This window comes from Taudactylus pleione, unplaced genomic scaffold (assembly GCF_031769625.1).
Source record: "Taudactylus pleione unplaced genomic scaffold, aTauple2 ptg000070l, whole genome shotgun sequence".
NCBI lineage: Eukaryota > Metazoa > Chordata > Amphibia > Anura > Myobatrachidae > Taudactylus > Taudactylus pleione.
Genome location: NW_028284472.1, coordinates 9474636 through 9546724, shown reverse-complemented (window position 1 = coordinate 9546724; position 72089 = coordinate 9474636). Strand labels below are relative to the sequence as shown.

The window sequence follows — 72089 nt, the reverse complement described above, 5'->3', positions numbered from 1 at the left end:
GACAATATAATATTTTATGGCCTTACATTTAATTTTCTTAATCAATCAATTATAATGAATTAATCAATGAATGAATCAATCAATTAATGTACCACTTTCATCCATTTTGGGTGCTTGTTCTTTAATAATAATGACAAATTAGAACCAAAACCAAAACAATGGGGATGGTGCACATCTCTGGTTATAATACAAATGCATATAAAAAGAACAGTCTATTAGTACAAAAACACTGAATATTAAAGACAAAATAGAACCAAAACCAAAACAATGGGGATGGTGCACATCTCCAGTTGTAATACAAATGCATATAAAAAGAACAGTCTATAAGTACAAAAAGCACTGAATAGGGGATGTAGCCTGGCAGGCATCCAGAGCAGACATGAGCTATCTCCTGGCTGACATCTGTATTTTGCCCTATTATCGACCTATTTGAATACTTTGGAGGCCCCATTTGTATCTGCCCTTTTCCTGGGGCCTGATTTTAATAAGAAATTAAGGCCCTCATTCAGAGCCGCTCGTTAGCGGCAGTACGCTCGTTCCGAGCGATGTTTGCACATCTGCGCATGCGTACGGTTTTTAGTACGCATGCGCGAACCAGTCAGTGCGGCCAAAAATCGTTTGTACGCTATATAGCGAGTGCCTGCTATTTTGAGTGACAGAATGAGGCGTATGTGGGTGGTAACAGGGGAAGGTGCTTGAAAATGGGGAGTGGAGATCCGAACGCAGGCGTGCTTAAAGGTCAAAACGGGCGTATTATGGGTGTGCATAATTAATACAGCAGCGTCATTGACCACGTCACTGGGTTATTTTATAGCCAGAACTGCTCGCAAATTTGTGGTAGCAAACACCAACCACAAGAATAGCGAGCAGTTCATACGCTGGTCGATGTACTCGATTAATCTAATAAATAGCGGACATGACGTATGGTGCGAGCGGCCAGGGGCGTTTTTAACAAATAAACGAGCGTATGTTTTGCTCGCTCGTTCAGCTTAGAGGTGTGAACAGACTGCAATTTGCGAACGGATCATTTGAATAGCCACCCCTTGTTTTTGAACGAACGACCGCAAATAGCGAACGGCTCTGAATGAGGGCCTAAGTCCGAAGATCCGGGGGACATCTCCTGTGACCGTATGGGTTCTGGCCTATCCACTCCTTTAATTTAATCTGAACCCAGGAGGAGTTACTGCCCCTAGTTGAAACACCCTGCCCACCCACAACTGTGACTCCCGCAACTGGACTTAGCCCTCCGGACCCCATTACTACCCATGCCTACCTCTGCTACCAGTGGTATAGCTTCATTGTGCTGGGCCCAGCTGAGACTCCACATGTGATCTCGGAACCCTGCCATCTCCCCTCATTGCCACTGATCCATGGACAGCTCCTGGGATGCGACTTCTTACCAAAATGCCCTACTGTGTGGATTATGCAAATGGCTGTACCAGAATCACCGGACTGAGGTAAGCCTGCAGCTTGACCCTGGTGCTCCAGCCCACAGACTGCTGCATCATCCGCTATCTTGCAGGTCAGAGGCAAGAATAAATCAGACACTAGGGGATATGCTGAGATGATCCATCCCCTCTGGGTTGTGTTTTTCTTGGGAACTCTCCCCACCACTTTAGTTAGTACTGAGACTGTGTAGAGGATCTCCCAGAGTGCACATAAGGTTCCTGTTCCTCATTTATATCTTTTTCTGCTTTCTCTATAAATTGCTTTAAATACATCATTATCATCTGGAACTGCTGTGCCTTTCCTGGTGTTGAGGCTCTCTTTTGTGGTCTACTTATTTATGTTTCACTGTTTCCTAGAAATTGCTATATCTACATACAGAAAAAGCCCTGCAGATCTCGGTTCAATACAAGGCTCCTGATTTATTTTCTATCTGGGTGGACTGTGAGATGGGACAACTATAAGACTTGTGTCTTGTTTCTTTTTATTTTCCATTAACTCGGACCGAGCACAGAGATCTGGTGATCTGTTTAGACAGAGTAATTCCAAGAAGTCTGCAATAACCTTAGCCAAACCATCCTCAGTGGCGGCTTTCCACTCTTTATTCAGAGCATCTACTCCCAAGTCCATGTCATCTGGTCCTGCCTCTCCACCCATGGCTTCTGGCAGTACAGGGGGGGGCTCTACTCCCAATAATGCTCCCCTTCACTACCATCTCAGTCTAGGGCTAGAAGTTTGGACGCTGCTGAAATCTTAACTCACCTGCGATCTCTTCCGACTTGGGCAATATAGTCAACAGGACTTACAACTTATAGAGTAGAAGATTCAGGATTCCATCCAAGCTCGTATTTCCTCTCCACAGACTGACCTCACTCAGGTGGCATTCAGATTGGTGACACACAAGGAACACAAAGAGGAGATAGACTCCCAGGTTGGATTGGATTGACAACAGAGGCTGTAGGTACAATTTGTGGATCAAATGAATCCCTGAAGATGTGTCCCCACAGGGTATTGTTTATGCACTAACCAAAATCATTAATGAGCTCCTGGGCACTTATCAGGATTCTCAAATAGTATTTAACATAGAGCCCTGCGTTCTAAAGGTACTCCCTCAGAATGGCCCTGTGATATTATCTGTTGCCTTCATTATTTTACAGTGAAAGAGGAGATCATGCAAAAAGCCAGGCAAGCTACATAGATCGACTTTAATGTCCATCAAATACAAATATATCAAGATCTCTCATGGATCACTCTTCAGCAGAGGTGCCTGCATTGCCTGATCACCAATGAACTTAAGAAACGTGAGATAAGGTTTCAATAGGGATTTCCCCTTAGCATTTAAGTGGTTTATGAGGGGATTCTTTTCACGCAACAAGATTGAAGATGTCCCAAAATTTTGCTCTTCTCTGGTTCTACCGCCTCTCACACTCCTGAATTGGCTGGACTCACTTGAACCTTCAATTTCGCTACAACCTTATAAGGAAACATGGCACAAGGCCCGCAATCCCTGATGACAACCCCGTAGTGGTTCAGTGGCTGAGGCATTTGCTATCACCTGAACCAGAACTCAGTTGCTTCATTTAGTTTCCTTTATTCTGAGTAGACTGATTATTTAATTGTCTGCTCTGTTGTCTGTTATATTTAGGACTGCTCCCTCTGGGAGATCATCTCAATCAGTTTTCATGTTTTTGATTGTCATATATTGTTTGGTTTTTGGATTAGGCCTACTTTACATTGGTGTCATGATCATCAGTACCCTCAGAGCCATCCTACTCTGCTGTATACAGATGTAGCCATGCTCATCTATCCCACAATGCGAGCACATTGCGGCATGGATGGCATGACTAGTGTGTCCGCGTCTATGGTGGGCATCATAGACTTCAATGGGGTAAATGCTGCACTATGCCGCGATGCATGTTCATGTGCGGACAAATCGTGGCAGAGATGAAAGTGGCTACATCTGTATATTTTGACCATGGACCCATTTGGGGTTTCCATGGCTTTTTGTGCAGAGTATCTTTGTTTGTATCTGTTGTTTTAATTTTTTTCTGTCTAAATGCAGGGAGAAGAGATATTGTATTATTGATTCTAGTACTTTGACAATATTGCTCCCCTGTGTATGTTTAATTGTTTTTCCCTTCTCATCCTTGTGTTTTTTCCCTCTCTACCTTACCTACCAATTCTTCCTATAGGTGATGACTGTTATATGTGACTGTGTTTTGACAACAGATGGCCAGCAGCTAGCTTATTTGCAGACAACCCAATTATTGCTTCCCTATGGCTAAACTAACACTGCTCTCTAATGATGTGAAAGGCATCAATATCCCAGAAAAGAGATCTTGCTTGCTACACTCATTATATATTGGCAGGTTTAATGTAGTATATTTACAAAAGACACATTTTAGGAAGGGTCCTTCTATGGGTCTTCGCTCTAGCCATTTTCCTCAGGCATATTTAAATGACTTATCCAGCGCTAAGGTGTGGGGAGTTGCCATCTTATTCTCTAAACATTATTATTCTCTGCTGATTAAAGTTAATATATCACATAAAAAATGTACATTTGTAAATCTATACCTACCTAACCAATGCCAATCTCACTTCCTTCGTGAAGCTCTGGAAATAAATGGAGCATATGTAGAAGAGGTTATAGTGGTTGGTGGGTTTTTAATTGGGCACTGGGACCCTCACTGGACACCTCCACTGGGGCTTCCAGGACATCACTCAAAGAAGCCAGCTTTAGATAGATTTCACATGATTTCCAATTAATAGATACCTGGCGATTGTTTCACTCTGTGGAGAGGGATTTTATATTCTATTCACCCCCACACAATTCATACTCTTGTATAGACTATTTTTGTGTGAACCACTCCTATCTAGATCTACTCTAAGATGCAACTATTGGCCAGATTGTGTGTTCTGATCATGCTCCTATCATTCTCTTCTTGAATCTTTGTCATCACTCACCTTGTTATTGGCATTGGCGGTTCAACAAACAATTCTTGTGGAACACATCCTGTAGGATCTACTTGTGGAGGCTATAGATAAGTATATTTCCTTGAATGCCTCTATAGACATATCACTGGTCATGATTTGGGAGGCACACAAGTGAGTTGTCAGGGGCAAGTGGTTATTTTCTTGAAAAACAAAAAGTTAAAAGCAGAAATGCCTTGATCTCAAAAGTAAAGTAAAGTCCTTGTAATTACCCATAAAAATACTCTTGCTCTTGAAAGTTATGTAGAGCTTCAAAATGCTAGTGTTACAGTTTTGGCATGGTTGTGTAAGACCTCTAGGGAAAGTAGAGGATCTTCCACCAAAAACAGCCACCCATTGGATCATTTGTGATTTATACTCACACCAGTACTTAGGTGGCTGCATGGATTTATGTCTCCAGCAGTAGAGGCTTACACAACTGACAAGAGACCGCAGGACTGCTGACTAGAAACAAGACTTAACTGAGGAGTGGCAGTCCTTCCACAACTAGGACTAGATGGGGTCAGGTTGCAGGAAAAAAGTACTAGGAGAGGTACACTAGCAGGGACAGATGAATATGGTTTCAGGTACATCTCGGGACTATAGTGCAGCTAGGTCACCAGACAAGGAGTGGCTAGACAATGAATACAAACTGCAAAACAGAAGTGACAAGGACTGTGAAACTGCAGGATAACAGACAAGGACTAAACAGGCAAGATACAGACAAGAACTTGACAGGCAAGTTACAGACAAAGATTGGACAGGCAAGATACATGCAAGGAATAGACTGATGAGATACAGGCAAGAACTTGACAGACAAAGCACAATATTGTGGCTGGACCGTGGCTGCAGAAGTTACTGCTCCAGGAAGTGCAAACAGAAAAGAACAACAGCAGATGACACACAGGTAAATACAAATCAGGCAGATAGGCACTGGACATTGGAACTTCAGAACTAGGTAAGACCGGCTAGAACTCAGGCTTCCAAGCACAGGATAAACATACTCTGGATGTCAGACAATATCACCAGCATGAAGTGTAGGGCTGGCTCCCTAATGACTGGATAGTATGCAGCTGGGCTCTGCACACACACAGATAGACTGGCAGGAATGCAGCCATGTGCTGCACAAAGACCAGACAGGATTCCAGCTGCCTGCAACAGCCATAACTTGGATCAGGACATGATGCAGTGCTCCAGTCGCAACTACAGCTGGGACCTGTCTCCAAAATGATCCGCTACCACGTATCCTAACAGTACCCCCCCCACCTTGAGGGTGGACTTCGGACAACCCAATGGAACTAAGGGGAGCAAAAAGGGCTGTAGGAAGCTCCTGACATTGAAGCATTAGATCACGAAATTATTAAAATTTTCCATCAAAGATAAGGCAGTTTGAGTCCTGGTCAGGCACAACAGATTGAGGACCTCCAGCTGGGGTAGGTACATCAGTCTTTTCTCCTGGGAATGGAACATCTGACTCCAGTCCTGGGGTCGGTATATCAGAAACCTCACTGGAGGTCGGTACATCGGACACTTCTCCAGTGGCCAGTATATTGGACTCCCCTCCTGGGGCCCGTACATCAGACACCTCTTCTGAAGTTAGCACATCGAACTCCCCTCCTGTGGTCGGTACTTTGGAGACCTCTTCTGAGGGCAGTACATTAGGCACCTTTTTAGAGGTTGATACATCAAATTGTGCCAGAATTATATTTTGGTATCTATACACCTCTTTGCATATATATATATGTACGTTTAGTAATAATTCCTAATATATATTTCCTGTAATTGGAAGTATATAATGTTGACCAATATGCACTATGTTTTATTAGTGACAAGGAATAAATAATAATATAGATAGATCTACGATCTGCATGTGCTTCAACATTTACAGATGATGTTTAATTATACATTGATTGCATTTTACTTTGACAGATTTGATATGAGTTTCTGTTGACATTTACTTAATCTGTGAATGCAGAGTAGATATATGTGGATTACAAACGTGAAAAATGAAAAAAGAAGTATCTAAATCAATTGGGTTCTGGAATGCCGATTACACAGGGACAAAATAGATTGCAGGTGCTGTCTGGACTAATGAATGAAATTGATTGGCAGGTTCCCTCTTTAAATACGACACCTTCCTGCTCCTAAGACATCCTTCTGAAGAAATTCTCAATAGAGAAAGAAACGCGTTAAGGGTGTCCCTGCTACTAACCTGCATTCCTGCCTTGCTGAAGCACCTGTGTAATTGTAGCAGAGCCGTCTTTCTGATCCAGCCGTTAGAGCTCCATCCCTCCTGCTGGAGTCGCAGACAACGCTATGCTCCGGAGTTGATATACTCCTGTGAGTGCCTCCGTAGAGCCTTAGCCTTCCATCACGGCCTAGGATCCTCCAGTGAACAGTCGCAGCTATATATCAGCTAGCGCCTATTGAACCAGCGCTGACATGGGACATATTACCTCCACACCGTACATTGACGGCATCACTGCTTTACTTTCCATGGCACAGATCCAGTGCACAGCAGCAAGTGTCTAAGAACACTAGGTGAGAGACATATCCACATCATATCCCCCAGCCTTAATCCTAGGTGGGCTAGAGGAGGATTTATATGCATTAATACTCACCCTTCTTTTTACCTCAGCGAGGAACACATTTTTGGTAACATTGGCTCTATTATCTGTTACATTTTTGCATTCACAGCCAATGATTGGATACAAAATTTGTGTCAATATGGATTCACAATAACGGAACTATCATTTTATGCCAGTAATAGGCCATTTATTCATCTATTCCTGAAGAGGATTTTATTCTATATTATAGAGGTGTATTTATTAACAGCACTTTAGTACAACACATGTGATTGGAGTACACAGCTGGTGCTCTAATCTCCAATAATACATGTGAGGTTTTTTTCCTTTTTTATGTACAAATTTCTGCAGTAATTTATTGTGGTCATTGACCTTTCAATCTATCTCCAATATCTACCATTTATTATCTACACTTGTATGTTATAATAAACAATTTATCTTTTATTATCAGTGTGTCTTCTGGGTCCGGTTAGACCTACATGCGCCGTTTCTATTTTTTCTACTGATACATCAAACTCCCCTCCAGGGGGCTGGACAATTAAGACATTGGGAAATGCTTCAGTAGTTGGTACATTGGACACCTCACTTGAGGTATATACATCGGACTCCCCTCCTGTGGTCTGAATGACTAGGATATCGGGAACCCCTTCAGGAGTTGGTACATTGGTCATATTTTCTGTACCCACAGTCGAGGTCAAGACATCAACTTTTATATCGGAAGTTCTTCCTGTAAAAGAAAAAACTGAACCCTTGATGGTACACTGATAATTTTTATTTAAGTAGTTTCCATTTATACATAACTGGCTCCTTTTGGGGAACTTCAGCACCTTTATCAGGAATTACGGCATCTGTGGTATTAACAGGCTTACAAGACAAGTTACTACCTTGAAGCCAAGGACTTTGAGGACTGTCATCTTTCCTGGGCTTACATAAAGAACAGTCTCCAATAAAATGATCAGCTCTCCCACAGTACAAACAGAGGCAATTTTCCTTATGCTGTTGCAGCTCGGTTTCAGAGAGCCTGGGTCGTAGGTAACTCCGATGTCCACCTTCCTTCTGCATAGATGGCATTGCAGAAGTAGGGGGAATGGAGTCTGTCACCTCTTTAGTTTCTGCTGGGAAGTATGGAATATTTTCAAAGTCTGGAAAATTCCCCCCAAAATTTTGTACTAACAGATTAGTACTGTACAATACATTTTTCAACTGTTTGGTCTTCGAATTAAATTCCTGTAACAACTAAGGATTCATCAATTCAAAAGCCTGATGTGTTCTTGAACAGTTTCCAATTGGGGTGCCGTCCAATTTTTTCTCCCTAGATGGATTTTTGCAATGACTAGTTTTGTCCAATGAATTCTAGGAGACTTGAATTATCTGCTGCTGCAGCACATCCGTATGGTATGACAATCCAAGGAAGGCCTGTAGCAGCAGTGTTTGCATACTCTCTAGGTTCAGGATTTTATTAGTTAGTCCCAAATCAGGCTGGTGATGTTACGGTTCTTGAATGGTTGTGTAAGACCTCTAGAGCCAAGGAGAGGCTCTTCCACCAATAACAGCCACCTATTGTTCCCTTAGTGATTTATACTCACACCGGTACTTAGGTTGCCACCTGGATTTATGACTCCAGCAGTAGAGGCTTACACTACCAATGAGAGACCACAGGACCGCTGACTAGAAACAAGGCTGAATTGAGGAGTGGTAGTCCTTCCACAACTAGGACTAGTTGCAGTGAGGCTGCAGGAGAATGGTACTAGGACAGGTATATTAGCAGCGACAGATGAATATGGTCTCAGGTACATCTCGGGACTATGATGCAGCTAGATTGCCAGACAAGGAGGGCTAGACAATGAGTACAGGCTGCAAAACAGGAGTGACAAGGACTGTGAAACTGCAGGATAACAGACAAGGACTTGACAGGCAAGATACAGACAAGGACTTGACAGACAAAGCACAATATTGTGGCAGGACCACTGGCAAAACTGACAGACTAAGTACAAGTTGTGGTCTTGAGGGCTGAGGTGAAACTGGAACAACACGGAGTGGCCCTGAGGGCCAAGGTGCGACTGGAATAACATGATGCGGCCTTGAGGGCCGAGGTACAACAGAAACAAGAAAATGCAGATTTGAGGGTCGAGGTGTGACAGGAACAAGATAAAGTTACCTAGAGGGCCAAGGTGTGACAAGATCAAGATGGAGTGGCCTTGAGGTCAGAGATGCAACTGGAACAACACTATGCAGCCTTAAGGGCTGAGGTGCGACAGGAACAAGCCAGCAGACAGGTGAACTCAGGCACAGCAAGAACGCAGGCTGGAGGCAGTGAGGTTGAAAGCACTGCAGACTTGAATAGACTGGAAACAGACTGATACAGCTTGAATGGTCTGTGATATGGAAATGCTGTGGGCAGCGAAGAGGTAAGCTATGGCTGCAGCAGTTACTGCTCCGGGAAGTCCTAACAGCAAGGATGTGAACAGATGGCAGATGACAAAGGCAACAGACAGGCACTAGATACAGGAACTACAAAACTAGGTAAGACCGGCTAGAACTCAGGCTTCCGAGCACAGGACAAACATACTCTGAAAGTCAGACAATATTACCAGCACGAAGTGTAGGGCTGGCTGTAACTTGTCAGGAGCAGGGATCAATCAGAGCAATCCCTGCAGAGAGCCTCCCTAATAACAAGATAGTATGCAGCTGGGCTCTGCCCACAGACAGACAGGCCGGAATAGAGCAATAAGGTGCACGCAGATAAGACATTATTCCAGCTGCCTGCAACAGCCGAAACATGGATTAGGACATGATGCAGTGTCCCAGTCGCAACTATGGCTGGTACCTGCCACTAAGATGATCTGCTGCCGTGGATCCTAACAGCTAGGAATTGGTGGTTGGGGGCTTTATGAGAGTGGTCCTGAGGTATTGGGCCTGGGTGAGGGTTTTTTGCAAAAGATTATTTCTCTATACCGGGCTCCATTGGCACAGGTCAGAGTAACTGGGAAATTATTGAAAGTTCTACTGGCACACACCAAGGCTGCTATATCTAGCCATTGGTTTTTCCATTATATATGGAGGCATTGGTGAGAGCAATTAGAGGTAACCCTAACATTACTGTATTGAGAATGGGTCCTAGAGGCCACAACTTAGCCCTTTTTCCTAATGACCTGTTGGCAATTATTACCAATTTGGTGACTTCTCTGTCCAGTCTCATGGAGGAATTTGACCAATTTGGTCGAATGATGAATTTTAAAATCAATTATATGAAATCCACATCATTAAATGTTACTGCCTCAGTGGAGACTGTGTCTGCCCTGACTGCTTGGCATCCCTCTCACATCAAGTATTTAGGCATAATCCCAAAATATCTTCACACAACTGCAGCCCTAAATTATATTCCGCTCCTAAGTAAAACACAACAGGAGTTATCACAATGGCTCATTCAAAGTTTGCTTGGTTGGGACACATGAACATAGAAAAAATTAACATACTCCCTGGGTTTTTATACCTCTTCCAAGCAGATCCTCTGAAGCTCCCCCTCATCCCCCTCCCTCCCCCGCTTTTTGTCAGAGGCACAAAAGTTTATCCGTAACTTTGTCTGGGGTGGACGGAAACCTAGATTTAAGTATCTTGCCTACTATATGATTTCATCTTATTATTAAGCTATAGTACTACACAGAATCTTAGATTGGTCCAGGGGTGTGGACCAATCTATGAACCACTGCCTGCATAACATACTGTGCCATGGTGCTCTAGAATTATTGGCTCAGATAACCCAATGGTTGGCCCCACTTTATTATTATGGAAAACAATGACTTAGGACAGGAATCTCCACAGTCATATGTCCACTTACACCTATTTTAGATAACCCTTTCTTTCTTCCTGGGATATCAGGCCGAATGGCGTCCTTGTGGAAGAAGGCAGGACTGAGACATCTGGTGTCCAGCCCTGGCGTTTTAAGGGCTTCTGTAGTTAGAACACGGACCAAGGGGGCAAAGGGCAGTGGGTGCTAAGAAATGGGAAGGTGATATATAAGTCCTCTTTATATGTCTCTCCCAGGTGTTGGATAGACCAACCCCAAGGCACGGAGTCTAATCCACCTGATGGTCTTCATCATTGACCCATCCAATCGGGCCAGGTGAACAGGTCACGGCCCCAGGGGTAGGTAGCTGGAAAAAAACACAGATATAGACATGGGTGGACTATATAAACACTGAAAAGGTTGGAGTTATAGTAGATTCAGAAACCGATGAGCAGAGAAAGGTACTTTGGAATTTGATATGCTAGTAGCTAGAATAACCCGCACTTAATATGAGACAATGAGTAGCCATGGTAGGCTGTACTTGATATGAGACACTGAATAGCGAATTGTAAGCAGGACTTGATATGAACACCGAATAGTGGTGATAGCTAGTACTTGATATGAGATGCTGAATAGAGATGGCAAGCTGCACTTGATATGAAACACTGAGTAGAGATGATAAGCTGCACTTGATATGAAACACTGAATAGCAATGATAGCCAGTACTTGATATAAGATGCTGAATAGCGATGGTAAGCTACATTTGACATGAACACTGAGTAGTGATTATAACCAGTACTTGATGTGAGGAGCTGAGTAGCAATGATAATAAGCACTTGATGTAAGATGCTGAGTAGCGGTGATAACCAGCCTTTGATATGACACACTGAGTAGCGGTGAAAACCAGCACTTCATGTGAGATGCTGAATAGTGGTGAAAACAGCATACTAGAGAGAGTACACAGGAGAGGTACACTGCAGAGCCTGGGATGCACACACAGTAGAAAACCACCACAGGAGCAAAGTTGCACAGGCAACTTCCTGCTGCGGGAAGTGCATTAATATAGCCCTTGGTAGCTGACCGACCGCAGAACTACCATAGGAGAATACTGGTCAGATGACGTGAACCAACATGACAGCACCCAGGACCGCAATGCGGCAACCAGGACTCATATCAGAAGGCTCTAGCAGAACCCGGGCAGAATACTCAGCCATCACTTGTCTCTACAGCTGACATCCGGATGCTTAGGAGCCCGAAGATGCCATCGGAGACATGAGTAACGGCCGATCCCACACTGCATCCTGACATCTGGTCTCTAACGGGGAGATTAGGTCCTTCTCGGATCTATGTGTGATCGATGGCATCCCTGAAAGAGATTACTGTATTTATTTTCAAGTGCACCATTTTGCCTCCTGTCAGGAGGGGATCTTCCAATTTTGTAGGGATCTTATGCTGTTTCAGACAATGTGCTCTCACCCCTCAGACCCCATCAATGTTATTTGTGGTATTTACCAAATCCTTCTGCGTAGCCACTTCCCAGCTAATCCGCCTTTCTGTGACTCATGGGATATCTACTATCTACACCTTGGTATACTTATAAATTGGGAGAAAGCTTATCAAATGACCTCTGCCTGCTCTTCTTCATAGAAATACTTGAAACTCAATACAGAATTTTGACGAGGTAGTACAGGTGTCCGGTTATGCTGCATAAATTTTCCCTTCAGTGTCCCCTATGTGCTGGAGATGTAGAAAAAGTAGAGGAAACTTTAAAACACAAATGGTGGGACTGCCCCCTAATTACCCCCGTTTGGTCCAAAATGATAGCACTTTCATCAGTAATATTGGGTTTCCAGGTTCCAACAAGGCTGGATTTTTGGTTACTTTCATACACAGACCTACCTATATTGCGGTATAAGAAATCACTTCTTAAACATATTAGTAATGCTGCAAGAGCGGTTGTCCTAGTTCACTGGCATTTTGTGGTGGCTCCATCCATATGGCATTGGTATCAACAATTGGACTTCTACATGAACATGAAGGATATTTTTCACAGAAGCACTCAGGGCCTGATTTAGACCCAGATGCTAAGCCACGATCACACGCAGCCGTAGCGAGCGAATATATGCAAAACAAACGATTGCATGCAAAGCACAATGAAGAGACACACACTCCCAGCCAAAGCTAAAAACCACCCACAGTAGTCTACATATGAACAGCACCTCTCTGCATGCGATGCATTCACTCCAGAGATCAGGGGACTCATCATTCCCCTAGCCAAATATCAAAACCATAAGCATGACATCTGCTGCATTACGATGTACTTGCCTGAGCAATCAATGTGCGTTTGCTAATAGCTTGTTATGTGTATGCAATTGTTGTTTAATTGCATTTTTGATCTTCTTTTGGTTTTGGTTTATTGTTTTTTTTTAACATTCTTTGCCTTTTTTTTAACTTTAAGAAAAACACACACATACACACACATCTATATATCTCTATAACACTATATATATATATATATATATATATACACACACACATATATATATATATATATACACACACACATATATATATATATATATATATATATTCTGTTTAATAACCAGTATATGTATATCTGTAACATATATACATATATAAATATATATATGTATTCAATTTTTTGTTGAATTATAGTTATATATATATAGCTCTACTCTACCTCTGTGTGTGTATGTATATATATATATATATATATATATATATAATGTTTTTAAATTATTATTATTATTATTATTATTATTATTATTATTACTATACTATTACTATTATTAGCTCTTAACTGTCTCTATAGGCTGGGTTATAAAAATGACAGTTCTGACCAAATTGTTTGGCGGGTTACTTCCATCCATTTTTTTTTTAATTTTGAAAAAACAGTGTATGTAACAATGTGTATATATTAGAGATGAGCGGGTTCGTTTCCCAGAGATCCGAACCCACCCAAATTTAGCATAACCGAGTCGGATCCAAGCAGGCTCAGAACTCGAACCCGAGGCAAAATGATAGAGTCTGAAATATCGCGGTTAGCGAGCCTTCGTCACTATGATCAATGTAGTACATAAGGGACCATGCGACGGACGCCATTTCACTCCAGCTGTGGAGACTGAACAGGGAGGGTGGGTAATGTAGCGCTGGAAGAGGTGCTGGTGCTGTCTGCTGTGTCCTGGGCTGGTGGTGATCCATTCTGGTCTCTGATCACGGTGCTGTCACTGTGCTGTCTGCTGATCCATCTGGGCTGTCTGCTGTGTCCTGGGCTGGTGCTGCTGATCCATTCTGGGCTGGTGTTTTTCATGTCTGCTGTGCAGATTTGCAGATACATCTGGGCTTGTGCTGTGTCCATCTGGGCCCAAGTTCTGGACTCAAAAAATATATATATATATATATATATACAGTATAGTCCAAAAAAAAATCAATCAAAGTGTCTTTTATATTTTTCTGTGTGTGCTCGTGCGTGTTAGGCTTAACCGCAGTACCGCACAAGATCCAGCCCAACTCCAGTCATGCCAACAAAACAAATCAGCCAATCAAAGTGTCTTTTATATTTTTCTGTGTGTGCTTATGCATGTTAGGCTTAACCGCAGTAGGGCACAAGATCCAGCCAGCAACGTAAGTTGCAACCTTGTGCTGCCTGACTCCAGTCATATTCCAAAAAAACCCAATAAAAGTGTCTTATATTTTTTTCTTCTGTGTGCGCGCGGGTGTTAGGCTTAACCTCAGTAGTGCACAAGATCCAGCCAGCAATGCAAGTTGCAACCTTGTGCTGCCCAACTCCAGTCGTTCTAAAAAAAAAACAAAGTGTCATATTTTTTTCTTCTGTGTGTGCATGGGTGTTAGGCTTAACCGCAGTAGTGCACAAGAGCCAGCAACGCAAGTTGTAACCTAGTGCTGTCCAACTCCAGTCGTGATCAATTGGTGCTCTGGGCCCAAGTTCTTGAAAACCCCCCAAAAAATAGTATCTTTTGTCTATTTATTTTCTGTGTGTGTGCGTGTTAGGCTTAGTCACACAAGATACAGCAATGCAACCTAGTGCTGCCCGAACTCCAGTCGTAACCAATCTGTGCTCTGGGCCCAAGTTCTGGACCTGAAAAAAAAAATCAGTGTCCTTTGTATATTTTTTTTCTGTGTGCGCACGACTGCACGTGTGTGAATTTTGTAACCACACCTTGGCTACACTATTGGTTCTTGTGACACTGCTTCAAGACCTCAGAAAATATGGAGGGCTGTCACATGACAGGAGAGCAAGGCCCAGAACCACCTGTTGTAGCTGCCACCAGCAGTCATCGTGATAATGCAAGGCAGTCAACTTCCTTGTCCTATATGAAGGTCCATGCCTTTAATCCTCAAGGGTATACCAACTATCATCTTTGCACAGTCCTCAAATCTATTAATAATTATATCAATCAGTTTTGAGCCAGCAAGCTGGATGCAACCTTTTGGCCCTTTAACTAGATGAAAGAATCAATATTGTGAGCTGAGAGGTGGTCAAAATTGAGGCAGGGGAGATAAGACTGGAGCAGTGCTGAGAGGAGGTAGGGGAGGATTGAGTGGAGCGGTGCTGAGGGGAGGTAGGGGTGGAATATTGGGATGAGTGAGCAGGAGAGGTAAGGGATGATAGAGTGGAGCTGTGTTGAGGGGAGGTAGGGGTGGAATGTTGGGAGGAGTGAGCAGTGGAGGTAGGGGATGATAGAGTGGAGCTGTGCTGAGGGGAGGTAGGGGAGGAATGTTGGGAGGTTTGAGCAGGGAAGGGTGGATGATGAACAGGCCCTCTTCTGGCTCGTTTGCATTGTCCTAAAAGATAATGGGTTTGAAATTTGTAATGAATTTGAGTAGCAACAACATTCTAAAAAAAAAAAAATAACTACACCCTACATTGGTTACAATCTGCAGCTCCATGCGGGTGAATGCTGCGGTTCTCATGATGGCAATGACAAATATTACAGTGTGCATAGTTTTTATAAACTATGGTGCGACCTGATTGGCTGTCCCCACAAAAATGGCGGATGAAGACAACACAGTAGATATTGTCAGCTTCTATTGCTACATAACTCCATGTGTAAGTACTATCGCCATACATCAGGTGTCTTACCTAGTGCCACAGTTGGCATTCTCATGGGCTGCATTCCATATACTCTCACCACTACGCAGTTCCTAGGGAAAGTGGCTGTTACTTGGAAGGGTCTTTTTTAGGCGTGTGTTCGTGATGGTTGGGTGCATGTGGACTGCGTATGTAGGGCGCACAATAACACCCGCGTATGCAGATGCCTATAAATAGCAACACTTGCATTTTGGAATTTTGCAATCATGGAGGATCAGTCCTGTAGTTTTGCAGACTGCTTCCAAGATATACATAATTTTCTGGATGAATTTGGAATGGGACTGTTAGATGATATTCTACCTGAGGACACACTTGCAGATGTTGATGTTGAAAGTTGGCCTGTGCCAACACCAGACGTTCCTTCTAGACCTCCTACAAACCCATCACCTCCAAATGTGTTTGCTCCAAGAGGAGATGAGGATTCTTCAACTTCAGATGACAGGATACAAGGTCAAAGTATTGCTTGTACAGTAACGGATACTCTAATCCAAGAGGCACTAACCAGATTTTATATCGGGCAAGAAGTTCCTATTGAAGCTCGTGGAAAGATCTGGCCTGAAATAACCAAGAAGATCAATGTTATGCACTCCACTCAATATGATGTATCTTACATTAAAAGAAGGTAATTTTGTTTGAATTTTACATTTCCTTTTAAAATGGAATCTGAAAAAACATATTATTTGATTGTTGAAAATACAAAAAAGCATATGTGTTTTGCACCCAATGTTCTATATATCATTTTTGACATTGCAAGATGTTGTTTTAAATATTAAAATAAATATTTAATCATATTAGATGGTATGACCTTTGCAGCCGACTCCAGAGAAAGATCAATTCCCGGATTCAACACCTATATGGGCCAGGGGGTCTCCTCCCTGACATCTTGGCTATAACCCTAATAGAAATATAATTCTTGGGGGCCTTAGAATGGAGGTTATTGGCCAATGGAAATTTACTCCATCTGGTGCCTGGCAAAGCTGCCCCACATGCTGTGTCTGGAAAATATTTGCATACACCTGTCTCTGTATCTATCTCTTTATGTGTAAAGTCCAAGAACTATTTTTTTTTTACCATTTTTAAAGGACTTGTCGAGGATCAAAGGCTGCAGTTGGATGGGGGGATGGCACAACCTCCATCACCTATGCCTCCCCCATCCACCTATGCCACCCTTGGCAAAGTCATCAATGGGCTTAGGGTGGCAGTGGAACACCAAGCTGCCGCCATTGAGGCTGTCCAGGCCAGCATGGTGGAGCAAATCTCCATTCTAAGGACAATTAAGATGTCAGGGAGATGAAAGACCAACTTACTGGCCCAAGACAAGATGTGACTGAGGTGGACCAGAGCCCTGCTCTGGCTGGAATGAGCTCTGAGCAGGGTACACAACGGTCCACCCATATCCGGAAATTGAGATCTCCGGAATTGGCTGCAAAGTGTAAGAGCAAAAATTGATCTTCTTTCACTCCAGATCTTTCCACAAACTTTATGGAACTTTTGCCCAAAGATGAGATCTGGTTAGTGCCTCTGGAAACCATACAAGGCATACTTTGACCTTGCATCTTGTCATCATATGTGGCAGACATATTTGGAAGTGATTTATGATTTGTAGGAGGTAAAGGAGGGACATTTGGTTTTGGCACAAAAATCACATCCCACATCTGCAAGTCCAAATTCATCAAGAAAATCATGTATATGACACTATTAACTTCTTTCCTTTCTGTATTGTATTTTCTTTTTCTTTTTGGGTTGTTCTCCCATAATTTACAGTTAAATAGCTTGTCAAAAATAATGAAACAGTTTATTTTAACATTTCAAACAAAGTCTGTGAGTTGTATATTTAATATGCTTTGTAAAATAAATTTCTAACACAATAACAAAATAATAGGGTCTCTACAGCTGCTGTGGAACTACACATCCAAGCATGGGCTGGCACAGTATTGCTATTAAGGCATGTAATTACTCTGGAGTGGCATTCTGGGATGTGCAGTTCCACAGCAGCATGAGGGGGGCACAATAAAAAAAATATATAGAGACAACTATTCCAGAGTTTGAATTACACAATTTGGAATGTATTTTGTCTAAAAAAAAAAAACAAGATGGAAATTGTTAAGGCACTAAAATGTATTTGGTACATGTAAATTCATCCAATGATAAACAACCACAGTGCTTAAATTGTATGATAATTGTATTGGGCTAAAATACACATCTAGGCAGCAATCATTCCATGCAATGAGAAGCACCTGCTACTCAATTATGTGTATGCAACCATCGATAATGATGAGAACCATCGAAGGCAAAGGTAGTGCTTGAGGTACACCCTGCCCTACCACAAACACTGCGAGTGTTTCAGACAATAGAGCCAGGTGATGTGTACAGGTGGGTCCAGCTAGTTTGTCCATGACGCGCCATTCAGGTCTCTCTGTCGCGCCATTGAACGTTACGTGATGGCTGTACCATGGCGAAGATAAGCCATTGCATGTAATACATCGCTTAACCGTTGGGTTGCGAGTGCTCCACTGATGAGAACTGAATACCATACTGTTAAATTGGATGGATATTACATTCACGCATTGTACAGTACTGTATTTGCATGTTTGCACAACCAATCTTTTTAATATCACATAAGCTCTTAGAACAGGACACAAATCGGTACACATACATAGCTGTACAGTACTGTAATTGCCGTGTTCCTATGACGGTATAACCGATACTGCAGTACATACATTAATGAGACGCACGCACAGCTTTCAATGAGATGGGATGAATTATTCTCTAATGGTGGGGTACTGTGTATATACTCTATGTACTAATATAATATTTTGTAAGGAAGACACATTTTTTTATTATTGAAAACAGCAGCGGGTGGGTGGAGTGCGCAAGGATGATCGCGCTGTTGACAATGACGCTTCGCTTTAGTTATGCATGCCCTGTAAATGCCGTTTAGACGGTCAGACATGCCTGCGTTCGTAGCACCACTTCCCCGTTTACAAGCACCTTCCCCTGTTACCACCCATGTACGGCACATTCTGTCACTCACAGTAGAGCTCCAGCTGCAGGCTACAAGCGATCACTTCCCGATCACACGGACTGGCATGCGCACTGCAAAGCATACGCATGCGCAGACGGCGAACAATCGCCCATAGTGAGCAATCGCAGCTTAGCGTCCGGTTCTGAATCAGGCCCTCAGTCTATTCAGCAACCTGGCTTCGTTGGATGGAGTTTAAGTCCTCCCTTACATATAAATCCCTGGGAACCCAGATGTAGACTTATTTTATCTTCTGCAAGCCTGCTCAGACCACCCTACTTCTTCAGTTTTCTACATTACATGTGCCCCCCACCCCGATGTTTTTCCTGGACCCTGTGCTTATGTTGCCATTAGTAAATACCACTTTTATATTGAGCCCTAAGACTGGTACCCAATATTAAGGAAATGCAGGCTTTCCAGGCACATTAGTATTCTCAAAGGATTTGACAAAGAGAAAATAGCTTATCTGTCGATGCACCAATTAAAGTCTAGACTCTGGCCAGAAAATATTATTTCAAGTTGCTTATTATTACTAGAGATGTGCGCCGACCCCCATGTTTTGGTTTTGGATCTGGATCTCCCCTGGTTTTGGATCTGAATCTGGTTTTGGATATTTTTCCGTGGTGTTTTGTTTTTAGGTTTTGGATCTGTATTTTTTCCAAAAAATGATATAAACAGCTAAAACCACATAATTTGGGCCTGTTTTTGTTCCTTCAGTATTACTAACCATAAGAACAATAATTTCAGGCATTTCTAGGCATTTTTAACCACCTCACAGCTCACAATATTGATTTCACTATTTTTCACCAATAGAGGCCAAAGGCTGCAGCGAGCTGGCTGGCTAAATTAAGCAACAGAGCAGCAGCACAGCACACAAACGTTTAAAAAAATATAGGACATATATGAAACATTGCCACACAGCAGTGGCAGACAGGATGGCAGTTTAATAAACTATAATAATGTCAGTCAGCAATGCCCCAAATTGTGCCAAATGTAAAGAAAAGAGGTGCAAGATTTAGTTGTCCCTTCCACCCACTCTTATATGGGATATTAAAAAGGACATGCACAGTTTAACAAACCAAGCACTTTAGCCACTAGGACTGACACTTTTGTGGCTGAACTCCTTGTTAAACAAATTGCATGAACTCGCTGCAAATGAAGTAACAGGGAGGAGGTGCCTAGATGGTTAACGTCCCTTCCTCTGCTAAATTTGGCTTTACAAATGGATCAGATGCCTTCACAACTTTTGTCAGAATTTAGATTAAAATAATTCCACACCAAAGACATGGCTTTTCTGGCTTGCTTTTTATCATGAGCAAGAACTGCTGCCACTGGTGGCTGATTTACGCAAACCACATCCTTATCTTCAACATCCACATTAGCATCAGATAGGACACAAATTTCCCCCTCATCCTTCTTTTGCACTTTCTCCACACTATCATCCTCATTTTTTATTATTTCACCATCCAATACTAGCACAGCCATCATGGCGTCAGTGATCTACTGTGAAACTGGGTGACAGCAGTTATACTTACTTCCTCTATCAAAGGACTGTTTAATAGTCAATTGTTTTTTCAAATTACTTCCGATCACAAATGAAGATGTTGATGATGATGCAGGTGTTGGTATTGGAGATCGAAGGTGCTTGGATCCCACAGAGAGGGAGCAGGTAGGTGACACTGGACTTGTTATATTTTGAGTTTTGGAACTTGGTGACATACACTTTGATATTTGATGAATGCGCTCCAAGTGACATAACAAGGAGGAGGCTCCTAGGTGGTTTAGGACCCTCCCTCTACTCACTCTTGCTTTGCAATGGTTACATATGGCTTGACAACTATTGTCCGGATTGCGGTGGAAATAATTCCACACGTGAGAAGTGGATGCTTTTGTCTTTTGCCCCGGCATGACAACAATGGGCTTTGGCTTTTTCAATCTATGGGCAACAGCTGTTGCCATACTTACACAAAGGACATCCTCGGCATCAACATCCTCATCACCAACATCTTCATCATCAACATCCTCATCATCCTTAGCACCTTCAACTACCAAAATATCCTCCTCCTCCATGTGCAATTCCACAGAAGCATCCTCACTGACTACGTGTGCAAGATGTTGACTGCCCTTCCCCACATTTACAGAGGGCACACAAATGTTGGAACTTGGAGGTTCCTCCATTACGCTAGTATTTAGGTCTGGCTCACATATGGCAACCGCGGACACACTTGCACTCTTTTCGGGGATTTGTGATTTAGATTTAGATTTCTCAGGGCACACAGTTGTTTTTTTACAAAGGGCTATTAGAATCAGCAGTCTTCATAAAGATAGGCCATATCTAAAGGCAAATTTCCTTAAAAATTTTTTTCTCTTAACTTCAGTAGTAGCTTTACCATATCGATGGCGTGACTTAAGTCCTGGGGCATGGGCCTTCATAGAGGGCGAGGAAGTTGACGGTCTTGCACTGCTGGCGGCAGCTACAACATGTGGTTCTTGGCCTTGCTCTCATCATGTGACAGCCCTCCATATTTTCTGCGGTCATGAAGCAGTTGTGCTGCATAGCCGACTTGCTAGATCTTGTGCGGCTAAGCCTAAAACGCATGCACACACACAGACAGTAAAAGATTTAAAAAAATACAATTGATTTTTATTTTTTTAAGCTCCAGAACTTGAGTCTAGAGCATCGATTGATCACGACTGGAGTCGGGCAGCACTAGGTTGAAACTTGCGTTGCTGGCTGAATACACGCACACACACGGACAGTTAAAGTAAAGATAAAACAAAAGACAATTTATTTTAATTTTTTTATGCTCCAGAAGTTGGGCCCAGAGCACCGATTGATTATGACTGGAGTCCGGCAGCACTAGGTTGCAACTTGCATTGCTGGCTGGATCTTGTGCGGTTAAGCCTAACACGCACGCACACACAGAAAAATATTACACTAAAAGACACTGTTATTTTTTATTTATTTTACAATATATATATATTTTTTTGTCAGTGTGATCGCTCCCCACCACAGGCATAGGAGACTGCTGTGGCTGCAGCTCAGCAGCCACGAGCAGTCTCCCACTGCAGCTCAGCACACGCTGTGTGCTGGGCTGCTGTGAGGGAGGGGGTCGGTGGCGTCAGACCCGGGCCCACGCTGAGCCCCTCAGGAAGCCCAGGCCTTGGTAATTTGTACCCGCTCCAGACCCCTCTAGGTGCCCGTGTGTGTGTGTGTGTGTGTGTGTGTGTGTGTGTGTGTGTGTATATATATATATATATATCTCAGGAACAATTCTGCCAAGGTTTAGGCTAAAGAGAGAGCAGTCTAACCTGTGAGGTGTTGCAGTAGCAAGTTAGCATCGCAGAAGTGACAGCTTCTGCTGTCAGTCACTTCCCTTTCTTCAGTGTCTGAGCCCAGGGTCCGCTTCCCACGGTCCTCCACTCCTTTATTTGTAAGTTGCAGGGGACACAAATATATGCCTGTCCCAGAGGTTGCTCGATCTGGCCACCGGGGATAAGAAGCTTCTGCCCCCACATTGCACTGCTGTGGCTGCCTCCGACTAGCACAGCCACAGGCCGGATCTGTCTCCCCCTGTTTGGGAAGCCACACCTCTAACCTTCCTCCTTCCATGCAATGGCACTAAGGGGAGGCCACACTTGAGTAACAGCTCCGCCCGGGTCCGCCTCCACTGTTTACCGGTGCACGGAGGTCCAGTCCCTCTGGGAGCGCCGGCTACAGTGCCCACTGTCACCAATGGAATTATAGATGGAATTGCAGCTAGGGACTGCCCCCCCCCAATAATGGAATGGTGCGGTGCAGGCAGCTTTGTCACAGTGAGACAGTCTGATTGCCACCTACCCATCTGAGCTGCATGTTGCTGGCCGCGGCCAGGTCAGGCGCCCTTCTCTATGTGGTGCCCTAGTTGGCTGCATAACCAGCGTATGTGTAGAACCGGCCCTGGATGTAATAGGGTACAAGGTGTAAACTTGCACACGCTGTAACTATCAAAAAAAAATTTGCAAATAGACCTGGTTCAGGCTAGCGAGTTTAGTCTGAGCAATAGCATCTATAGCATAAGTCTTCACAGAGTAAGATTCCTGAAGGCTTCTGTGTGTAAAAATGGATTTAAAGTGTTAAAATTAAAAAATATATGTGGGGTCCCCCCCAAAAGCATAGCCAGCAATGGGCTGTGTGAGCCTGTCCTGGTTGTGAAAATACAGGGGGAAAAAGACATAGGGGTCCGCCGTAGTTTTATCAACCAGCACCAGGTACTGTGAGCTGGTCCCAGTTGTGAAAATACAGCGGACAAAATTAGTAGTGGTCCCCTGTATTATCCATGACCAGCACCAGGCTCTAACTCGCGGGGGTGTAATGCAGCAGACGAACGACACGCTTCACAGGGTTCCCCGGCCAAAGCAGTCATCCCAGGCTGGAGATCCCTGGGGAGGAGGGGACCCCCCAATAAAATGGACCTTACTCTCCAGGGTACCCCAGGTCAAGGCTGAAGCCTAGAGCTATTCCCCCCTCCCCCCCGTAGATACGGATTTGGTTTTGTAATTTAAAAAGAAAAAAGATTAAAAACAAATATTTTCTTTTACAGGTGGACTAGATGTCCCAGAAAGCCACCCCTGCATGCGGGTATTTGGAGACATACAAGTACCAGCATGCGGCGAATTAAGGGCCCGTCTAGTCCCCCTGCAAAATAAATATTAAAATAGACATACACATTGTAGATTGTATATTTTTATTACACATACATACACTCACTCACTCTCGCACTTACACTACATACTTACCTTGTCACTTGCACCGGTCTGTCCAGTAGAATCCACGATCATACTGTACCTGTAAAAAAAACATACTCACCTACTCCTTGGTTCGGGTCCTCTTCATTCGGGATGCAGTCAGGAAGCCGACGGTTGAAATGCCGACCGCTGGTTTCCCGACTGTCTAATCCCAGCAGGCTTCTAATGACAGGCGTCGTGATCCCAATACCTGTCATTTTACATATGCTGGGAGCCCGACACCAGGCTTACCGATCGAAGGTAAGCCGGGCGCCGGGCAAAGACAGCCGCGGGGGGGAGGGTTAGGTTATGGGCTCCCGGGGGGGGGGACTTAGACTTAGGGTTAGGCACCCCCACCCCGGGAGGGTTAGGCTAGGGGAAGTGGGAGTTAAGGTTAGGCACCCCTGGGGGGAGGTTAGCGTTAGGCAACCCCCCTAGGAGACTTGGGATTAGGCTGTGGGGAAGGGGGGGTTAGGTTTAGGCACTTACAGGGGGGGTTAGGGTTAGGCACTTGAGGGGAGGTTAGGGTTAGGCACCCCTAAGGGAGGGTTAGGGTTAACAGGGGGGAACATGCATCCAGCGGTATTTCATACCGATCTCCTTCGTTTCATGAAGGAGGCTAAATATTAGGTGGTAATAGGTTATCTCTATTTAGCACAGTGTACAGCATGTTTGTGTTAGAGGGGTCATAAAGCAAAACAGCAACTGGAATGTTACTTAATAGCCAACAAATATCAGTACAGTAGGAGAGGTCATTACCACTTCAATATTCTCCCAGTGTATAAAAGCAAATTATTCTAAGTAGGAGAGAGAAGGGGAGCAGACTGGACCAGTAACACCCTTTGTGCTGCATACTGTAGGACTCACAGTAAGAAAGCAAATCATAAAACTTCTCTAGATATAATATTGACTGTAATTGTAAGACATTTCAAAATTATTATTGTAAAACATTTATATTATTTAGCTTTAATATACTAACTTACCAAATGCCTGTTTGCTTGATATAGCTGATTACCTGAAATATATCTCTCTAGCAGAATCCTGTCCGTATGTCATGCCTCATTGTCCTTATTTCTGTCCGATTTCTATCAGTATAACACAAATTTGGTAATCATAAAGTGTAATGTAGCAACAGTGCATCTGTGTTATCATTCAGTCTACAGCTATATAAACGTGATATGATTAATCATCCAGTAAAATTTTGACTTAATCAAAGAAGCATGTGTAATGGTGTATAACTATATACAGTAGTTCCTGGCTATATACAGTAGCTCCTGACACTGTATTGATTTTGACATGGTTAAATTCATTTTAACACTAATTATGATATTTTTAAAAACTATTTAATAAATATCAAAATATAAAGTCAAACTCTTTCTATGGGCTGTATTCTATTAGCTGCGAAAAGCCGTTTTCGGCGATTAAGTATCGCATGTGAAGTCATTTTTCCATGCGAAAACTTATCCCCGTGTTCAATTCCGGAAACTTTTCACCAGTGCGGAAACTCAATGCAATGGAACAGGTTTCGCCTATGAATAGGTGTCGAAAAAAAGTGCAGAATTGGGATTTTGGTGTGCAAACGTGGGAACACCACCCAGCACCCTTGGGACCGTCCCACAAAAGTAAATTGTGTCAAAAACAGTTTAAAATATACGGTAGATCACACCAAAAAAGGACTTTCATTTTGGGGGAGAAAAATACCAAAGTTGGGGGACAAACTTAAAAACTAGCGAACTAAACTCCAGGGGGGTCCCTAAGTATGCGCCAGGTGCTTTTATGATTGCAGGTAGTTGCGGCAGGTGGATTTTTTACATTTTTTAAAACTTCACATTAGCAACTTTAAAATATGCTAGCACCCATTTTAATGTACCCCAAATTTGCTGGGAATAGTTATTTTGATGAAAAAATTATGCAAAATACCATTCTTCACAACTTATGCAAAGCCGCTAATAGCAAGCAATTGAGGGAGAAAAAGGAACCCAGATTACCTTTATTAGGGGTACCTGAACACCCCTATAGTGATCCCCTATGTTAGAGCAGCTTTTCGGGTGTACAGAGATTTTTCCCCATTTTTGACAGTACTTTTCGCCAGATCCGAATTCGCCGGGTTCCGTTTTCACTGATTTCTAATTGAATACGGGGATAAGCGGGCACGTGCGTGATACTTTTTCGCATGCAAAACCAGCGATGCTCTCGAAAAGTTCGGCATGCGAAAAGTACGGGACTTTTCGCCTGGAATTGAATCCCGCCCTATATTGTATGTATAAATCATAGCAATTAATGTGTTTTACTAAATATTGGTAAAAAGGGTTTAAAATGATGGTTCTTTGTCCACCTCCCTCACCCATGTTACACACACAGGAGGTGCACACAGACACACATATGGGACAGACATACAACCAAATGAACTTGTGTAAGGCTACATGCTAAACACTGCAAAATGAGGTACTGTACATAAACGAGCTGCATTCTTGTGTAGTCCCACTCACATGGGGCAATCTTGCAGGTCCCTATGGTGGCCAAAACCACCACGGGACAGTACAGTAGACAGTTTTTCATGGACCATGGTTTGTACTGTATTTGGATAACAGAATTTCTTTTCCTTATGAAAGACCTATATATTGTCTACCCTCTCTAGGATTTACAGAAGACATGATTGCCGTGGATCTGGTCTCAATTCTTCTGTCTGTTGTTGTCATCCTATATTTGGTCAATGTTTTTAACAATCGGAAACAGCACAAGCACAAGAATTTCCCTCCTGGACCAACACCTCTACCCATCATTGGGAATCTGCACATGATCAACAGTACAAAACCTCATAATTCATTTATAGAGGTAATAATGTACTAAATACCACGAAAAACACTTTGCTTTAAAACTTAGCAAAATCCCTCCCCCCATTAATAGGACATTTGTGGGGACCCCCACCACTCATTATATTTAGTAGGGTCTTGTCCCTCACATCTCTGCATAGAACGCTCGTGATATATTTGCTAAAGTGCGGGTTTACAAAACTGGAGATGTTGCCCATAGCAACCAATCAGATTCTACTTATAATTTATCTAGCACATTTTAAAAGATAAAAGCGAGACTCTGATTGGATGCTATGGACAACATCTCCACTTTTGTAAACCCCTCAGTGTTGCTCAGATTTCCCCATGATTGGGAAGATCTGACACTCTAGGATATCTAATAGAGCTGATTCTCTCCCAGTAAAAAAAAAGTATCATTGGAAATCTCCTTTAAAATACAGGATATGTCCATTGTTTGGCAAATATAAGACTTATTTAATGACATTGTATCTACTGTAGGTAAATAGTTATTCTAAAATATACCAATCAGGCACCAAGTGGTAGATTGACTAAAGCTTCTATAAATGAAAAGTGAGAGTGTTGCTCATAGCAACCAATCAGATGCTGTTGATCATTTTCTAGGATGCAACAGAAAAATGATTGCTAGAAATCTAATTGGTTGATATGGGCAACATCTCCTTTCATTTTTAGAAGCTTTATTCAATCTACCTCCAACTATCATTATCTGAATAGGACAGATTGTGAATTGGACGCATGTCTTTTCACAGATGCAAATAACGTGTTTAAGAAAATAGCTTATGCACAGAAGCCAATTTGTGCGGAATCGGTATACCGACGGCTGAACAGCCGGCGGTTCTCATTCCGATGCCAAAAGAACGGTCAGCTACAATCCGACTGGGGCTGGTAAGTAGCTTAACCCTACCCTGTCCACCCCCTCCTTACCATAACCCTCTCTTCATGGTGCCTATCCCTAAAACTCCTGGGCTGGTGCCTAAACCTAAGTCCCCCTATGGGGTGCCTAAACCTTACCCTCCCTTGCCCTGCGGCTGACGCTAACCTGTCCCCACTTACTTTCGTTCGGGATAACGGCTGTCAAAATTTCGGCATGGGGCTAAAGATAGGCATTGGGCTTCTCTTGTCGGGGTTCCAATGGCCGTCATCCCAGCCAGGGCTGCCATCAGAAAATATGGGGCCCAGGACAAGCAAAATAGGCAGGGCCCCAACCCCAAACACTTACCTTAGTTACCTCACTCCTCCTTCTGTTCTGGCTGCTCCTCAGTCCTCCTCTCTCATTCAGCGGTGCGGCGTGCTGTCATAGGGATATTAGTCAGAGACATAACTAGGGTAAATGGCAGTCAGGGCAAATGGCGCCCTAAGAAAAATGGTGCCCCTTGAACACTGCGCCCACCCGGCATGTAGTAGGACCTACTGTACTACATACACACTGTGATCACTAACTGTCTGTAGTTAGTCCCGTGGGACCCAGACTTTTTATATGGCCTTGCTACCATATAGGGGTAAAAATTAGGGATGTGCAGGCTCGGTTCTACTCGGTTCCGTTCGTTTTTTTTTACCGAATCTTATTGGCTATCCAAAACTAAAAATACATGTTATAGTATGTAAGTGCAACACTGACTGCCTTACTATACAGAGAGTAAGAGCTCTGCAGCTCACGCTATGCAATGAATGATAGTGTGGCAGCAAACCAAAAAGCAGCTGTCTCATATAGATATGATCCTATGCTGCCTGTTGAATGCCCACTGGCAGCAGGTATAAATGCAGAATTTCTTGCCAGGGAATTGCTAAATGTTAGATTTCGCTATAAAGGAGAAAAGTAAAACACTTTTCACAGACAATATCAGTATATTTAATCATATATTTCCAATATATTTATAATGCCCCCCCTGTCTGTATTATTTTTCTGGTGCCCCCTGTCTGTATTTTCTTAGAATGCCCCCTGACTGTATTTTTCTTTTAGTGTACCACTGTCTGTATTTTTATTATAGTGCCCCCCCCTTTTTTTTATTTTGCCCTTCCCCCTATTATTATTCACTTTACATACAGTAGCTCCTCACACCATGTTGTTTATTTCAATGTGCTCTGTACTCCCCCTTTTCTCCACACAAACACACACTTCCACACACAAGCACTTCCACACATACTTACACATGCACTTACACACATACATATGCACGTACACACACGTACACACATACACATGCACTTACACATGCACTTACACACATACTTACACATGCACTTACACACATACATATGCACTTACACACACACACACAGGCACTTACACACACAAACAAGCACTTCCACACATACTGAGACACACACACACATGCACTTACACACAAGCACTAATGGGGGGCATCCACTAGACGATAAAGTTGAACGATTGAACGATAATGATAAAATTGTTCGATAATCGTTCGATAATCGTTCAAACATCGTTTGAACATCGTTTGAACAACGTGCAATAACTGTTTCTAACGATGTACGATGCGCGCTCCCGCTGGTCGTTTGACCGTCTCCTCCATCGACTGAACATGCAGGTCAATTTCACTTGATTGCTTACAAATCGTTTACACATCGTTCACGCTGAACAATCAAACGATGAACCACTATCTGCCCACTATAGCTGAAAGCTCTCAATCACAGATTAAAACAACATAGTTTATTGTTAGATCTTTTGCACATTGTTCAGAGTGGAAGATCAAATTTCAGGGGAAACTTCAAGGGAAAATCGTTAAGAGGTTGGACAGGGATAAAATCGTCTAGTGGATGCCCCCCATTACACACACACACACACACACATGCACTTACATACATATACACTTCCACACACACACATGCACTTACACACACACAAACATGCACTTACACACACACTTCCACACACAAGCACTTCCACACATACTTACACATACACACATAAACAAGCACTTACACACATACTTACACACACACACACACATGCACTTACACACCTCTCCCCTACTGCCACAATGTGTACTCTGCTCCCCTCCACCTGTATGTTCCTGATAGGGCTCTCCTTCGTATCATGCTTCTCCAGGGTTCAGGACTATAGCCTACTTATGGTTCTGCCAAGTTTTCCTGTTCCTTCTGTAATCACCCGGGCCGCTCGGTTGTCGTCGTGTCATGAGCGCAACACTGCCGAGAGCTAGGTGCAGCTGTCTGGTCTGAAGATCATTGGCGTCGGCTGTTTTTAGGAAGGAGCATCGGGCTCCTGTGCAGCTTTCATCCCGCCCCTTTTTGTGCCACTGACAACAGTAGCGGGCGGCGAACACTACTAGGAGCAAGCAGGCAGGCCCCCGTAACCCCGAGTGTCCGGCATCAGTAGGAGGCGGAGCGGGAAAGTGTCCTTGGGCTGGGCCTGTCAGCTACTCACCGGAGTCACCGCTATTGTGCGTCAGCGGGGTAGGAGCGAGCAGTCCCCCAGAGTATCCCCCCCTGATGGCGGCCCTGATCCCGGCCGCCGGTAATGTAACTGCATCCCAATGTGTGCAGTTTTTGTAATGAACAATGTGTTCCCAAACATCATTCACTACTGTCGACCTAAAATAAACAAAATTCATCAAGGAAGATTACTTTGCATACTAGTGAAAATTAATTTATGAATATGATATTAAGATATTAAAAATATTTTTTAAATAGGGAGAGAGATTAATGAATTTCACTCAGTGCTATTTTTACACATATACACTTAGCCCAACTATACTGCCCAGACTCACTGATACTGGTGTTCACTGCCCCCATCTATCTGGGAAGTGCCCACTGGCATGCCAGAATTGAAATTATGCTAGGCAAGGACAACATAGACCACAAATGCTAGATGGACTAGTAATCAACATTTGTGGGCTGCTTATAGGAAATAGGAGCCAGGGGGAGATGTACTAAGCCATGGAGAGAGATAAAGTACCAATTAATCAGCTCCTGTCATTTTCAAACACAGCCTATACAGTGACAGGTAGGAGCTGATTGGTTAGTACTTTATCTCTTTCCCAGGTTTAGTACATGTCCAACGTGATAGCTTAAAAGGGTTAAAATTTGTTCTTTTTAATGGTCTGTTGATTCTGTTCTTTCACTGTTTTTTACAGTTATCAAAGAAGTACGGCCCAGTATACAGCGCCCAGTTGGGATCAGAAAAGATGGTTGTACTGTGCGGCTATGACGCTGTGAAAGATGCTCTAATCAACCAGGCTGAGGAGTTTTCTGAAAGACCTGATACACCAGTGTTCGATAGCATGTTTAGGAGACAAGGTAACTGCTGTCTTTAGAGGTACAAATTAGAGATAAGCTGTTGGGTTTTGCTGAAAACTGAACACACCTGAACTCTGGGGTTCCAGTTCGAACAGAGGGCCTGATTCAGAGCCGGACGCTATTTGCGGACGCTCGTTCAGAAAAAGAGGCTGGCTATTTAAATTGAGCGCTCGCTCTTTGCGGTCTGTTGACGCCTCTATGTCTGAGCGAGCGTCCGAAACATGCGCTCGCTATTTTGTAAAGACGTCCCTTGGCCGCTCGCATCATACGTCATCTCCGCTATTTATTTAATTAATCGAGTACATCAAAAGGCGTATGAACTGCTTGCTACTCTTGTGGTAGCATTTTCCTACCGCAATCATGCGAACAGTTCAGGCTAAAAGACAACCAAGTGACGTGGTCGATGACACTGCTTTGTTAATTATGCACACCCTTAAAACACCCGTTTTGACCGTTTGGCACGCCTGCGTTCGGATCACCACTCCCCGTTTTCAAGCACCTTCCCCTGTTACCACCCACAAACGCCTCATCCTGTCACTCAAATTAGCAGACACTCGCTATTTTGCAAGCACACGATTTCCGACCGCACTGACTGGTTGGCGCATGCGCATTACAACCCATACACATGCGCAGATGTGCGAACATCGCTCGGAGTGAACAAGCGGCCGCTTACGAGCGGCTCTGAATCAGGCCCAGAGTGCTGGCTCAGATCACTTTTGAATTTATGTATAGAACAGAGACCCGACTCAAGTCTCTCACCGAGTACGGATCTCGGATCTAAAAAACGGAAAGTCTTGTATTTTTTGGATTGTATTTCAGCCCCTCCTTCACAATTTCTTGTGCGGTTAGGTGACCGGGAAATGACTAGTGATGAATGTTATTGATGTTAATAATACTATAGGAACCAAAACAGGTCCAAGTTACATGATTTTAGCTGCTTCTATCAATTTTTATTTTTCTAAGAAAGATAAAAATGAAAAACCAAAACACTACGATTTAGAACCAAAAACAAAACACGGGGTTCTGCAGACATCTCTATTAAAAATCATTAGAAAATATAAATAACAATTATTGTACATACAATAAACACATAAAAAAATACATTCAAGTGAAATAAGTCCTTTTCTATTAATTAAATATTACAGTCCATAATCACGTTACCTCACAGATAGTGCTGACAAATAAAACAGGTACATATTTGTAATAAAGGGATATTGGCCCTGATTCAGACCCACTCGCAAGCGGCTGTCCGCTCGCAAGTGGGTCGATGGTCTGCACTGAGCATGCGCACGACGGAGGGAGCTCCGTCGTGTGCATGCGCCAGACGCGACGAGCGAAGGAAAGTCCTTCGCTCGTTGTGTCTGATCAAAGGGGGCGTGCTGTCGATGTTGATTGACAGCACGCCCCCTTTGGTGGGCGTGCCGGGGGTGTGCCTCCCTGACGGGGGCGTTCCCAAGGGAACGCCTCCCGTCAGAAGCCGGCCCACTGACATCACTAGTGATGTCAGTGGGAGTGATTTTGGCTCTGATAGAGCCAAAATCACTCCGGGCCTTGCGGTTGAAAACCTCAACCGCAGGCTCCGGCTCGCAGTTTCGATGGTCGCGATGGTCACGACCATCGCGGCCATCAAACTGCACGCTCGTATAGGCTGTTGGTGGTGACCCACAGCTATACGAGCGTCCAGGGGGACGCTCCATAGTTATGGAGGACGGCCCTCATTCAGAGCGTGCGCTCTGCTCAGAGCGTACGGCTCTGAATAAGGGCCATAGTCAGCATCCCGACAGTCGGGATGCCGACGGTCACCATACCGACAGCGGCATCACGACTATCAGAATACTGACAGATTGCGGAGGTACAGTAAGTATTAGGGTTAGGGGAAGGGTTAGGATTGGGGGAGGGTTGGGGTTAGGCACTAGGGGGAGAGTTAGGCTTCAGGAGAGAAGAGATAGAGTTAGGCTGTGAGATGGGAGGGTTAGGGTTAGGCTGTGAGATGGGAGGGTTAGGGTTAGGCTGTGAGATGGGAGGGTTAGGGTTAGGCTGTGAGATGGGAGGGTTAGGGTTAGGCTGTGAGACAGGAGGGTTAGGGTTAGGCTGTGAGACGGGAGGGTTAGGGTTAGGCTGTGAGACGGGAGGGTTAGGGTTAGGCTGTGAGACGGGAGGGTTAGGGTTAGGCTGTGAGATGGGAGGGTTAGGGTTAGGCTGTGAGATGGGAGGGTTAGGGTTAGGCTGTGAGATGGGAGGTTAGGGTTAGGCTGTGAGACGGGAGGGTTAGGGTTAGGCTGTGAGATGGGAGGGTTAGGCTGTGAGATGGGAGGTTAGGGTTAGGCTGTGAGACGGGAGGGTTAGGGTTAGGCTGTGAGATGGGAGGGTTAGGCTGTGAGACGGGAGGGTTAGGGTTAGGCTGTGAGACGGGAGGGTTAGGGTTAGGCTGTGGGACATTGTATGCAGCAGCTGTGCGATCTTATGCTAAAGCCGCAGATGGCATTTTAAGTAAAAAGACACCCTCTGCTGGCATCTGTGATACACTGCTGTGTCCGGAGATGCAGCATTGGATCAAATTGCATCAACATCAAACATCTGGGTGACCCTCAGGTTACTCAGTGTCCCATTAAATCACACTGCCGGGACCAGTAAACCTGTATCCTAAGATGCAACTGGCTTCGGCATGCCCATAAAACGGAGCAGACACGCCCTTTTCTTGGGAAACTTCATGTCTCTGCCCCGTCAGATATTCAGGTGACTGGAGCATGAGAAAGTGGTTTATGGACTAGGACCTGTTGGTGGTGAGTGGATGGGGGAGATTGTGGTATTTAGTTGTTTGAGAGAACAGCCATTTTGGTAACGTTCACATTTCCGAATAAATATATCTCATAATAAATGCAGTGCCAGACTAAGGTCCACATGGGCCTGGAGTTGAAATTTATAAAGGGTGATATGACTAGCGCTGTGGGGGTGTGGTCAAAGTTATGGTGAGTGGTCTGCACAAGGGGTGTGGTCTGTACCTAGGGGTGTGATTAGCGCCTAGAATAAGTTCAATATCCCTCCCCTCATTGCTTTTATCAATAGTGTAATGCAAGTATCTACATATTAAAGAAGGGAAACACCGCTTATTAATGTAACGTAATATAAAAATTAAAAGGAAAATGCAATGTAAGACCCATTTACTAAAGATGCTATGGGTCACTTATGTTAGGTGACAGAGTGAAAAGTGATAAGGTGCCAGACAATCAGCTACCAACTGTCATTTTTCAAACACAGCCTGTAAGATGGCAGTTAGGAGCTGGTTGGCTGGCACAGTGGTCCTGGATAGGTGGTGGAACTCATCTCTCCTGCCGCCTACTCCCCACCCTCCCCCCCACCACACTAGTCTGACAGGCCAAAACAAGTGTGAAAACTGTTCTTTACACACAAACACTCATACCTCCCAACTGTCCCACTTCCAGCGGGAAAGTCCCGTTTTTCTGGGACTGTCCCGCCCGCGGGCCGCAGTGTCCCACCATGGGTGGGAAGTTGGGGAGAGCACAAACCGCTGCTCTGCATAGCAGAGCAGCTGGTGTGCAGGAGGAGAACAGGAGTGCAGGAGGTGTGTTCTCTTGTGTACGGACTGCCTGGGGGCTGCTCAGCATCTCGGAGACTGCTGGGCATGCCCCCAAAGTGACGAAAACGGTGGAAGCCGCAAGGCTCCACCCCGTTTTCAGAAGGATCCGCTCCTTTTACCCAAGCCACGCCCTCATTTTGGTTGCGCGCACCTTCGCTGCGTGACCTGTCCCTCCTTAACAAGTTTAAATGTTGGGAGTTATGCACACTGTTGTGTATAGGAAATGGTAAAGTGAATGGCTGGGGGCCGCCTAGGCCCCTAGAAGCTTTGGGGGCTATGACAGTGTGAAACACATTTTAGATGCTTTTTTATCACTCCTGCCATCAGCTGGGACTACAATGTTAGATCACTTAAAAAGAAAAAAAAATGTTCTATATCATTAGTGTTATTTTTCTGCCGTGCCTCTGAGTTTTTTTATGGGGTCGCCACGAACTAGTCTATGTCACTTGGATGCCTAATGTTTTTTACAACCCCTATGTATTGCCTTCGCTTTATTCTTTCCATGGGGGCCCTGCACCGCACACCCTGCACCCATAGCATACTTACCTCTCCGGGGTCCCAAGTCGGAGCTGGGGTCCTATGCTCAAAAAATGACTGGAAAATGGCCGCCGTGGCCATTTTCCCGTCGTTTGTGTGACACCCCTTTAAGGGTGTACTGATCTCTGAGTGTAGTGTTGGGGAGTTCCCTCACCGAGCAACACTATACCTGATTTGTCTTGAAAAGACTTGAATTCATCCGGTTGGTAAGTAATAGATCCAGGCAATAGGGTACTCACACAATTAGTATTTATTCCAAAAAGAATATATGCGGTAAAAGACAAATGTTCAATAACCACTTTACATTTAAACAATTACATCACAATAGACTGGAACTCTGGAATTTCGGATCCGAATACTAGAAGAAGGGTTAATCAATAGATATGCAAACGGGCAAATATCAATGTGCAATGTCAATACCAGATCAAATATGACAATTTTTTTGTGCACAAAACAAATAATAGTTTCTCGTCACTTATGCATGCAAGTAAGTGACAAGTAGGGATGTGCACCGGACCATTTTTGCCGGATTTGGATTAGGTTCTAATTCGTCGTCCGGCTTTGGATTTGGATTTGCCAAACTGCGGTGACTGGCTTTGGATTTGGATTTGGATTTTTTTACAGAAATTGACAAAAAAAGCTAAAATCAAATAAATTGGTCTTTTTTTTCTTCCTAGAGTATTATTAACCTCAATAACATTAATTTCCAGTCAATTTAGACCATATCACAGCTTATAATATTGTTTTCAACATTATTGGCCAAAGGTTGCAGTGAGCTGACTGGTTACTAAGCGACAAAGCAGCGGAACAATGACACAGACACCACAGTATAAAGCACATCTATGACACATTGCCATACAGCAGTGGCAGAAATGAAAAGTAGTGCACCCACCCAGTGGGGTACGGCCAGCAGAGTCACAGAACTTGTTTACATAGTGGGCTACGGCCCAAGGAGTCACAGTGCACAATCTTATTCACATTAGACCGCACATAGGGCCTGATTCACATTACACCATAAAGTAGTGTCTCTTATTTATGTTACGACACACAGTAGTGCCCCTTTTACACAATGCCCACAGTAGTGCCCCTTTTACACAATGCCCATAGTAGTGGTGTCCCTTACACAATGTCCCCTATGCAGTCCCCTTAGTAGTAGGGTCCCCTATACAGTGCCCCCCAGTAGAATGCCCCCCAGTAGTATGCCCCCCATTAGCAGGCCCCCCCGTAGTATGCCCCCCATTAGCATGCCACCCTGTAGTATGCACCCCATTAGCAGGCCCTCCCAGTAGTATGCCCCCCATTAGCATGCCCCCCAGTAGTATGCCCCCCATTAGCAGCCCCCCCAGTAGTATGGCCCCCCAGTAGTATGGCCCCCCCAGTAGTAGGCTGCCCCAGTAGCAGGCCGCCCCCAGTAGTAGGCTGTCCCAGTAGTAACCCCCCTGTAGTATGCCCCCCCCAGTAGTATAGCCCCCCCAGTAGTAGCCCCCCTAGTAGAAGGCCCCCCCAGTAGCAGGCCCCCCCAGTAATATGCCCCCCCAGTAGTATGGCCCCCCCAGTAGCAAGCCCCTCAGTAGTATGGCCCCCCCAGTAGCAGACCCCCTCCTAGTAGCAGACCCACCCCAGTAGTATAGCCCCCCCAGTAGCAGACCCCCCTCAGTAGTATGGCCGCCCCACACCCCCAGTAGCAGACCCCCCCAGTAGCAGACCCCCCCCAGTAGCGCCCTCGGCCCTTACACAAGTAAAACAAAAATATATAAAAACTTACCTGATTCCCCGCTCCCGCGCCGTCCACTCTGCTGTCACGCGCTGAGGAGGGAGCCGGAAGACGGAGCTCATGTGTGAGCTCCAGCCGGCTCCCTCCGTGCAGCAGCCAATGAGAGTCTGTGTGACTCTCATTGGCTGCTGTAACAAACACACAGCTGACGCTGGCGGCTGTGTGTTTGTGTCTGTGTAGGGCAGACCGCTATCACAGCAGTCTGCCCTACACTCGAGGAGCCCTGATGTCAGATTCCCCCTTAAAAAGTGGGAGGCACATATAGAAACCGTTGTAATTCCTACACCGTTCACCTGATTTGGATGTAATTACCCTCAAATAAAATCTGAAAGTCTGCAGTTAAAGCATATCTTGTTTGTTTCATTTCAAAGCCATTGTGGTGGTGAATAGAGGCCAAAATATGAAAATTCTGTCAATGTCCCAATATTTATGCACCTGAGTGTATATGGCACTACTAAGTAAATTCTAATACTAGAGTGTTTAGTACGATTCCATAGAATGTACAGCCACATTTCGGGCAGCTTTGTGCCTTTCCTCTAAATTGAGAGGCACACAGCTGCCCAAAACGTCGCTGTATATATATTAGGGGTGTGCACCGGCCACTTTTCGTGTTTTGTGTTTTGGTTTTGGATCTGGATCTTTCTTCGTGTTTTGGATCTGGATTGGTTTTGCCAAAACCACCCTTCCGTGTTTTGGGTTCTGGGTTTTGTGTTTTGGATCTGTATTTTTTTGAAAAAAAGCATAAAAACAGCTAAAATCACAGAATTTGTAGGTTTTTCTGCTCCTATGCTATTATTAACCTCAATAACCTTAATTTCCACTCATTTCCAGTCTATTCTGAACACCTCACACCTCACAATAGTGTTTTTATGTCCAAAAGGTTGCACCGAGGTAGCTGGATGACTATGCTAAGCGACACGAGTGGGCGGCACAAACACGTGACCCATCTAGGAGTGACACTGCAGTGGCAGGCAGGATGGCAGTTAGAAAAACTAGGCCCCAAACTGTACATAATGCAAAGAAAAAAAGAGGTGCAAGATGGAATTGTCCTTGGGCCCTCCCACCCACCCTTATGTTGTATAAACAGGACATGCACACTTTAACAAATCAATCATTTCAGCGCCAGGGTCTGCCACACAACTGTGGCTGAAATTATTGGTTCGTTTGGGCCCCCACAAAACAAGCTGGCAATTAATGTGTCCCTGCACAAACTGGCTCTACGGAGGCAAGATGTCATCCTCATCCTCCTCATCCACCGATTCCTCACCCTCTTCAGTGTGTACATCCTCATCCTCACAAAGTATTAACTCGTCCCCACTTGAATCCACCACCACAGGTCCCTCTGTACCTTCTGGAGGCTGGTCTCCCTGGAAGAGCTGATAATTCATTTTGATGAACATCATCTTCTCCACATTCTGTGGAAGCAACCTCCTACGCCTTTCGCTGACAAGGTTCCCGGCTGCACTAAACACTCTTTCGGAGTACACACTGGAGGGGGGGCAACTCAGGTAAAATAGAGCCAGTTTGTACAGGGGCCTCCAAATTGCCTCTTTTTCCTGCCAGTACAGGTATGGACTGTCTGACATGCCTACTTGGATGCTGTCACCGATGTAATCCTCCACCATTCTGTCAATGGTGACAGTATCATATGCAGTGACAGTAGACATGTCAGAAATTGTTGCCAGGTCCTTCAGTCCGGACCAGATGTCCAAACTTGTGCCTGCCTGCCCTGCATCACCGCCAGCGGGTTGCTTAGGATACCTAAGTTTTTTCCTGGCAGCCCCAGTTGCGGGAGAAAATGAAGAAGGAGCCGTTGACGTGTCACGTTCCGCTTCAGCTGACAGTGTGTTCACCAGCAGGTCTTTGCACCTCTGCAGGCTTGTGTCGGCCGGAAAGAGAGACACCACATAGGCTTTAAACCTAGGATCGAGCACGGTGGCCAAAATGTAGTGGTCTGATTTCAACAGATTGACCACCCTGGAATCCTGGCAAAGCGAATGAAGGGCTTCATCCACAAGTCCCACATGCCGAGCGGAATCGCTCCGTCTTAGCTCCTCCTTCACTTTCTCCAGCTGCTTCTGCAAAAGCCTGATGAGGGGAATGACCTGACTCAAGCTGGCAGTGTCTGAACTGACTTCACGTGTGGCAAGTTCGAAGGGCTGAAGAACCTTGCACAACACGGAAATCATTCTCCACTGCGCTTGAGTCAGGTGCATACCCCCTCCTTTGCCTATGTCATAGGTGGATGTATAGGCTTGTATGGCCTTTTGCTGCTCCTCCATCCTCTGAAGCATATAGAGGGTTGAGTTCCACCGCGTCACAACCTCTTGCTTCAGGTGATGGCGGGGCAGGTTCAAGAGTGTTTGCTGGCGCTCCAGTCTTCGGCACGCAGTCGCTGAATGGCGAAAGTGGCCAGAAATTTTTCGGGCCACCCAAAGCGTCTCCTGCACGCCCCTGTCGCTTTTCAGAAAATTCTGCACCACCAAGTTTATTGTGTGAGCAAAACATGGGACGTGCTGGAATTTGCCCAGATGTAATGCCCGCACAATATTGGTGGCGTTGTCAGATATCACAAATCCCCAGGAGAGTCTAAGTGGGGTAAGCCACTGGGCGATGATTTCCCTCAGTTTCTCTAAGAGGTTGTCGGCGGTGTGCCTCTTACTGAAACCGGTGATACACAGCGTAGCCTGCCTTGTAACGAGCTGGCGTTTCTGAGATGCTGCTACTGGTGACGCTGCTGCTGTTGCTGCGTAAGGTGATACATCTACCCAGTGGGCTGTCACAGTCATATAGTCCTTAGTCTGCCCTGTTCCACTTGTCCACATGTCCGTGGTTAAGTGGACATTGTGTACAACGGCATTTTTCAGGACACTGAGGACACTTTTTCTGACGTTTCTGTACAGTCTCGGTATCGCCTGCCTAGTGAAGTGGAATCTAGACGGGATTTGGAACCGGGGACACACTACCTCCATCAATTGTCTAAATCCCACTGCACTAATGGCGGATACCGGACGCACGTCTAACACCAACATAGCAGTCAAGGCCTCAGTTATACGTTTTGCTTCAGGATGACTGCTGTCGTACTTCATCCTCCTCGCTAAGGACTGTTGGAGGGTCAATTGTTTAGTAAAAGTAGTGGTGTTCCTACTTCCTCTCTGGGATGATGAACGACTCCCAGCAGCAGCAGCAACAGCAGCAGCGGCAGCAGTAGGCGTAGCAATGCAGGATCCTCCGGAGGAATCCCGGATAGGAGAGTCAGTCATGCCAGTGATATGGCCTGCAGGACTACTTCCGATCCTGACTAAGGAGGAAATTGACGAGGAGGGAGTTGACGGTGTGGTTTGCAGGCGCTTGGATACAACAGGACAACGGGATTTAGGTGTCCCTGGACTGCTTACGGTCTGAGCCAAAGTTTCTGAACTTGACAGTAACTTTTTATGAACGCGCTGCAGGTGCCGTATAAGGGAGGATGTTCCTAGGTGGTTGACGTCCCTACCCCTACTTATTTCACCTTTACATATGGTACATATGGCAAGACAGTTGTTGTCCGGATTTGGATAGAAATATTGCCAGACCAAAGAGGTGGAATGTTTGGTCTTCTGCCCAGGCATGACCGTGATGGGCTTTTTCATCCCACGGACAACAACTGTCTCCCCCGGAGCCTGATTTAAACAAACCACATCACCATCAGAATCCTCCTCGCCAACTTCCTCCTCAGCGCCAGCTACACCAGTATCCTCATCCTGTTGTACTTCAACAGTGACATCTTCAATTTGCATATCAGCAAGTGGACTGTGGGTGCTCCTTTCAGCACTTGCAGGGGGCGTGCAAATGGTGGAAAGAGCCACCTCTTCCCGTCCAGTGCTGGGAAGGTCAGGCATCGCAACCACCACCACACTTGGACTCTCTTTGGGGATTTGTGATATCTTCTTAGAAAGCACAGTTCTTCGCTGTGCTTTTGCCAGCTTAACTCTTTTGATTTTTTTAGTGGGAGGAGTGCTTCCATCGTCATGTGAAGCTGAACCACTAGTCATGAACATACTAGGGATCGACCTTAGCCGTTCCTTGCCACTCCGTGTCGTAAATGGCATATTGGCAAGTTTACGTTTCTCTTCAGCTGATTTAAATGTCTTTTTCAAGGTCATTTTCCTGAACTTTGCCATTTGGGATTGTATGTGCCCTCTACTATGACATTGGGCATCGGCCTTGGCAGACGACGTTGATGGCATGTTATCGTCTATGTCATGACTAGTGGCAGCAGCTTCAGCACTAGGAGGAAGTGGTTCTTGATCTTTCTCTATTTTATTTTTATCGGAGAAAGTTTGGTCCTCCATTTATGTTATATCGATTTGATATATACGTGCGGCTAAACACAGAAAATAAATTTTTTTTTGGTTCGGACTGGAGTGTACTTTGTGGGTTACAGCACCCTTTAACGGTCAAGCCAGCCGGCCCTTTACTTATGACACAGGCGCACTCTTGGCACTACTTTGTTGATGCACGTGCGGCTACTGCGCACACAATTCACAAACACAGAAAATAATTTTTTTTTGGTTTGGACTGGAGTGTACTTTGGGGGATACAGCACCCTTTAACGGTCAAGCCAGCCGGCCCTTTACTTATGACACAGGCGCACGCTTGGCACTACTTTGTTGATGCACGTGCGGCTACTGCGCACACAATTCACAAACACAGAAAATAATTTTTTTTTGGTTTGGACTGGAGTGTACTTTCGGGGGTTACAGCACCCTTTAACGGTCAAGCCAGCCGGCCCTTTACTTATGACACAGGCGCACGCTTGGCACTACTTTGTTGATGCACGTGCGGCTACTGCGCACACAATTCACAAACACAGAAAATAATTTTTTTTTAGGTTTGGACTGGAGTGTACTTTCGGGGGTTACAGCACCCTTAACGGTCAAGCCAGCCGGCCCTTTACTTATGACACAGGCGCACGCTTGGCACTACTTTGTTGATGCACGTGCGGCTACTGCGCACACAATTCACAAACACAGAAAATATTTTTTTTTTTGGTTTGGACTGGAGTGTACTTTCGGGGGTTACAGCACCCTTAACGGTCAAGCCAGCCGGCCCTTTACTTATGACACAGGCGCACGCTTGGCACTACTTTGTTGATGCACGTGCGGCTACTGCGCACACAATTCACAAACACAGAAAATAATTTTTTTTTTGGTTTGGACTGGAGTGTACTTTCGGGAGTTACAGCACCCTTAACGGTCAAGCCAGCCGGCCCTTTACTTATGACACAGGCGCACGCTTGGCACTACTTTGTTGATGCACGTGCGGCTACTGCGCACACAATTCACAAACACAGAAAATAATTTTTTTTTGGTTTGGACTGGAGTGTACTTTCAGGGGTTACAGCACCCTTTAACGGTCAAGCCAGCCGGCCCTTTACTTATGACACAGGCGCACGCTTGGCACTACTTTGTTGATGCACGTGCGGCTACTGCGCACACAATTCACATACACAGAAAATAATTTTTTTTTGGTTTGGACTGGAGTGTACTTTCGGGGGTTACAGCACCCTTTAACGGTCAAGCCAGCCGGCCCTTTACTTATGACACAGGCGCACTCTTGGCACTACTTTGTTGATGCACGTGCGGCTACTGCGCACACAATTCACAAACACAGAAAATAATTTTTTTTTAGGTTTGGACTGGAGTGTACTTTCGGGGGTTACAGCACCCTTAACGGTCAAGCCAGCCGGCCCTTTACTTATGACACAGGCGCATGCTTGGCACTACTTTGTTGATGCACGTGCGGCTACTGCGCACACAATTCACAAACACAGAAAATAATTTTTTTTTGGTTTGGACTGGAGTGTACTTTCGGGGGTTACAGCACCCTTAACGGTCAAGCCAGCCGGCCCTTTACTTATGACACAGGCGCACGCTTGGCACTACTTTGTTGATGCACGTGCGGCTACTGCGCACACAATTCACAAACACAGAAAATAATTTTTTTTTTGGTTTGGACTGGAGTGTACTTTCGGGGGTTACAGCACCCTTAACGGTCAAGCCAGCCGGCCCTTTACTTATGACACAGGCGCACGCTTGGCACTACTTTGTTGATGCACGTGCGGCTACTGCGCACACAATTCACAAACACAGAAAATAATTTTTTTTTAGGTTTGGACTGGAGTGTACTTTCGGGGGTTACAGCACCCTTTAACGGTCAAGCCAGCCGGCCCTTTACTTATGACACAGGGGCACTCTTGGCACTACTTTGTTGATGCACGTGCGGCTACTGCGCACACAATTCACAAACACAGAAAATAATTTTTTTTTAGGTTTGGACTGGAGTGTACTTTCGGGGGTTACAGCACCCTTAACGGTCAAGCCAGCCGGCCCTTTACTTATGACACAGGCGCACGCTTGGCACTACTTTGTTGATGCACGTGCGGCTACTGCGCACACAATTCACAAACACAGAAAATAATTTTTTTTTGGTTTGGACTGGAGTGTACTTTCGGGGGTTACAGCACCCTTTAACGGTCAAGCCAGCCGGCCCTTTACTTATGACACAGGCGCACGCTTGGCACTACTTTGTTGATGCACGTGCGGCTACTGCGCACACAATTCACAAACACAGAAAATAATTTTTTTTTAGGTTTGGACTGGAGTGTACTTTCGGGGGTTACAGCACCCTTAACGGTCAAGCCAGCCGGCCCTTTACTTATGACACAGGCGCACGCTTGGCACTACTTTGTTGATGCACGTGCGGCTACTGCGCACACAATTCACAAACACAGAAAATAATTTTTTTTTTGGTTTGGACTGGAGTGTACTTTCGGGGGTTACAGCACCCTTAACGGTCAAGCCAGCCGGCCCTTTACTTATGACACAGGCGCACGCTTGGCACTACTTTGTTGATGCACGTGCGGCTACTGCGCACACAATTCACAAACACAGAAAATATATTATTTTTTTAGCACTTGGGGGGAGCACCCCTGATGGACAGAGCACCCCCTGGACAACACTACAGCACCCCTTTAGGACTGGGACACTGCACAGGACTTTGGAACTGACTGCACAACACAGTCCAGCCAGCCCCTATGGACTTTGAAGTAGTGGACACAGCCCCTATTAACAACAGCAGCACAGCACAACACAGCCAGCCCCTATGGACTTTGAAGTAGTGGACAACAGCAGCACTACACTACACTACACTACACAGCACTAACTCCCACCCTCCCTCTTCACTGTCCACAGCCGAGTGAGAAAATGGCGCCGACGCGGGTACCTTATATAGGATCCAAAACCCGCGAGACTCGGAAGGCGGGATGATGACGTTTTGCCTCGATGTCAGATCCGAGTCAGGCGGGAAAAGTCGAGCCTGACTCGGATCGGACTCGGATCGGGGGGGCTCGGGGGGGTTCGGATTTCAGAAATCCGAACCCGCTCACCCCTAATATATATATATATATATAGATATATATATATCTATATATATATATATATCACAGATTTTATATATATATATAATTGCACAAACACAAATGAATATATACATATTTACTGTCTATGTATATATATATATATATATATATGCACATATATTAAACAATATAATTGCTAAAATCTTTCATTGCGAGGATCATACCTTTTTACCAGAGGCCCAGCACTGAGATTCAGGCTGCACCATTAGCAGCAGCCAGCAGGTCATCTCGGTCATCAGTAACAGCCCTGTCACAATCACAATGGCGGCCTTCACAGAGCTGAGGATTTCCTTTTCCACTGTCGTGTGGCGCCGCGGGTAACGATAGATCCCCTTCCGTAGATGTACAATAACGTCATCTGCCAGTGTCCAACGTCATTGCCTACCATCCAAGTGGGCATAGAGGGGAATATATCCTTGTGGCGAGTGAAGCGATCCACTGCGCCCGCTGCGTGGCGAGCGAAGCAAGCCCACAAGGGGCCAACTTTCTTATTTTCCTGCAAAGTGTGGGCAGAAACCTCCACTTCCACTCTCACTCACGTCACTTCCAGGTACAGTTACTGAAGGGGTTTATACTCTTCCGTGGTGCCGCTATGTGAATTCACACAGTGCAGAGAAGGCACAGAGAGAAACTGTGCGGCGCGGGGGCGGCTTATGAAGCCTTCTACTGTGCTGCCAATGCCATTGGTAAGAGTATTATGCCCAGTAAGCAAGGTGTTCGATCCTTCGGCGGGAGTGTCATCTCAGAGGTGAGGGGGGGTGTTGCGGCTCCAGTGGGCGGGATGTCAAGTAGTCGCTGGCGGGCAGGAAAAATACTTTTCCTGTTTCCAGCAGCACACAGGAGGTCCTTTGGGCTACTGGCCTATTTTAATTGGGGGCCTGGAGCAGTAGCTACACCCACCCCATTGTTAATCCGGCCATGAATAAGTGTATGTACAATAGTGCAATGCATTGACTATATTCATCCTATTCAGGTGTTATCTTTGCTCATGGAGACAACTGGAAAGTGATGAGACGATTTACTCTTTCAACTCTGCGAGATTACGGAATGGGGAGGAAGAGCATAGAGAGCAAGATTAACGATGAATGTGAATTTTTAATGCAGACATTCAGATCCTATAAAGGTGAGTGTTTGCTCTTTTATTCACAGCAATTGTTATAATAACACAGATTACACTATTACCATCTTGTTAGTATTAAAAAATATATATATATATATATGTACAGTATGTGTATATACTGTATATACACATATATATATATATATTTTTATATATATATATATTAGGGGTGAGCAGGTTTGGATTTCTGAAATCCGAACCCCCCCGAGCCCCCACTATCCGAGTCCGATCCGAGTCAGGCTATACAAACTATACATAATGCAAAGAAAAAAAAGAGGTGCAAGATGGAATTGTCCTTATGTTGTATAAACAGGACATGCACACTTTAACAAACCAAACATTTCAGCGCCAGGGTCTGCCACACAACTGTGGCTGAAATGATTGGTTCGTTTGGGCCCCCACAAAACAAGCTGGCAATTAATCTGTCCCTGCACAAACTGGCTCTACGGAGGCAAGATGTCATCCTCATCCTCCTCATCCACCGATTCCTCACCCTCTTCAGTGTGTACATCCTCATCCTCACAGAGTATTAATTCGTCCCTGCTGGAACCACAGGTCCCTCTGTACGTTCTGGAGGCTGGTCTCCCTGGAAGAGTTGATAATTCATTTTATGAACATCATCTTCTCCACATTTTGTGGAAGCAACCTCCTACGCCTTTCGCTGACAAGGTTCCCGGCTGCACTAAACACTCTTTCGGAGTACACACTGGAGGGGGGGCAACTCAGGTAAAATAGAGCCAGTTTGTACAGGGACCTCCAAATTGCTTCTTTTTCCTGCCAGTACAGGTACGGACTGTCTGACATGCCTACTTGGATGCTGTCACCGATGTAATCCTTTAACAGACAGACGCACACTTGTCGCTGCTGCTTTGAGGATGCAAGTGCGGCTACAGCCCACACAATTCACAAAGACAGAAAAAAAAAAAGAATATTTTTATTGTTTGTGGAGCGCACTTTGAGGGTTACACCACCCTTTAACAGACAGACGCACGCTTGTCGCTGCTGCTTTGAGGATGCAAGTGCGGCTACAGCCCACACAATTCACAAAGACAGAAAAAAGAAGAAGAATATTTTTATTGTTTGTGTAGCACACTTTGAGGGTGTCACCACCCTTTAACAGACAGACGCACGCTTGTCGCTGCTGCTTTAAGGATGCAGGTGCGGCTACAGCCCACACATTTCACAAAGACCGAAAAAAAAAGAACAATATTTTAATTGTTTGTGTAGCACACTTTGAGGGTGTCACCACCCTTTAACAGACAGACGCACACTTGTCGCTGCTGCTTTAAGGATGCAGGTGCGGCTACAGCCCACACAATTCACAAAGACAGAAAAAAGAAGAATATTTTTATTGTTTGTGTAGCACACTTTGAGGGTGTCACCACCCTTTAACAGACAGACGCACGCTTGTCGCTGCTGCTTTGAGGATGCAAGTGCGGCTACATCGCACACAAGTCACAAACACATTAAAATTTTTATTTTATTTTTTGGAGCACTTTGAGAGTTACAACACCCTTTAACAGACAGACGCACGCTTGTCGCTGCTGCTTTGAGGATGCAGGTGCGGCTACAGCCCACACAATTCACAAAGACAGAAAAAAAAAGAACAATATTTTAATTGTTTGTGTAGCACACTTTGAGGGTGTCACCACCCTTTAACAGACAGACGCACGCTTGTCGCTGCTGCTTTAAGGATGCAGGTGCAGCTACAGCCCACACATTTCACAAAGACAGAAAAAAAAAGAACAATATTTTAATTGTTTGTGTAGCACACTTTGAGGGTGTCACCACCCTTTAACAGACAGACGCACGCTTGTCGCTGCTGCTTTGAGGATGCTGGTGGAATCTAGACGGGATTTGGAACCGAGGACACACTACCTCCATCAATTGTCTAAATCCCACTGCACTAATGGTGGATACCGGACGCACGTCTAACACCAACATAGCAGTCAAGGCCTCAGTTATACGTTTTGCTTCAGGACGACTGCTGTCGTACTTCATCCTCATCGCTAGGGACTGTTGGAGGGTCAATTGTTTAGTAAAAGTAGTGATGTTCCTACTTCCTCTCTGGGATGATGAACAACTCCCAGCAGCAGCAACAGCACTAGGAGGAAGTGGTTCTTGATCTTTCCCTATTTTATTTTTATCGGAGAAAGTTTGGTCCTCCATTTATGTTATATTGATATATACGTGCAGCTAAAGCGCACACAAACACAGAAAATATTTTTTTATTTTTGCTGGAGAGTAGTGCACTTTGTGGGTTACACCACCCTTTAAGATATGAGCCAGCCGGCCCTTTACTTATGGGACACAGGCGCACGCTTGGCGCTGCTCCTTTGTTGATGCACGTGCAGCCACAGTGCACACAAGTCACAAACACAGAAAATATATATTTTTTTGTTTTGGAGTGTACTTTGGGGGTTACAGAACCCTTTAACGGTCAAGCCAGCCGGCCCTTTACTTATGACACAGGCGCACGCTTGGCACTACTTTGTTGATGCACGTGCGGCTACTGCGCACACAATTCACAAACACAGAAAATAATTTTTTTTTTGGTTTGGACTGGAGTGTATTTTCGAGGGTTACAGCACCCTTAACGGTCAAGCCAGCCGGCCCTTTACTTATGACACAGGCGCACGCTTGGCACTACTTTGTTGATGCACGTGCGGCTACTGCGCACACAATTCACAAACACAGAAAATAATTTTTTTTTTGGTTTGGACTGGAGTGTACTTTGGGGGTTACAGCACCCTTTAACGGTCAAGCCAGCCGGCCCTTTACTTATAACACAGGCGCACGCTTGGCACTACTTTGTTGATGCACGTGCGGCTACTGCGCACACAATTCACAAACACAGAAAATATATTATTTTTTTAGCACTTGGGGGGAGCACCCCTGATGGACAGAGCACCCCCTGGACAACACTACAGCACCCCTTTAGGACTGGGACACTGCACAGGACTTTGGAGTGGACACAGCCCCTATGGAGAACTGACTGCACAACACAGTCCAGCCAGCCCCTAAGGACTTTGAAGTAGTGGACACAGCCCCTATTAACAACAGCAGCACAGCACAACACAGCCAGCCCCTATGGACTTTGAAGTAGTGGACAACAGCAGCACTACACTACACTACACAGCCCTAACTCCCACCCTCCCTCTTCACTGTCCACAGCCGAGTGAGAAAATGGCGCCGACGCGGGTACCTTATATAGGATCCAAAACCCGCGAGACTCGGAAGGCGGGATGATGACGTTTTGCCTCGATTTCAGATCCGAGTCAGGCGGGAAAAGTCGAGCCTGACTCGGATCGGACTCGGATAGGGGGGGCTCGGGGGGGTTCGGATTTCAGAAATCCGAACCCGCTCACCCCTAGTGCAAGCATATTTTTAAGTCCCTAAAACATATATTTTTAAATTCTTCAAAAATGCACCTGCCGCAACCACCCTCATTCTAGAAAACACCTGCCGCATACATGGGGAACTTCCCTGAATCAATGTCGCTAGTTTAAAACTTTGTTCCCCAATATTTTTGTTTTCACCCCCAAAATGTAAGTACATTTTTGGGGTGTCCTGAGTATTTTTCTTCTTAACTTTATGACAGATTACTTTTAGAGGACACTCCAGAGACTGCAGACTATTTTTTTTAAGCCTGCACCCCTAAACACCAATTCTGCACTTTTTTTCGCCACGTATTACATGGTGAAAACGTATCCCCATTTTTTAACAAAGACTTTTTGCACCTGCGAAAAGTCTTTGAAATTGAATATAGGGGATAAGTGAAACAGGCGAAACTGATAACAGCTTTTTGCAGCCTAATTGAATACCCCCCATAGAGTTGTTCTGGGACAGCTTTTCTGATAGACCTGTTGTGCCGATTAAGTGACTTCTGGTTTTATGACCTGGGGGTCATAGTGAGCAAGCACGGATATTGACCAGCACATGCACAAACTGCGGGGACTGAAGAGGGGTCTAAAAGGAAGCCCATAGGTTTCTATAGGCTGTCATCTATGCATGGCTTTACCTATCGGGCAGGAGAACCGAAAAGTTACACATTCCAAAGATAACAAAGAATCCTATTCCTATTAAGGCCCGTACTCAATTTGAGGCGAAAAGTCCGGATCCGCGATACTTTTTCGCCGATGACGTAATTTTCGCCTGTTTTGCTTTTACCCCGTATTCAATTTGAAAGACTTTCCGCCTAGGCAAAAAGTCAATGCAATGTAATAGGCGAAAAAACTTTTGCCTAAGAATAGCAGGCGGAAAAAAGTGCAGAATTGGGGTTTTGGGGTGCAACGTTCCGGGAACCCCCGTGCAGCCTTCAGACAGTCCCCCAAAGGCAAACTGTGTCAAAAATGTGTTAAAAAAACACTTAACACCCCAAAAAAATCACTTTCATTTTGGGGGCGAAAAAAAAAAAGTTGGGGTACAAAGTTAAAAACTAGTGAACTTGACTCTGGGGGTTCCTCAAGTATGCCCCATGTGTTTTTTTGATTGCAGGTGCTTGCAGCAGGTGGATTTTTCACGATTTTTTCAACTTAATTTTAGCAACTTTTAAATATGCTGACCCCCATTTTCAAGTACCCCAAATTTGCTGGGATAACTTATTTTCTGGAAAAAATACTCCTGAATACTATTCTGCATCACGTATAGAAAAACGCTATTTAGCAGCTATTGAGCCCGTTTAAAAACACCAAATACCTTCAGCAAGCCAAATCAGGGGGTACCATAGGGAACCCCCATGTCAGAGCATCTTTTGGGGGGTGTCAGGCTGATTTCCCCAAATCTGACAGTACTTTCCGCCTGTTCAAGTTTTGCCGGGTCCCGTTTTCGCGTACTTTCAAATTGGATACGGGGTAAAGCGGGCACGTGCAAGATACTTTGCCGCCTACAAAACAAGCGAAGTAGGTGAAAAGTCCGGGCCGCGAAAAAATATCGCGGCTCAGCTCAACTTGAATACGGCTCTAAGTTTGCTGTGTAGCGGTTCTGCAGTATATCTTCAATACCTGCTTCAGACCTTTTTAGTACATATAGTGAACCATATGTATTGTGGCAAACAGAGCTTTTACATCATTTTTCAGTTTTATAAATCCCACCCACAGCGAGTGAAAATCTGTGGGGGAAATTCAATTAGGCATTTGCTGTACATAGAAAATCCCTGGGTTTCTTTCCAAGAGCCATTCAATTATTTAGCATTTTTCCCTCATGGTAAACCCTGTATTATTACGTGTAAATTTGTATATTCTGCGCAAAGTGCTGGAATCTATTGGATCTCCCTGTGCGGTAAATGAAGAGTTTGCATGTTAACGTGGATTTTTAACTTGCAGCTCCTGAGATTATGAGGAAAAATCCACCCTCTGGGGCTTAGCGCGCAGGGTTCCTGCAGCTTATTGAATAATGCAGCACATTCCTGCCCCTTATTGAATTTTCCTTGTGTCTCCGAAATAGAAGGGAACATGAGGAAAGCAACATCCCTAACTGACAAAACGATTGATTCAAAAAAGTGTTATTTGTCGAAATTAAACAAAAAAAATTAGTTTGCAAAAAGGTTTAGCAGGTGGTATACTGATTTATTCTCTAATAAAGTGGTGCAGATGCCTAGAGGTCGGTATAAAGCAACTCCTTACAGTTAAACTGAAAAAAACTTGCTTGCAATACACCAAAATATACAAGAACCAGTGATTGGTGGAAAGAAGGTTATGTTTTCTAAAGAAACCCATTTTTTTGGTCCAATTGTACAGTAAAAGTTTGTTGGAATGCCTAGCTGTGGATAGAGGGTCTCATTCAGACCCGCTCGCGAGCGCAGGATGCTCGCAAGTGGGTCGATGGTACCCAAATGCGCATGTGCACGATGGAGGGAGCTGGTCACTCGATGGTGAGTGACAGCACGCCCCCTTTGGTTGGCGTGCCGGGGGCGTGGCTGCCAGACGGAGGCGTTCCCATGGGAACGCCTACCGTCTGGGTCCGGCCCCACTGACATCACTAGTGATGTCAGTGGGAGTGATTTTGGCTCTGATAGAGCCAAAATCACTCCTGGGCTTGCAGCAACGAGACCCTACCGCAGGGTCTCGTCGCAAGCCCGATGGTCGTGATGGTCTTGACCATCGCGACCATCATCATGGACGCTCGCATAAGCTTTGGGTGGTAACACACAGCTATGCGAGCGTCCAAGAGGCTGCTCCAAGTTTAGGTAGGAGGGCCCTGATTCAGAGCGAGCACTCTGGTCAGAGCGTTCGGCTCTGAATCAGGCCCATAGCCTGGGACTACTGTGAGAACAGTGGCAGACCAGACTCAGGTGTTTCATGGTATCACAGCCCGATTTGAAGGCTGGGCTTACACATGATTGCTACCAGTTATATTTTGCTGCTGCCTGCCTTGACCTCAGTTTATAATCTCAAGTATGTTAACAGTCTGGCCCGACCATTGTACCTGACAATTCTAATCATTTTATATTGATTGTCTTACGTCCAATTTGAAAACATTTTCTTTGTAGCTCAACATACAGTACAGAAGATTATGCTTTTGAGGGCATATGTAACTATTTTGTTTAGTGTATTCTGTGTTAAAGAGGATTTTTGTAAAGTAAACGAACCCAAAAATTAAATGGATTTGTTACCTTTAAACTAAATGATTATAAACATGGGCTGTACTTTAAGTGTAGGTGATGTGTACATACAGTAACATAACCACATGCACATGCTAGTTTGTCACCAGAACAAAGCATGAGTAAAATGGGCAAAAATACTGTTAGTGTCCACTTTTTCTTTGAATAATTTACACCCATTTTATGTTTACTTTTTCACTAGCCCCTAAAAAATGAACATACCCGCATGCAACTTTACTACATATCAGAGCCACAGACTTAAGGCCCTGATTCAGAGCCGGATGCTCTGACAGAGCGCTCGCTCTGAATCAGGGCCGGCCTTCTTGTTTTTTAGAGCGGCCTCCTGGCCGCTCGCATAGCTGTGGGTGACCACCCACAGCTATAGCGAGTGGCCAGGAAGATGGTCACGATGGTCAAGACTATCACGACCATCGGGCTTACGACGAGACCCTTGTGGTAGGGTCTCGTGGCCGCAAGCCCCAGAGAGATTTCGGCTCTCACAGAGCCGGAATCTCTCCCACTGACATCACTTGTGATGTCAGTGGGGCCGCCCCCAAATGGAGGCGTTCACATGGGAACGCCTCCGTTTGGGCAGCCACTCCCTCGGCCCGCCCACCAAAGGGGGCGTGGTGTCACTCAACATCGACAGCACGCCCCCTTTGGTATGAGACCCGGAGCGACGGTTTGCCCGTCGCTATCCGGGTCTCGCGCATGCGCACGACGGAGCCAGCTCCGTCGTGTGCATGCGCACTGGGCCACCATCGTCCCGCTTGCAAGCGAGTCTGAATCAGACCGTAAGAGCATTAAGGTTGGAATTCAATTAGTTGCAAGGTTTGCCGAGCAGAGAAAGCTCTGGGTTTCATGCCTGGAGCCATTCAACCAATCTGCATTTTTCCCACATAGTAAAAAATGGGTTAGTGTGCATTATCCCATAGATTCTGCTGAAAGTGCTGGAATCTATGGGTTTTCCTGTGCATTAAAATGCAGAGTCTGCATTTATCACAGATTTTTTTCCTTGCAGCTCCTGAGTAAAAATCCACTAATCTGGGGCTTGGTGAACGGGGTTCCTGCAGCTAATTGAATGGGACAGCACGGTAAACCCTGCACCTGATTGCATTCCCCCCCATAAGAACTGAATACCACTGCTGCAGACTAACATCCCAAAGTGTTATTAATAAAGTGGAAAAATGATCAAATAAGGAAACTCCTCCAAAAGAGAAGAAAATTCTAAAAAAAATTTGGAACAGTAGCTAAAAGTGGCCAGTTAGGAAAGTACAATTGCAACACCAGGCTTTGGGCGTGAAACAGGTTGCATCATTGATGAGATTGCGTACACTGAATGTATGCATCGCAGTGCGCCTGCATCACAGTCCTTGTACGCGAATGCCCCACAGCGATCGGGACTGTGACTATGCAGACCCATTGCAGAGTGATTGGCAGGAAGTACCATTTGGGGTTGGTGACGGTGGATTGGTCGAGGAAACATAGGATTGTCAGTGCGTTTGAACACCGTTGCAGGGGCATGCATAAATTAGCCACAACGATGGTATACGCAGCTTGAGTACTCACTGTGTACAGGAAAGTTAGCAATATATAAGTGAAGTCTGACCTGCTGTAAATGTGCGTGTGACTCCGATGTACTTCAATGTTACCGATGTTTTGGCTGGATTGCAAGGTATTACGGATGTACGAGAGGGGAAGCGGGTGTCTGCATGTTGGCCGTGCAAGTGTTTTGCGATTGCAATTAGCATACTCTCGCAGGAGACATGTGTTCGCAATTGCAGCTGTGATGGCATCAGCGATCCAACCGGATTCAGGCCCTGTGTGCACTAAGGTTCACCATGGCCTGAGAGACTCTGAAGTAGCAAAAGTTATTTACATTCCACTGACTCCCTAATCAGCCACTACTAAGTGTGCCCTAGAAACTTCCCTGAAAACAGCCACATATTAAAGTCATAGCCCCCACTTACTCATAGTGACAGCAACTAAAGCTTCAATACGTTATACAAAACAACAGTGCATAAAGGGCCTGATTCAAGGATGGACGCTAATTTTGCACAGACCACAGCTGCAAAAATATGCTAGTAGTTCCAGGCATTACCCGAGCATAGGCACGCCCACTGCTGTCTTCTCATCTGCATACATCATCGCTTACCAGCGTAATATTGGTAACATCGACCAGCAATGCCGCCCTAGCGGCAGGTCTGGCCTATCTCAGATACAGTGTCTCTCCTAACACATAGAGAGCTCTCATGACGCGTATGTGATCATAATGGCTAATATATGCACGCCCATGTAACAGTGTTTAAAGTTAAGACACACCAGCGTTACCTTCCCTAAACGCTGGCTGTCACTCACTTTGCAAATGTGTTCTCTGTTTTTGCAGAATCACAAGACTATCGCATTGCGTGCGCAGAGCACCTTTGTGCAATAACAAAAATTGCTCGTTGTGCATAAGAATCGCTGTCGCATCTCTCCCTGAATCAGTCTCACAGTTTACATTCACTTATTTGGAAGAATTTGATTGCCTGCTAACATACCAGATCAATTACCCCCCGAAATGACCCAGCAGCAGGAATAACCCCCAAATGCCCATACATTCTTTATGGTGCATCAGCTTCACCACTATGGCCCGTATTCAATTAGAGGCGAAAATCACAGATCGCAGCTTTTCACCTGCTCGGAACTTATCTCCAAATTCAATTCCAGACGGTTTTCGGCTAAGGAGAAAGTGAATAGCAGGTGAAAAGAAGTGCAACATTTTTATTTTGGGGTGCAAAATAGTTTTATTTGGGCTATTGGAACACATCTACATTGATCCCCAATGTTAGTGCATCTTTTTGGGGGGTACACACTGATTTCCACATTTCAGACACTACTTTCTGCCTGTTCCGCATTCGCCGCTTGCCGTTTTCACCTGGTTTGAAATTTAATAGGGCAAATAGCGGGGATGCGCACGATAAGTTTTCGTGTAAAAAACACGTGATGTCGGCAAAAAGTGGGCAGATGGAACTTTGTCGCTGAGGCAAAACGAATTGATAAAGCGCCCTATGTGTTAGCGCAACTTCATTATTTTCATCTTTTCTCCTTATTCAGTGTTTTAGTATTATCACACTATGGCATACATGCCTACTCTCCCGGGAGTCGCGTCAGGCTCCCAATTTCCGGGTAACCCCCCGCATCCCCGGAAAGAGTAGGCAAATCCCCCGCATCCCACCCACTTCCTAGTGAAGTGGGCAAGATGGCAGATTTTAAGAGAAATTTGCGGGTCAATATGGAGGGGGCGAGGCTAAATGATGCATTTGGCATCATTTAGCCCAGCCCCCTCCTCTCGGACTTGCAAATTGTGGGGGTTTCCTGTAAAGAGGGTGGGCCCAATGATGGCAATAGTCTGGCCCTGCCCCCCGAGGATGAGAGCAGCAGGTCATCTCCGGTGGCTCCCGGGAAAGGTGCCCTGCAAAGTAGGTAAGTGTGCACTGTGGGCCTGATTCAATAATGAACGCAAGCAGCTTTGCAATTCCGTCCTTGATGATATGCTAATACAGCAGGAGGCAACAGGCAACACGACCTCCTGCATACATTACTTATCCGAGCTGTATTGTTAGCGTTCCCGCTAGGCTGTCTTAGCGGGGCGCGGCGCCCTGCCCTCCTTCTGGAGGGCAAAAAGCACCCTGCCCTCCAGGAGGAGGGCAAAAAGCGCCCTGCCCTCACAGCCTGCGGGTGCCGTTCTCACCCGCGGGATGCAGTGTCCCGCGGGTGGAGAAACATGCGGTTACCCGGTCACCGCCGGAGAATAGACGCCAGGCGCATGCGCCCGTCATCTATTCTCCCTTTCTGCAGCGCTTGGGGGCTGCCCGGCATGTCCGTAAGCGCCGGGCACGCCCCCAAGTATGACGAAAAGGGGACGCGTCTTATAGACATGCCCCCTTTTCATGACCACGCCCCCTTTCCACAAGGTTGCCCTCTCTAGCTCCGGCTCAATGCCTGCCGCCGGAGCTAGAGTGAACACTACATTATACAAGCATCAAATAATCTGCGGGTACAGCGGCCGGTTAAGTGACCTTTGGGGTCATACAAGCCATCCACCGCAGTTACCAAAAGAGGAGATCCTGGCCTCTTCCTTCCCCCCTCAACAGCAGGGACACGCCTCCATAACGGGAAACCGAGGCCGTCACCGCCCCCAAATGGCAGTAGACTTCCAATCACTGACAGTCCGCTGCCAATCTGTGTGCGTTCATGCAGGACCCATTCTGCATATGCCCAGTGCAGGTCAGGCGCCTGTGCAGATTCCCGACCATCAGGAATCTGCGTTCAGAAGTGCCCTAGTGTGCAATGCTGAACCAGTCCCTATGGACTTTGTGCAACTTTCTTTTTTAGTTGTCTCTTTATGTTCTCTTGTCCAATGTAAGAAGAGTATACTGTGTATCTATAATTATTACATTTAGTAGTTCTCTTCTGCTTTACAGTGATGATGCTGTTTTTGGGTGGTAGAATGTTGAGCTCATAGGGTCACAGATACCGGTCATATGTTAACATTAGTTGATTACTTGCTTATCAAAATAACAAAAACAACTAGATGATTACTTTTAGTGAGTCACAGCAGACTTATAGTAGGTACAGTGGTTGTTCGGTGAGTATTGGAAAGCGGGCAATGGGCTTTAATTACAAAGCAACAGGTTTTATAGGCATTTGCTTCTTCGCGGGTTGGGGCTGAAAATTTAAAGCAGCACTAATTTTCAAAATAAAGCCCCATGAGCTTTATACGAAATGTTAGTGCCACTTTAAATTTTCAGCTCCAATCCAACGAACAGAGCTGGCCTGTAAAACCTGCTACTTCATCACTATAGCCCATTGTCTTGCTGATGTAAATTGTTTGAGGCATTGTGTAATGACAATATACAGAATTAAGTGGCGCTTTTTGATGAATTTAACACAAACACTGTCACAAATATTGTGAAATTATATAGACCATATAGGTCACTTTAATAAAAATGTTAGACACTAAAATCGATAAGAACTATATGGTTAATAAGCAAATGTATACATTAGGTACAGACCACAAAAACACACTTCCTGTTAATGTATGTGCCAAATATTGGGGGAAAGAATGCACAATAATGTTACTTGAATCATTTAGAAATGTATGAAGTCCAAAGGCAAGGACACTGGATGAAATCGTGACACACCAAATTTAGTGTATAGTTCAAATGGCCAGGGTATAGTTACCAGATCCTAATACCGATAGGAGGATGCTCCTATTGACATACAATGGTATGCTGCACTTGGAGTCCTCCAAAATATACGGCAGGGTCTGTTGAAAAATCCAGATCTTTGAGAATGGACAAAAGTGCAAGAAGTGTCCCCAGGCAAACAAAATATTCCAGGAAGATGGATCCAAATTGGTCATTCCAATCGTTGTGTGTGTGTGGACACTTGGCAGATGAGGAGATACTCCAGTGGTCTCCTTGGTGGTCTCCTAACGTGTTTTGCTGTATCAGCTAACAGCTTTTTCAAAGGTGTAAACTCATGTGGTCAGTGGGGCTTTTTTATACCCCTTACCTGATCTCAGTGCTAATTAGCACCTGCATACAATTGACAACTCATTTATTAATACAACAACAAAAAATTAAAAATATATAATGGAGGCAGACCCATTTAATACATGTTATCCGAATATATATAAAAGAAAGATTAATAATGTATAGATCGTTTTATATTAAAGATATATTACCTGATCCTCTATGGTCGATATATTGATGACATAATTATTATTTGGGATGGGGATCACCAGTCTGCACTTGATTTTGTCACTCATCTTAATTGCAATGGATATAACCTAAAATTCACACATGATTATCACAAAGATCAGATTAATTTCTTAGATTTGACTCTAGAAATTAAAAATAATAAAATATGTACCTCCAACTATATAAAAGAGGTGGGAATAGATGCATATCTACACTTCAATAGTGCTCACTACCCCCCATGGAAGATGAATATCCCTAAAGGGCTACTTCTCCGATTAAGACGGAATTGCTCTGAGTTAGCAATTTTTGAGAGACAAGCAAATGGGATGTTAGATGCCTTTCGACAACGAGGCTATCCAGATTCCCTCCTCGAGAAAGCTCTTGAGGAAGTAAAATCTATAAATAGAAAAACACTTTTAGAACAAAGAACTAAAAAGATACCTCCCAATGAGACTTCTGGAAATAGAGAAATCGCTTTCATTTCAACATACAATAATCAATGTATAGAAATTAAAAATATTGTAAAGAAGAATTACAATATTTTGAAACAAGATCGTATGTTGAATGATCTTATTCCCAATACACCTGTTTTTATATTTAAGAAAAACAGATCTCTAAAACCTTACTAGCCCCTAGTTTTTTAAAATCTCCAAACAACAAAGAAGAAGATGTTCAGATTATCCCCTGGTTACCAACTAAACCAAATGCGGGGGTAATAGGTGTTTGACTTGCAATCATGCAGTTAATAAAACAACAATTGTTAAAACATGTATAGAAGTTAAAGACTATACAATTGATAGTTTTATTAATTGCAATACAAAGTTCGTTGTATATATGCTCTCTTGTGCATTTAATTACAAATATATTGGTAGAACCACTAGAAAATTAAAACATCGATTCCTAGAACATCGCAGAAATATTATTAAGAAGATACGGTCTCATAGTGTCTCTAGACACTTTTGTGATGTTCATAATGGAGATCCAACTAGTTTACAAGTGATTGGTATTGAATTTATTCCATCTACCAACAGAGGGGGAGATAGGTTTAGGAACCTATGTAGACAGGAGGTATTCTGGATGTTCCAGATGAATTCAATTCATCCAGAGGGTCTCAATGAGGCGGTTGAGTTGAATATGGTTATATAACTCACCACTCAAGATATTTATTCAAACATTCCTGTCTTTCATATCGACACTCTTGGTGAAACATGTTGTATTTTTTTGTTCGTATCTATGCCCCCTGATTAGTGAGAATAGGGTTCTTCTATATACATGCAGATGTGTATATGTGTGTGAGTATATGTATGTGTAGATGTACATATGTATATGGAATTTCTCAGATTATCATATTATATCAACATCAATACATCTGAACATCATTCATCTTGTGGTCTCTTTCAGTTGATATTATTGATTGAAAGAGGAATTATATGCATATAGATTTATACATATGGCTCTGTGTTTTGAAGGCATTCTATATGCCGATGTGGAACTACATTTCCCAAGATGCAGGGCAGTAAGGGATGGCTAGTACAACTTGTAGATTTATGTTATGTTATGTAAATAAAACTCTATATAGCCTCTGGCTCTGTATGTAAAATAGTGATACATCATTCATATTTATAAATAATTATAACGCATATATGAGTGTGTCATTCGTTTTATTCTTTGTATTCAGATAGAACTACATTTCCCAGGATGCTAGATTATGAGAGATGCCCTATGAGAACTGCGATCATGGCGATCGCTTGGTCACGTGATCGCGGCATTGATCACACGGCCGGACGAGAACCACGTGGTATACACTCGATAATATGGAGCATAATAGCTAGAGATAGATACGTCATTATGACGTGGATTAACACTTCCTGAATATAGAACCTTCCCCCTAATCACGTGACCTTTGCCAGATCACATGACCAGGACATACTCTGAATACAGATTCTTCCCCATAGTCACATGATGGCATTTAGATCACGTGACTGGGATTGGAATGCAGGAAGTAATATAATCAGATAATATATCTTTAATATAAAACGATCTATACATTATTAATCTTTCTTTTATATATATTCGGATAACATGTATTAAATGGGTCTGCCTCCATTATATATTTTTTATCTTTTCTTGTTGTATTAATAAATGAGTTGTCAATTGTATTCAGGTGCTAATTAGCACTGAGATCAGGTAAGGGGTATAAAAAAGCCCCAATGACCACATGAGTTTACACCTTTGAAAAAGCTGTTAGCTGATACAGCAAAACGCGTAAGGAGACCACCAAGGAGACCACTGGAGTATCTCCTCATCTGCCAAGTGTCCACACACACACAACGATTGGATTGACCAACTTGGATCCATCTTCCTGGAATATTTTGTTTGCCTGGGGACACTTCCTGCACTTTTGTCCATTCTCAAAGATCGTGATTTTTCAACAGACCCTGCCGTATATTTTGGAGGACTCCAAGTGCAGCATACCATTGTATGTCAATAGGAGCATCCTCCTATCGGTATTAGGATCTGCTAACTATACCCTGGACATTTGAACTATACACTAAATTTGGTGTGTCACGATTTCATCCAGTGTCCTTGCCTTTGGACTTCATACATTTCTAAATGATTCAAGTGACATTATTGTGCATTCTTTCCCCCAATATTTGGCATATACATTAACAGGAAGTGTGTTGATGTGGTCTGTACCTAATGTATACATTGGCTTATTAACCATATAGTTCTTATCGATTTTAGTGTCTAACATTTTTATTAAAATGACCTATATGGTCTATATAATTTTAACAATATTTGTGACAGTGTTTGTGTTAAATTCATCAAAAAGCGCCACTTAATTCTGTATATTGTTTGTTTTCTATTGGGCCTGACTAGCCCTTCTTTAGTGGCAGCTAGAATTAACCACTCATTACAGCGCCTGTATCCAATCTTTTGGTATTTCTTATTGTGTAATGACAGACTGTAGCAGCTGTGTGATTAATTGTGAAGCATATTATATATGTTGCTCCATTGTATCAATGTTGTTTTATTATCTTTCATGACTAGTTGAATAAATCACATTGCTCATATACTACCATGACACACTATACATTGCATTCTCATGCATTTGTATGTTTTTTCTCACTATTTATAGTGTAATGCTCAGTCTGAATTTAAAAATCCATCTGTGTTTTATCATCAGGAAAACCCTTTAATAATTTACCCAGCATTAACGCTGCTGTAGCCAATATAGTTGTTTCCATACTACTCGGTCATAGATTTGAATATGACGATCCAACCATACTGAGGCTCATGAGATTAACTAATGAAAACGTGAAGCTCCTGGGAAGCCCTATGGTCAGGGTAAGTGTCCTCACGCTGTCAGATTTTTAAAGATGTCCAATTTATTCTTCTTATCTTCATATTTCTTCAGTTAATTATATACTAATATTTTGGACCCGTCGTGTGCCAGGTTGCTAGCTAATGCACAGGAATTTTTCTTCTGTCTTCACACACCGTCCTATCTCTTCATCTATTCCTCCCATCTCCCCTTATTCTTCCCTCTATTTCTCCTATATCCCCCTATTCCTCCCATCTCCCCTTAATTTTTCCTGTATTCCTCCTGTCTCCTCCTATTCTTGTAACTGTTATGCCCACCTCCCCCTATTCCTATTACCCCCCTTAACTTATCCAGTCCCCCTCTATTCTTCCCCCTATTTCTCCAATCTCCTTCAGTCTTCCCCCTTTTACTTCTGTCTCCAACTTTTCTTGTCACTATTACTCTCTACTCCCTCTATCCCTCCTGTATTCCTCAATTCTTTCCTTATTCCTCCTATATCCCCTATTTCTCCCATCTCCCCATATTCTTCACCTTTCTCCTTCAGTCTCCCACTATTCTTCCCTGTAGTTCTCCCATCTTCTCAGATTCTTGTCCTCATTCCTCCCTCTCCTTCATTCTTCCTATATCCTCCTATTTCTCCAGTCTTCCCTCTATTCTGATGATGGCTCCAACTGTCCCCCTCCCCTGCCCACAGCCCACCCACGAGCCAGCAATGCCCCCACCTGCAATCTGCCAGCCCCACCTCTCTCCTGCCTCAACTGTTTTCTGACAATGTCAATCTGACAACTGTGCTGCGTACACCTCCCTCAATATCCCTGTGTCTCTGCATTAATCACTAAGAGCTCTGTGAGAAAGGGGGGGGGGGCGGGGGGGGCAATAGCTCCCCCCATTTATTTATTATTTATATATTAACAGTTTCTTATATAGCGCAGCATATTCCGTTGCGCTTTACAATTGGAACATTAATAGAACAAAACTGGGTAATAACAGACAGATATATAGGTAGGAAGGCCCTGCTCGCAAGCTTACAATCTATAAGGAAATAGGCATTGCTTACCAAGGATAGGTGCTATATACTGCAATTTGGTCCAGCCAGACTGCAGAGTTTCTTGGTGGGCTGCATGATCCAGTCACACAGGAATATCGGCCAAATGTCAGGAGGATGTGAAAGAAAGACAGTGTGTGAGGTTATGTGTGGACTGTGAAAGGGGATGTAATTAGACATGGAAGCTATGAATGTTATGTGGGCGGTTACGGAATCTGATAAGCTTGCCTGAAGAGGTGGGTTTTCAGGGAACGCTTGAAGGATTGGAGACTAGATGTAAGTCTTATTGTGCGTGGTAAGGCATTCCATAGAGTCGGTGCTGCCCGAAGAAAGTCCTGTAACCGTGAATGGGAGCAAGTAATGCATGGGGATGAGAGACGCAGATCTTGTGCTGAGCGGAGGTCGGGTTGGGAGATATTTTGAGATGAGTGAAGAGATGTATGTTGGTGTGGTTTGGTTAATGGCCTTATGTGTAAGTAAAAGTCTTTTGTATTGAATACGGTAGAAGATCGGCAACCAATGGAGGGACTGACAGAGCGGGGCAGCAGACAAACGTTTAGAAAGGAAGATAAGCCTTGCAGCTGTATTAATAATGGATTGTAATAGCGATAGCCTATTTTTGGGAAGACCAGTAAGGAGACTATTGCAATAGTCTATGCGGGAAATAATGAGTGCATGGATCAGAGTTTTTGCAGTGTCTTGTGTGAGATATGGTCGAATTTTGGATATGTGTTTTAGATGTATGTAACATGATTTTAAGACAGATTGAATGTGGGGAACAAAAGACAGTTCAGAGTCAAGGATGATACCTAGGCAGCGAGCTTGTGGAGCAGGATGGATTGTCCAGTTATCAACCGAGATCGAGAGATCAGGTTGGTAACTGTTATTGGCAGGTGGAAATATAATTAATTCTGTTTTAGAAATATTAAGTTTCAGGTAGTGAGATGACATCCAAGATGAAATGGCAGAAAGACATTCAGTGACACAGACCAATACAAATGGTGATCTATCTGGGGAGGATAGGTAGATTTGAGTATCATCTGCATACAAATGGTACTGAAATCCAAAAGAGCAGATTAGTTTGCCAAGCGAGGTAGTATAGATTGAGAATAACAAAGGACCCAAGACAGAGCCTTGTGGTACTCCAACTGATAGAGGTAGCAAAGAGGAGGCAGAGCCAGAAAAATGAACAGTAAAAGAGCGATCAGATAAGTAGGAAGAGAACCATGAAAGAGCTGTGTCCTTAAGACCTAGGGATTGTAGTGTTTGTATGAGGAGAGAGTGGTCAACAGTGTCAAAAGCAGCAGAGAGATCTAGAAGAATTAGGAGTGAGTAATGGCCTTTAGCCTTGGCAGTGACCAGATTATTTACTACCTTAGTCAGTGCTGTCTCTGTGGAGTGTTGAGAACGAAAGCCAGACTGAAGTGGGTCCAATAAGTTGTGTGAGTTTAGAAAGTGTGTGAGGAGGGTGTAGACAAGTCTCTCAAGTATCTTGGAGAGGCATGGGAGCTGGGAGATAGGACGGTAATTTGAGAGAGTGTTGGGGTCAGAATTTTGTTTTTTCAGAATGGGTGTAATCACTGCATGCTTGAACAGTGATGGAAAGATGCCAGTAGTGAGAGACAGATTGCAGATTTTAGTTAGGGTTGGAATGAGCACAGGAGACAGATCTTTACTCAGTTGTGAGGGTATAGGATCTAGAGGAGAGGTAGTAGAGTAGGAGGATGAGAAGAGTGTAGATACTTCATCTTCATTTGTGAGGTCAAATGAAGAGAATGAGCCAGAGGGTTCAGGTAGGGAATTGAGCAGGTCACTAGCTGAGGAAGAGCATACCATTTCATTTCGGATCTTATCAATCTTGTCCTTAAAATAGGAAGCAAGATCATGCGCACTGATAGTAGCAGGTGGGTTGGGTGAGGGATGGGTAAGAAGTAGTTTAAATGTCTTAAAAAGTCGCTTGGGGTTAGAGGCTTGAGCAGAGATAAGAGATTGGAAATATGTTTGTTTGGCAGCTTCCAGAGCAGCACGATAAGAGTTGTAGATAGTCTTATATGTGAGGAAGTCACTTGGAGTACGAGACTTTCGCCACTGATGTTCTACTTTACGTGAGAGTTTTTGTAGATGCCTTGTTAAGTTAGAATGCCACGGTTGATGTCTAAGTCTACGTGGTGTGTGATGGGTAGCTGGAGCTACTTCATTGAGGGCTTTTACTAGAATCTGGTTTAGGTGTGATGCAGCAGTCTCAGGAGAAGTGAACGTAGAAATTGGTGAAAGTTGTTGTTGTAGAGAGGTAGATATTTGTTGAAAGCTAAAAGCATTAATATTTCTACGGGTTTTAGGAGGCTTGGGTGATTTCAATGACATAGAGGTTGATGTAATGGAGGAGAGTGTGCAGGTGATAAGGTTGTGATCTGAGAGAGGGAAAGGAGAATTAGTGAAATCAGAAACTGAGCATAGTCTGGTAAATACAAGATCAAGTCAGTGGCCCTCCTGATGAGTAGAGGAGTCAGTCCATTGGGAGAGGCCAAGGGAGGAGGTTATAGAGAGTAGTCTGGAGGCATTAGGTGATTGTGGATAGTCAATGGGCATATTGAAGTCACCCATAATGATGGTGGAGATGTCTGGGGATAGGAAGTGAGGGAGCCAGGCAGAAAAATGTTCCAGAAATTGTTGAGGTGGCCCATGTGGGCGATAGCAGCAACTCGCATAGTGAAAGGGGTGAAAGTCATGATAGAATGTACTTCAAATGATGTAAATGTGAGTGAAGGTACCTGTGGGAGAACTGTGTATGTGAAAGATTGGGAGAGTAATAGTCCTACCCCACCTCCTTTACAATTACTAGGCCTGGAGGTGTGTGAGAAGTGTAGGTCACCATGTGAAAGTGCAGCAGGGGAGACAGTGACATTTTAGTGACTTGGAGGGCACAGGGAGGCACGCAATGTTTATGAGGTTAGCTGGATTTATAGTTCGTTGTGGGTGTGGCATGTGGGTCGGGCCTGGATTTGGTGATATGTCACCAGCTAATAGAAGCAGCAGGAGAGAAATACAAATATAGTTGTGGGATTTGTCTGAAAGTTTTTTATGCAGACAGGTTGTGGATGTTATTGTCAGTGTGTATAGATAAGTTAAAAGCTCGTGTGTGTTTGTAAGAGGAGAGTAGATTAATGAGGTAGCAATATGTACAGAAGGATGAGCTGCAGGGAGAGTAAAGGATGTAGTAGTTTTAGAGATGATTCCATGGAGTGAGATTATTAAGAGAAGTTTTTGATACATTGTTTTCTCTCAAAACATTAAAAAATATACAAAACACAAACTACTGGTAAGGAATGATATTGTAATTACCTGGTCTTAGATGTTGTTCAACATTTGTTCAACTGTTGTATAACTGTTACATAAATTACACTTGGTGTTCTAATACCCTCAGTGCTTATAATACGCGGCTGCCATCGTCATCCACGGCTGCCGCAATACTGATTCTAAACTTATAGTAAGTCTGATTGCGACATGCTACAGCTGAGGACAAATGCTCACTAATCAAAGGAGAAATTTAGCATTTGGTTCAACTCCATTGCACAACTGTAGGGACAGAAATGAAGCCCATTATATATTAATGTAAAAGATTTGCTCTATATTCTGATGCTTTATGACGGGAAAAACAACACTAAAAGTCATCTGTATTTCTGCCACAGTAAAGTTTAATATTTGCAGAGTGCAGCAACATTGTTACAACTTTGTAACAGTAGTTATACTGTATATATTCAATTATTTACAATAGAGAACTAACATTTTGAGCTCATATAGGCTAAACATTAAAGGAATATTTTGATTAGTTTTCAACATACAACAGCAGAAAAGATAATAACAATAAACTGCATCTTATTATGAATGGGGATATTTTATGACAGAAATTGGGGCAGATGTATAGCGGAACAGAAGGCCATTGGCGGAGTTTTCACACTGTGCATTCTCCAGGACCAAGCTTATGCAAATTTGGGCAATGCAGAGTTGCAAACATTTCAGTCACATCTGCGGGTAAAGGGGCATAACTGAGATGGAATGGTGCACATTGGCTAATGCTGGGCACACACTTGTCGAAATATTGTTAGTTTGTTGGATGAATGATGCATCGCCTGGGCATCGGTGGGTGTGTCATTCAATGACATATCAGATTGGCCCTGCAGCACAGCCAATGCCTATATTGGTGGGTGCATCTGCCTGCCGCCCACCCATACACTTGCAGTGCGATCACACACGCAGTGCAATGCATGCTGGATCAGGCCCTGTGAGCGGTGTTTCACTGCGTCTGCAATGTGAATAAGAAGCAACATTTAAAAAAGAAAAAGACGGTACACTACACTCGTCTCAGTCACGCCGGGCGTCTTGTGACGTATGGCATATAGACGATAGGTGAATGAGGACACATCTGTAGACACTGATTGGTTACTTTGGGCAACTTCTATACTGGTCCTCTTTAGGTTTGACACACCTCCCCCTCAGTGCTCAAAAACTGCTAACCAGGGTTGTGTTTAGTTTCTTTTCTTTTTTTTCTTTTCTTTTTTCTAAACCTGATCTAATTTTTTACACTATAAGCCTTATGACAATGTCACACGAGTGTTACATGTAACATGGTATGATTAAAATGACCATTTATTCCTACTTGAAGTTGTACAACAGTTATCCCTCACTGATTGGCTGGCTTCCCGGGTCGCATAGAAAAATATTTGAAAACAACAATGAATTGGAGGAATTTATAAAAGTGAAATTTACAAAACAGAAGGAAGAGCTGGACATACACGATCAGAGGAATCTCATTGACTCATTCCTTGCAAAGCAACAAGAGGTACCATATGCAATATATTTATGTGCACTGTTGGCTTTAACTCCTTTTTTTTCTACTGGTATGGTGCAAGCACATATGTAAGGATGGAATCCAGTACAATCGCCATACAGGGTCCTCAAGTATTATATTCTTATCTCGCCTTTGTTGATGCTGTTTAATCTGCTGTGAAGATGAGAGACATTTTTAGCAAAAATTCCAAACTCTGCCTGATTCAGCATGGATCACAATCGCAACAGCGTAACCAGATCGGCCGATGGTGCCAACTGCGCATGTGCATTGCAATCGCCCTGCTATCGCGCACATAACCTTCGCAGAGTGAGTGACGGGATGTCAGCGTTTGGGGGTGGTGACGGGGGAGTGGTTGGAGAAACGCAGGCGTGCCAGTCTGTTTGAATGCCGCTACATAGGCGTGAAGTTCTAGTATAATTCGCTTCTTCTGTTTTCTTAATTGGTCAAATTAATGGGTGATCTACTGGTTTGGTACTACCCAGCAATATACTACCCATGAGGAGATTCACTAACTATTACAGACAGTTTAATAAATTACTTATTGGGACGCAGCTGCTGTGTGAAAATATGTAAAAGCAGCAGGGGGCGTCTGCAGTCAGAGACACTCGCTGCCAGCTTCTGTGATTAGCTGCTGCATCTGACGGAGCAGCATTGGATCATCGGTGTAAATGTCGGTCATCTGAGTAGCCCCCAAGTTACTAGACGATGTTTTTACGCTACTGGGGCAAGTGAAGCTGCATCGGAAACTAAAATCCTCTGGCCTCCACACGCCTATTAAATGGCACATTCCAGTTTGTAGAACGTTCCACGTCGCCACCCCCCACTCCCAAATGGCTGCCTACTGTCACTCATCTAATGTCTGCAGCCACACTGTGCAGTTCTGCAAACATCAAAGATCTCAGAATTAGATTCAGAGACATCTACGAATTAGGCCCATACTGTAGTCCCAACAAAAGATCCTGGGTAATAAGTAGCAATTTACACAATGAAAACTTGTCATAAGAAATGTATAGAGGTGGGTGTTAAAGGTAATGCCATACTCTGGAATTAACAAATGGATACAGCTGCACCTACTGTATACCATTGAGGACCTTCTGTATTGCATTTGCCTTGACACATTCACTCAATTCCTGGTGTACCAGGGGAAGGACATTTATTTATTATGCTTCTAGGGGTGGCCTATTGACTTATTGTGATTGGTTCCAGGTGGGTTTATAAAGCAGGTACAGTAGAAGCACATACTCATTGCCAGTGATAGCATATTCTCTTTTGGCCTGTGTGTTGGTTCCTGTTATTCTGATAGTTTCAGACTATGCTCATTTTTTCAATTCTGCCTGCCATCTGTTTTGGCTTCTTATTTTTCTTGTCTGACACCTGCCCTAACCTCAGTAGATTTCTGTTTATGATTTTATGCCACCTGTCATGACCCTTTGCCAGTTTACAGTACTTTTATGATTTCATGCCACCTGCCATAACTATAAGCATTGTGACCATTGCTAATCTACTGCATTTTAGCACAAATTTGTACCTGACTCTTTTATTTTGTATCACCATTTTGTTTATTACACCTTGTTGGCCTGGTGTATTTATCTGTCATTAGTTACTTAGTAGGTTCTACTTCCATTATCCTATTATTTGCTTCAGCTACTAGTAAACTTAAACTACCACACATAAAAGAACTGGGGCAACCATGGTGATTAGACCCCATGATTTGACTACAGCATAATATTACTGATACTCAACGATTAGGCAGAACGTTTTTTTTTTTTTTATTCCTGGACTTTATGAATATCCAAAATATTGTTTTGGTTAAAAACATTTTTCCATTTATATTATGCAGGGAAAGCCAGAATCTACCTTGTATTACCACAACAACAACCTAGTCACACTGGTCAACAATCTGTTTATTGCTGGGATGGAGACCACCTCAACTACTCTGCGATGGGGCCTCCTGCTAATGATGAAGTACCCCAAAATCCAAAGTAAGAAATGAGTATGAAAAATTATGAAAATGTTATTTTGGCTTCTAAGCTGGCTGTGTCATATAATCTGATGTGCTGTTTCTGTCACTGAATGACCCTGCTGTGGTGTCATTGTTCTTATGAGATTACTCCTCTCCCTGACAGAAAGAGTGCAAAATGAAATTGAGCGAGTGATCGGATCAGCTCAGCCTCAGTTAGAGCACAGGAAGCAATTTCCGTACACAGACGCCGTCATACATGAGATTCAGCGGTTTGGTGATATCGTCCCGAGTAATCTCCAACATGCAACTACTGCAGACGTCACGTTCAGAGGGTATTTCATTCCAAAGGTGGGTGGAGGCTCTTACTTACTACTACTTTGTTTTTTCCTTACTGTGTATTAATGACTTGCTTCCAAGAAATTGCAGGCACTGCCCTGATGGGGGCAGAGCCCCAGGATTGTCACCTCTCCCCACCTGATAAAGGGCCTGATTCAGTTATGTAGGCTAATCACTCAGCCGCTGCATCTATGTACGAGACTGTATGTTAATATCCTAATGCTGCAGGAAGCATTTTGTGTAGACGCATCCTGCCAGATAATCAAGACACGGCATTGGATCATCTGTGTGACCTTCAGGTGAATGCTGGAAGAAAAGCAAGACATGGCATTTTTGTCTGTTTATAATATTCCATAGAGGAGATGTATCAAGCCTTGGAGAGAGATAGGAGAGAAATTGCCCAAAGCAACCAATCACCCTCTAACTGGTATTTCATAGACTGTGCCAGATAAATGACAGTAAGAAGCTAATTTGTTTGCTTTGGACAAACTCCCCACTGTCTATCTCTAACAAGAAGGCTTCATGCACTACATCTCCCCCTAATGTATTTTCTGTGAAATCCCTGTTTATTGTAACAATAATAATAATAATAATAATAACTACTACATTGAGGGAATCATGATACATAAAGAATTACAAATCATGATATGAAACAAATGGTAAAGATGGCACAACCACAATGAGCTTAGTAGAAGCATTTGGTACAGTACATAAGATTGCGGAATATTAATTGCAGCTGTAGCATGAAGAGAACGGTTATAATCTGTGTGTTCTGTTGTGACAACTCATTAATTATAAAGTTCATTTTCATAACACTTTTTTAATTAAATTATTGTGTATTATAAATTTATACTTTACAGCAGAGGTTTCCAAACTAGGTCCTCAAGGCACCCTAATGGTCCAAGTTTTAAGGATAACCATGCTTGGGCACAGGTGACTTAGTACTTCAGTCAATTTGATTTAACCATCTGTGCTTAGCCTTGGATATCCTTAAAGCCTGAACTGTTAGGGTGCCTTGAGGACCGATTTTGAGAACTTCTGCTCTACAGTTATACCCCTTTTACACCAAAGTCCTGGGTCTGACCCCTTTCATACTGCGGCGACAGCGAGGCTTATCCCTGGATCGACGCCATTCATACGGGACCCGGGTCTGCAGTGACACTGGTCTTCCGGTGTTCCAGTGGACATTTGGAAATTATGTAATAGGCAAGTGCCACTGAAGTCGGCCAATCAGGCAACATGCGGCACGTCATCGTGACCCGCGTTGCGCCTTTTACACTGCAGGGTGACACGGTAATGACCCGTGCCCAGCTCTGCAAGCTAGCAGTGTTGGATCCCCGGGTCACTGGACCCGAGTTGAATCGTTTACATTGACAAAAATGCGTTCAAAAATAGAGGCATCACTTAGTTTGCATAACTCAATTTAAGCATGAATTATTAGTGATTTGGATCTGTTTTTACACCCTAGGGGACCCCCGTTCTCCCAATACTGTCCTCTGCACTGAGAGATAAAGCCTACTTTGAGAAACCAGAACAGTTTTACCCAGAACATTTTCTTGACTCAAAGGGAGATTTCAAGAAGAATGAGGCCTTCATACCATTCTCAATAGGTAACATTCATTAATTTCTTTCTGATGCAACCACTTGTGAAAGATCAGTAATAATGACATTTTATCTGAAGTCTGGAATAATCTTACAGTATACTAGAATTCTAAAATCAGTATACGGTATTCTACAATTTCTCTACAGATCAACAAATTGTTTGAATGTACCCGAGGCCATCGCTGGAAATATATTTGGAACTTGCAGGAAAAGTTGAGATGATGCCCCCTACACATCATTATATCTTACTGCGCCAACCCCAGTCAGTGTCCAACAGGACAGAATACCGACTGTATTAATAGCAATCTAGCAGGTTCAACTGTACTTTTGTATAGTCATTTTATCATTTTTATCATTTACCAAATCCTATAACTGCTATATAAATCCATAATATTAGGGACCTGAGTCACATGCTGTACCAATGTTATTTCTTCTGCACATGCATCTGACTTGTACACCAATCATCGGGTTTCCGTACATTCTGAATCAGTTCCATTGTGTCAGAAACCGTGCCTCTCACATGCTCACCCCTCGCCTCTAGTCAACTGGGAAAAACCATAAGAAGTTGGAACAAAAGAAGTTTGATCATCTGAGCTGCCCCAAATGTAACTAAAATAAATAAACTGATTTGTTACAAAATATTCCGCAATCTGGACTAATATTCTATTGAAACTGTATGTAATGCTGCCTTTTTTTCATATGCTCAAAAATTGTTTCTTATTTATGTATCAACTAGGAAAAAGAAGCTGTGCCGGAGAGAACCTGGCCAAAACGGAGCTGTTTGTGTTCTTCACGACCCTTCTGCAGAACTTCACATTCCAGGCTCCACCTGGAGCTACCCTGGACCTCACGCCTGCAGTAGGTTTTACTAATGCACCTATGCCTCATGAAATCTGCGCCATACCTCGGAGCTAGTCTTGTTTTCAGCCACATTGTTTTTTTATAGAGAGAGGTCATAATTGTTATGAATTGATTCAAAAACTCTGTTAGCCGGTAAATATTTTTAATATGTACTTTGTAGAATAATTATTTTTTTGTGTGTTATTGTCTGAATACTGTACACATTTATGGACTGTGCAAAAAAAAATTGTTTTAAAAAAATTAAATGACCAATATGTCCATTATTCACCTAGTTAAAAAGAAACTACAAATATAAAAAAACTAATAGAATTTTTTTTTTAAATAGATGTCATTCCAATGTTTCAGTTTTATTTAAAAACTTTCATCAGAGATAATAAGAATAAAACATCTTACTTCAAATTCCATGTAAACACCTAGTTGCAGACAAACCTTTGGTGCCATTCCCGCTGTGT

The 72089-nt window shown here is 44.0% G+C and overlaps 1 protein-coding gene across 2 annotated transcripts; it reads left to right on the top strand.

Annotated features, from left to right (window-relative positions):
- Positions 1-26357: 26357 nt before the first annotated feature.
- LOC148533756 (cytochrome P450 2K1-like) lies at positions 26358-71691 on the top strand. 2 transcript variants are annotated; one of them, XM_088467340.1, is made up of 9 exons: positions 26358-26546; positions 30655-30817; positions 45162-45311; positions 60844-61004; positions 66690-66866; positions 68716-68857; positions 69002-69186; positions 70643-70784; positions 71513-71691. In XM_088467340.1, the coding sequence occupies exons 1-9, from the start codon at positions 26364-26366 to the stop codon at positions 71689-71691; spliced, it is 1482 nt and encodes a 493-aa protein (XP_088323466.1). In that variant the 5' UTR covers positions 26358-26363. The 2 variants fall into 2 exon arrangements, with proteins under 2 accessions (XP_088323466.1, XP_088323465.1); XM_088467339.1 differs by lacking the exons at positions 30655-30817; positions 45162-45311; positions 60844-61004 and having other exon boundaries at positions 26364-26546.
- The last annotated feature ends 398 nt before the right edge of the window (positions 71692-72089 follow it).

Coding starts and splice junctions, on each gene's coding strand:
- LOC148533756 (XM_088467340.1), top strand. CDS start 26,364: ATGATTGCCGTGGATCTGGTCTCAATTCTTCTGTCTGTTGTTGTCATC. Junction 30,818..45,161: donor TAGCATGTTTAGGAGACAAG/GTAACTGCTGTC, acceptor CATCCTATTCAG/GTGTTATCTTTGCTCATGGA. Junction 68,858..69,001: donor GAAGTACCCCAAAATCCAAA/GTAAGAAATGAG, acceptor TCTCCCTGACAG/AAAGAGTGCAAAATGAAATT.